The sequence below is a fragment of the Aegilops tauschii genome, chromosome 3 (genome assembly GCF_002575655.3).
Source record: "Aegilops tauschii subsp. strangulata cultivar AL8/78 chromosome 3, Aet v6.0, whole genome shotgun sequence".
Taxonomy (NCBI): domain Eukaryota; kingdom Viridiplantae; phylum Streptophyta; class Magnoliopsida; order Poales; family Poaceae; genus Aegilops; species Aegilops tauschii.
This window is the reverse complement of record NC_053037.3, coordinates 287,362,370-287,434,020: the sequence shown is the minus strand read 5'-3', so window position 1 is coordinate 287,434,020 and position 71,651 is coordinate 287,362,370. Positions and strand designations below refer to the sequence as shown.

The 71,651-nt window shown below is 48.8% G+C and overlaps 2 protein-coding genes and 1 pseudogene across 2 annotated transcripts; 1 reads left to right on the top strand and 2 right to left on the bottom strand.

Moving 5' to 3' along the window:
* Positions 1–40,150: 40,150 nt before the first annotated feature.
* LOC141020983 (uncharacterized) lies at positions 40,151–41,260 on the bottom strand (annotated as a pseudogene).
* A 1,121-nt stretch (positions 41,261–42,381) lies between these two features.
* LOC109761895 (uncharacterized) lies at positions 42,382–44,406 on the bottom strand. Its single transcript, XM_020320703.4, has 2 exons — positions 43,554–44,406; positions 42,382–42,923 (listed from the first exon to the last, which is right to left on the bottom strand). Exons 1-2 carry the CDS (start codon positions 44,235–44,237, stop codon positions 42,732–42,734), a joined length of 876 nt encoding a protein of 291 aa, XP_020176292.1. The 5' UTR covers positions 44,238–44,406; the 3' UTR covers positions 42,382–42,731.
* An 18,464-nt stretch (positions 44,407–62,870) lies between these two features.
* LOC109761893 (uncharacterized) lies at positions 62,871–65,127 on the top strand. Its single transcript, XM_020320701.4, has 3 exons — positions 62,871–62,951; positions 63,058–63,204; positions 63,601–65,127. Exons 1-3 carry the CDS (start codon positions 62,871–62,873, stop codon positions 64,270–64,272), a joined length of 900 nt encoding a protein of 299 aa, XP_020176290.3. The 3' UTR covers positions 64,273–65,127.
* Positions 65,128–71,651: the final 6,524 nt, after the last annotated feature.

Genomic DNA, 71,651 nt, shown 5'->3' with positions numbered 1-71,651 from the left:
AATACTTTGAGTTGTAGAGTTTTGTTGTGATGCCATGTTGTATTTGCACATATCGAGCATATTGTGTGTATGATTTGAAATGCTTGGTATGTGTGGGATCCGACAACCTAGTAGTTTATCCTTGGTAGCCTCTCGTACCGGGAAATGTCTCCTAGTGCTTCCACTAAGCCATGGTAGCTTGCTACTTCTCCGAAACACTTAGGCTGGCCGGCATGTGTCCTTCTTCGTTCCTGTGTCTGTCCCTTCGGGGAAATGTCACGCGGTGTCTACCGGAGTCCTGTTAGCCTGCTACAGCCCGGATTCTTCGGAGTCCTGTTAGCCCAGCTACTACAGCCCGGATTCACTCGCTGATGACCGACATGTTCGTTGCTGGGTCATGTATGCCTATCCCTGTAAGTTAGTGACACTTTGGGTTTACGACTAGTCATGTCGGCCCGGGTTCTCTGTCATATGGATGCTAGCGACACTTCATATACGTGAGCCAAAAGGTGCAAACGGTCCCGGGCCAGGTAAGGTGGCACCCGTGGGAATACCGTGCGTGAGGCCGCAAAGTGATATGATGTGTTACATGCTAGATCAGTGTGACTTAGGATCAGGGTCCTGACAGCGGCGTCCTCAGCAGCGCCCTTGGCGGCCTCCTCGGCGGTGATCTGCTCGGCCTCTGCCGCGACGGCCTTGGCGACATCCTCGATGACGGTGTCTACGTCCTCCTGGTCCGCCAAGGGAGGATCTGGATATCGAGATGGGGATGAGGCGCAGCCAAGACCAAGATTCAAAAAGAAAAAAGAAAGAACAGGGACGAAAGGCGAATCACTTACCCGTGCCGGGCTGGGGAGAAGTAGCCCCTTCCCCGCCAACATTTGGCGCCGGGACGGAGCTACCAACACCCGGGTTCTCCTCCTCCTCCTCCATGCGCATGGGCTCGGTGGTTGGCGCCCTTGCCGGGGACGCCCCTCGGGGCGGCGTGGTCGATGGGGGCGGCGTGTTGGAGGTGGCCCCCAGTGGCTGCTCCTGCTGTCGTCCTCCTCCTGCAACCACGGCAAGGTTAGCACCAAGGGATCGTACCTCGGCTCGCGTTGAGGAGAGGGGCAAGTGGTGAACTTACTCTGGGGGCTGCGATGGGGGCTGCGCCGGGGGCTGCTGCCCGGGCTGCTCACCACCACCAGTGGCATACTCGAAGAGCCCGCCGGGGGCTGGCCGCCCGTCGAGGTCCTGACCCTCTTCACCCTCTGGGCCAGCGTATCCACGTCCCTGCAAAGATGAAAACAAATCAAAACAAGCGGCACAGTTCGAGGAGACGGAGGCGACGAGAAGGAATGAGATACTTACTCCTCCTCCACCTCCTCCTCTGCTGCCTTCCTCTTCCTCCTTGGGCTGAGGGACCCGAAGTCGAAGATGACCTCCGTGTCGACGTCCGCCGAAGGAGGGGAAGAAGGTGGGGTCTGGACGCGCCTGGACGAAGAAGAGGCAGTTGCTTTCTTATTCGCCACCGCAGCCTTCACCAACTTCCTCGCCGCCGCGGCCCTTGTCTGGCGCACTGACCCCTCCAGGGTCTGCTGCGGTTGCATGGCCATGCCGGGCCGGACTGGCTCGCCGGAGCTGGCCCGCCGCAGGACCCGCCCTCTCCCCGTGGCTGGAGGGTGATACGTCTCCAACGTATCTATAATTTATGAAGTATTCGTGCTATTATATTATCCTTCTAGGATGTTTTATATGCATTTATATGCTATTTTATATGATTTTTGGGACTAACCTATTAACCTAGAGCCCAGTGCCAGTTTCTGTTTTTTCCTTGTTTTTGAGTTTTACAGAAAAGGAATACCAAACGGAGTCTAATTGACGTGCCAATTTTTTATGGACCAAAAGAAGCCTATGGAGCAAAAGAGTTGGGCCAGAAGAGTCCCGAGCTGTCCACGAGGGTGGAGGGCGTGGGCTCCTGCCTCGTGGACGACTCAGGAACCTCCTTGACGTGAGACCTACGCCAAAAATTCCTATAAATACTGAAACCTCCAGAAAATAACCTAAATCGGGAGTTCCGCCGCCGCAAGCCTCTGTAGCCACCAAAAACCAATCGGGACCCTGTTCCGGCACCCTGCCGGAGGGGGGATCCCTCACCGGTGGCCATCTTCATCATCCCGGCGCTCTCCATGACGAGGAGGGAGTAGTTCACCCTCGGGGCTGAGGGTATGTACCAGTAGCTATGTGCTTGATCTCTCTCTCTCTCTCGTGTTCTTGAGGTGGTACGATCTTGATGTATCGCGAGCTTTGCTATTATAGTTGGATCTTATGAGATTTCTCCCCCTCTACTCTCTTGTAATGGATTGAGTTTTCCCTTTGAAGTTATCTTATCGGATTGAGTCTTTAAGGATTTGACAACACTTGATGTATGTCTTGCCGTGCGTATCTGTGGTGACAATGGGATATCACGTGATCCACTTGATGTATGTTTTGGTGATCAACTTGCGGGTTCCGCCCATGAACCTATGCATAGGGGTTGGCACACGTTTTCGTCTTGATTCTCCGGTAGAAACTTTGGGGCACTCTTTGAGGTTCTATGTGTTGGTTGAATAGATGAATCTGAGATTGTGTGATGCATATCATATAATCATACCCACGGATACTTGAGGTGACATTGGAGTATCTAGGTGACATTAGGGTTTTGGTTGATATGTGTCTTAAGGTGTTATTCTAGTACGAACTCTTGAATAGATCGATCCGAAAGAATAACTTTGAGGTGGTTTCGTACCCTACAATAATCTCTTCGTTTGTTCTCCGCTATTAGTGACTTTGGAGTGACTCTTTGTTGCATGTTGAGGGATAGTTATATGATCCAATTATGTTATTATTGTTGAGAGAACTTGCACTAGTGAAAGTATGAACCCTAGGCCTTGTTTCCTAGCATTGCAATACCGTTTGTGCTCACTTTTACCACTTGTTACCTTGCTGTTTTTATATTTTCAGATTACAAAAACCTATATCTACCTTCCATATTGCACTTGTATCACCATCTCTTCGCCGAACTAGTGCACCTATACAATTTACCATTGTATTGGGTGTGTTGGGGACACAATAGACTCTTTGTTATTTGGTTGCAGGGTTGTTTGAGAGAGACCATCTTCATCCTACGCCTCCCACGGATTGATAAACCTTAGGTCATCCACTTGAGGGAAATTTGCTACTGTCCTACAAACCTCTGCACTTGGAGGCCCAACAACGTCTACAACAAGAAGGTTGTGTAGTAGACATCAAGCTCTTTTCTGGTGCCGTTGCCGGGGAGGTGAGTGCTTGAAGGTATATCTTTAGATCTTGCAATCGAATCTTTTAGTTTCTTGTTTTATCACTAGTTTAGTTTATAAAAGAAAACTACAAAAAAATGGAATTAAGGTTGCCTCATATGCTTCATCTTTTTAATGTCTTTCGTGAAAATGATGGGAAGGAAAATTGTGCTCAAGTACTAGAAGAAGAATTACATAGAATGCTTGGCATAAAATATGTGAATGATGAGCATGATTGCAATGTTGTTAGTATGAATTCTTTGAATACCCATGATTCTAATGATGTGCAAAGCCACAAGCTTGGGGGGTGCTATGTTTGATGAAGATGATATGTTTAGTCCCCCAAGTTTTGATGAGAAAATATATTATGATGAAAGCATGCCTCCTATTTATGATGATTATTGTGATGACATGTATGCTATAAAGAATAAAGATAACCATGAAACTTGTCATCATGATTTTAATTTTCAATTGGATTATGCTTCACATGATAGTTATTTTGTTGAGTTTGCTCCCACTACTATTGATGAGAATAAATTTGCTTATGTGGAGAGTAGTAAAATTTCTATGCAAGTAGATCATGAAAAGAATGCTTTTATGTGCTGGTTATATTGTTGAATTCATTCATGATGCTACTGAAAATTATTATGAGGGAGGAACATATGCTTGTAGGAATTGCAATAATATCAAGTTTCCTCTCTATGTGCTTAAAGTTTTGAAGTTATGCTTGTTTTGCCTTCCTATGCTAGTTGATTATTGTTCCCATAAGTTGTTTGCTCACAAAATCCCTATGCATAGGAAGTGGGTGAGACTTAAATGTGCTAGTCATATTCTTCATGATGCTCTCTTTATGTTTCAATTCTTATCTTTTATGTGAGCATCATTGGAATCATCATGCCTAGCTAGGGGCGTTAAACGTTAGCACTTGTTGGGAGGCAACCCAATTTTATTTTTGTTCTTTACTTTTTGCTCCTGTTTAGTAATAATAATTCGGCTAGCCTCTGTTTAGATGTGGTTTTATGTTTTAATTAGTGTTTGTGCCAAGTAAAACCTATGGGATCTTCTTGGACGATAGTTATTTGATCTTGCTGAAAAAAATCAGAAACTTTCTGCTGACGAAAACAATTGTTAAAAATCACCAGAAAGTGATAAGATACTGATTCCAATTGCAGTAGATCAATAATCAAATTATCTAGGTCTTCCTATTTTGGCAGATTTTTCTGAGTTCCAGAAGTTTGCGTTTGATGCAGATTACTACAGACTGTTCTGTTTTTGACAGATTCTGTTTTCTATGTGTTATTTGTTTATTTTGATGAATCTATGAGTAGTATCGAAGGGTATGAACCATAGAGAAGTTGGAATACAGTAGATATTACACCAATACAAATAAAGAATGAGTTCATTACAGTACCTAAGTGGTGATTTATTTTCTTATACTAACGGAGCTTACGAGTTTTCTGTTAATTTTTGTGTTGTGAAGTTTTCAAGTTTTGGGTAAAGATTCGATGGACTATGGAATAAGGAGTGGAAAGAGCCTAAGCTTGGGGATGCCCAAGGCACCCCAAGGTAATATTCAAGGACAACCAAGAGCCTAAGCTTGGGGATGCCCCGGATGGCATCCCCTCTTTCGTCTTCGTTCATCGGTAACTTTACTTGGAGCTATATTTTTATTCACCACATGATATGTGTTTTGCTTGGAGCGTCATTTTATTTTCTTTTGTTTTGCTTGCTGTATGAATAAAATACCAAGATCTGAAATTCTTAAATGAGATAGAGTCTTCACATAGCTACATAATTATTTAACTACTCATTGATCTTCACTTATATCTTTTTGGAGTAGTTTGTCATTTACTCGTGTGCTTCACTTATATCCTATGAGTAAATAGTTGAATGGTTTGAATGTCATAAATCTGAAATTATATATGTTTCATATGCTTATCCCATGGGGAGTAATGACTTCACATATAAGAAGTAGAGGTGGTAAATTTATTGAAGGTTAGCAAACTTTGTATTAGTCACTTGAACAATTCAAGAAAGAATATTGAAGGAAGAGAGATTTCACATATAATACTATCTTGGACATCTTCTATGATTGTGAGCCCCATTAACTATTTTCAAACCTGAGCAAATTAGTTTAAGTTGGACAAGGAAGACAACATAATGAGTTATGCTTGGGTATATTTGTATAGAAGTTATATTGTTATGGATCCTCTAACATGTGGTGCTTGCTATTTAGAATCCTTTGCTAGCCAAAATATCTGTACTAAGCGGGAATACTGCTTGTGCATCCAAATTCCTTGAACCAAGTTTCTTCCATGAGTGTCCACCATATCTACCTATATGCGGTATTTACCTGCCGTTCCAAGTAAATTTGCATGTGCCAAACTCTAAACCTTCAAATAATAATCTGTTTTGTATGCCTGAGTCGCTCATGTAGCGACTAGGGGCTGTCAGTATCTTCCATGCTAGGTGGGTTATTCTCACGATGAGTGGACTCCGCTCATCATTCATGAGAAAATGGCTGGTAACTGGGATGCCCAGTCCTATGATCAAAAGATCAAAAACAAAATCGCAAATAATTTAAACAAAACTCCCCCAGGAATGTTGATAGTTGGACGACACCCATTGTTTCGGACAAGCCGTGGAGTGTGAATGTTGGTGGAGGGGGAGTAAAAAATTTACCTTTCTGCGTGGGAACCGCCTATGATGTATCTAGTATGGAAGATATTGGGAACTCTTGGTTGTTATGTTGACAATGAAAGCATACCTCTCAAAATTATTTTCATCTCTGTTTTAGCTTCAAGCTCTGGCACCTCTGCAAATCCCTGCTTCCCTCTGCGAAGGGTCTATCTTTTACTTTTATGCAAGAGTCAGTAGTATTCCTTCTCATTCCAACCTACTCTTTAGTTGGCAAGCATCATGTGGTGGAGAAAGATCTAAGCATATATGGCCATTCAAATATATTTGATCATGAATTATTATTGTTGACAATTATCTATATGATAAATAAGTTGGGAGGCGAAACATTAAGCCCCTATCTTTCTCTGTGTTCGATGGATGCTATTTGTTCTAAAAATATGCTTTGAGTGGTAGCAATCATGGAAGACTATATGATACTTGAGTATGTGGGATTTGCTAAATCAAAGCTCTCACATAGACTCTTCCTGAAAATAAGATGAACTGTAATTGTTTGATGACTAATAACACGGTTTGTTAGTTTTCAAGAAAGTTTATGATCTATACTTTAACATGTGAATAGCTTGTTACTTGATCATGAAAAGTTCTATGAGTTGAGCTATTGTTATGACATATAATGATGCTAGAAAAGGTGATTGAAATTATCATTGATCAAACTTATGCACCTGCTAGGATTCAAACTTCATAAATTATTTCTTTTATCATTTACCTACTTGAGGACGAGCAGGAATTAAGCTTGGGGATGCTGATACGTCTCCAACGTATCTATAATTTATGAAGTATTCATGCTATTATATTATCCTTCTAGGATGTTTTATATGCATTTATATGCTATTTTATATGATTTTTGGGACTAACCTATTAACCTAGAGCCCAGTGCCAGTTTATGTTTTTTCCTTGTTTTTGAGTTTTACAGAAAAGGAATACCAAACGGAGTCCAATTGACGTGCCAATTTTTTATGATTTTTTATGGACCAAAAGAAGCCTCCGGAGCAAAAGAGTTGGGCCAGAAGAGTCCCGAGCTGTCCACGAGGGTGGAGAGCGCGCCCAGCCCCCTTGGGCGTGGGCCCCTGCCTCGTGGACGACTCAGGAACCTCCTTGACGTGAGACCTACGCCAAAAATTCCTATAAATACTGAAACCTCCAGAAAATAACCTAAATCGGGAGTTCCGCCGCCGCAAGCCTCTGTAGCCACCAAAAACCAATCGGGACCCTGTTCCGGCACCCTGCCGGAGGGGGGATCCCTCACCGGTGGCCATCTTCATCATCCCGGCGCTCTCCATGACGAGGAGGGAGTAGTTCACCCTCGGGGCTGAGGGTATGTACCAGTAGCTATGTGCTTGATCTCTCTCTCTCTCTCTTGTGTTCTTGAGGTGGTACGATCTTGATGTATCGCGAGCTTTGCTATTATAGTTGGATCTTATGAGATTTCTCCCCCTCTACTCTCTTGTAATGGATTGAGTTTTCCCTTTGAAGTTATCTTATCGGATTGAGTCTTTAAGGATTTGAGAACACTTGATGTATGTCTTGCCGTGCGTATCTGTGGTGATAATGGGATATCACGTGATCCACTTGATGTATGTTTTGGTGATGAACTTGCGGGTTCCGCCCATGAACCTATGCATAGGGGTTGGCACACGTTTTCGTCTTGACTCTCCGGTAGAAACTTTGGGGCACTCTTTGAAGTACTTTGTGTTGGTTGAATAGATGAATATGAGATTGTGTGATGCATATCGTATAATCATGCCCACGGATACTTGAGGTGACATTGGAGTATCTAGGTGACATTAGGGTTTTGGTTGATATGTGTCTTAAGCTGTTATTCTAGTACGAACTCTTGAATAGATCGATCCGAAAGAATAACTTTGAGGTGGTTTCGTACCCTAAAATAATCTCTTCGTTTGTTCTCCGCTATTAGTGACTTTGGAGTGACTCTTTGTTGCATGTTGAGGGATAGTTATATGATCCAATTATGTTATTATTGTTGAGAGAACTTGCACTAGTGAAAGTATGAACCCTAGGCCTTGTTTCCTAGCATTGCAATACCGTTTGTGCTTGTCGGATGTGGGGTTCCGGCAAACCCTTAAGGTTCGAACACTGGGGTGCGCGCGAAGTCTTTCCCTCCTATCGATCTACGCCCTATCTCGCTAAGATCTCGCGGACGAACTCGACGAACTCGCAACACAGAAAGACATGGGGTTTATACTGGTTCGGGCCACCGTTGTGGTGTAATACCCTACTCCAGTGTGGTGGTGGTGGATTGCCTCTAGGGCTGATGATGAACAGTATAAGGGAAGAACAGCCTCCTGAGGTTGAGGTGTTCTTGTGGCTAGGGTAGGCTCTCGATCGGGTTGGATCAAGCTAAGATGAGATACCCCTACTATGGTGGCTAGCTCTACCTATATATGCCCTGGTCCTCTTCCCAAATATCGAGCGGGAAGGGAGCAACCAACGGCGGGCAAATTTGAAGGGGGACAGCTAGTACAAGCTATCCTGACAAAAGTGGTCTTCGCCTGCGAAAAGCTCTGGTGGTGACGCCGTCTTGGGCTCCACAATGACCTCCGTCTTGCCGTCCTCCTGGTCTTGGTCTCGTTGCACCAATATAGCAACCTTTGCCAGATGCCTCGGTACTCTTCGCCTGCGCTGGCCTCCTTAGCACCAAAGAGGAAATAAGGACGCCGCGCCCGCCTGGCGCCCGCCTGATGTCGTTCGTCATGGATCACGTCACGAGAGCCTCGTGAGGTTTGCGCCGCCTTGATACCTCTGCTCCTCGTGAGCCTGCCTGGCTAGGCCACTCCAGAGGAGGTCTTGCATCGTCCGCCTTGCGAGGCTTGGACCCTCGCGAGGGTCTTGGATGCCTTGTTGATGGAGATGGGCCGTACGGCCTGCTGGCTTAGCCACGCTGAGGGCCGCAGGTAGGCAAGTCTGGGGACCCCCGTTCCCAGAACGTCGACAGTAGCCCCCGGGCCCAAGGTGCGCTCGGGCTTGGCTTCGCGACGAAGCCAAGGGTCAAGTTCGGAGCACCGCAGGCCCCAAAAGCCTGCGGCCTCGGTTGACGCGTGGCGGTTGATTGGACGTGGGCGTCTCCGCTTCCCCATGCTGCCCCAGCAACTGCTTGACCTATCAAAAGGCTGGCGCGGGCAGTTCTTGCCTTCATTGCTTCTTCATCGCCTCACCCCAGATCCCCTTTCTCGCTCTTCGCCGCCGCTACCTCCAGATCTGCTCCAACCTTGCTCTGCATCTTCCGCCCATGGCGCCGCGCAAGGTCAAGACTTCCTCGGCACCGGCTTGGTACGAGCCCGCTCTTGAAGCGCCCACCGTCACAGAGAAGAGCCTCGCCTCCGTGCGTCTACTCACGGCGGGGGAGAGCAATGAGTGGGGGAAGACGGAGCTCTGGCTCGCCTCCGACGAGCCGGAGCCTGAGGGGAGCACCTTCTTCCCTTTCTTGTCGAGCAGCGTCGCCGTTGGGTTGGTCCCCCCTTTCTCCGATTTCTTTTATGAAGTCCTCAACCACTACAATCTGCAGGCGTTGCATCTCCATCCCAACTCTGTCCTCCTCCTGTCCATCTTCGCCTACTACTGTGAGGCGTACCTGGGCATGATGCCATCTGTGGCGCTCCTGCGCCATTTCTTCTTCCTCCTTGTCAGCGAGCGCACATCTCCGGATGCGCTAATTTCGTCGCATGCGGCAAGGCCAACTCGATCTCGAGCACCGGGAAGAGGGCCGACAGCATTCGACCCAAATGGGTCATGATGGACGCCAAGCACGCCGACCCGCGTCTGGCGTTGCCAACGGCGACGCCCCCTTCCAAGGGGGGGTGGCCCAAGGCGGAGCTTGTCGACGAGCGGGCATCGTCAGTGTTGGGGCAGATGATGACCGATTTGAAGCCGGGCAACGCGAGGGCGGCCAAGGTAACGGGGGCAATGCTCCTGAGGGAGTTCTTGATGCTGCGGGTTGCCCCACTCCAGGCGCGCGCGCCCCCTGTGGGAGCTTAAAGAAGAGGGAAACAAGACCCGCCTGAGGCCGGGGGACCTGCCTGGCGATGAATTGGATGCCGTCCTGCACCTCATAGTCGGGGACAACCAGGAGTACCCGCCTAGCGCCTTCGTTCCCTTGTTCCAACGCAGGGACCGGGAGGAATTCGTCGCCTCCAGGCCGACTTTTGATGCGCGTGGGCTGGTGCCGCCGGCGCTTCCGAGAGCTCCTACGGCACAGAAACCGGTGGAGGTGTCTTCTGACGAGTCCCGCGGAGAGGGGGAAGAGGAGGTGGACTCGGAGAAGACTCTGGAAGAGGTGGGGGAGACTTCCCCTCTGAGCAAGGCCGAGATTCTCCGCGCCCTTCCTGATGATGCCGAGTCCGACGCTTACCAAGGGGAGAGGGAGCAACCCCTCGTCCCGATGAGGGGCAGGTCGTCGCTGGTGGCCCGTGGTGCCGCCTCCGCCCTGACACCTCCTGGGGCTGGATCCGGTTCTGCCTCCGCACCGCCTGGCGCCGCCGGAGCCCGAACGCCTGCTCCTCAGGTCCCGAAGCTGTCAGGCTTCAAGCTCCCCAAGCGGAAGTATGTTGCGGTGGATCAGTAAGTGTCTTAAGCTTCGCCTTGTCCTTGTTTGTACTTGTCATTTCCTGATGCTCGCCCTTGGTTGATCAGGCTGACATCTTCGGCGAAGAAGAGGAAGGAAGACGCAGCGGCCGTGCCTCCCCCCGCGGAGAAAGGAGGCAGCAGCACCCGCATCTCCCCAGCCCGGTCGTCCTCGCGAGGCCAAGAGGAGCATCGCCGCGTGGAGTCAGCCCCCAGGGTCCCACTAGCTCCGGAGGTATCGGCGCCCGGTGCGGCTGATGAGGTCCCAGCTGCTCCAGAACTTGCGATCCCCCAGGCCCTGGTGATGATGTCGCCTCCTCCCGCTGCCGCACCTCCACTCCCAGGTTCTTCTGCTGCTGTTGCTCTAGAGCGTGCTCTTTCGGAGATGACCCAGCTGCAGGCGGATCTCCTGAGCGCGGACCCACGTCTTGTGGCCGGGCGCCTGGAGCTGGCCTCAGGCTGGCTCCACTCCGACTTGGCTATTCACGCGGCGCTGGGTCAGGCCGCTGTGGCCTCTGAGAAGGAGAAGCAGAATGCCGCCAACGCCGCGACCGGCCATGAGATGGCGCTGAAAGACGCCAAGGCCGCCGGTGACCGCTGCCGGGCGCTTGAGGACGAGTTGCAGAGCCTGCGCGACAAGCATGCCGAAGAAGCACGCTGCCGCCAAGCGAAGGAGGAGGAGGTGAAGGCCCGGGAGGACGCCGTGAAGAACCGCGATGCCGAGCTGGCGGAGTTGGAGAAGACGCAGGCCGCCGAGCGGAGCCAGTTGGAAGGGCTGGAGCGGAAGGCGGAGGCGAGGGAGGCCGATCTTGACGCCAAGGCGCGTGTCCTGGCCGAAGATCGCGCGGCTTTCGCCGACCTCGAGGAGAGGTCTCGCAAGGCGCTGAAGACGCTCTACGAGCATGGCCTGGAGAAGTCGCTGGCCACCGACGAGGACGGCCCCGCCCGGCTGCTTCCTCTCTTGGTGAAGGCGCTTGAGGAGGTCGTTGATGGCCTCGGTCCCATGGCGGAGGCAGAAGCTCGCATCCTGTCTTCGGCTGCGCTGACTCGCGTCTTCAGCCACCTGCACCTTCGCGACCCCAACGCTTGCCTTGACGAGCTGATGGAGCCTGTAGCTGAAGATCGATGCGAGGTCGCCGCCGCGGCCGTGCAAGGTCAGGTGGAGGCCTTGCTGAAGAAGTTCCGCGGCTTCGTCTCCGCTCCTCTGTTCGGCGATGTCGCCGATCCTGCAGCTGGTGGTGAAGGTGAAGACAAAATTGCTCACGGGGGAGCACCTTCCGCAGGCGACGGCGATGTCTAGAGGTGACCCGCGGCTATTCTTCCCGTTTCGTTCCTGCAACATGTATCAGGCCTCGTGGAGGCGTTTAGACTTTTCATTTGGTATTGTGAGGACAATATGCTTGTAATATTTTCTTCGAGATTTTGCGATTTCCTTCCTATTTGCTTTGCGTTCTGCATCGGCAGAGCCCGGCCCCGCGCATACCTCAACTGCCATTGGGCCAACCGGAGACTAGGACGGACCAAGGAGTGAGGGGCTACGTGACCAGTTAGGCTCCTGAGTCGCGATGCTCAGGAGTCCCCCTTGACGCGCAAACAGCTTATAGGGAGAGTTCGCGAGGGTAGACTAATGTTCTACGTCGGCAGAGCCCGGCCCCGCGCATACCTCAACCGCCATTGGGCCGACCGGAGACCAGGACAGACCAAGGAGTGAGGGGCTACGTGACCAGTTAAGCTCCTGAGTCGCGATTCTCAGGAGTCCCCCTTGACGTGCAAACAATTTCCATACCTGCCCTCGTCGAGGTCTCGGGAGGGGCGCGCGACGCCCAGGTCCGGAAGACCTGGTTGGGTGGCGTGCGCTCGGGCGTGACCTGAGCGCAGCCCCCATGCCCAGCCCCCTCGCGCGGCTCTCCCGAGGGGAGGCGTTGCGGTGAGGCTGGACGCTGAGCTCCGGGCTCCCTGAGGTTGGTACGACCGTGGGGCCGCCCTTAGTTGTTTATCACCAGCGCGGAGCATAGTGCTTCCGCTTGTGCACAGGCAAAGCCGCTCCTCGGTAGTGTCGACAGCCAGCACGGAGCATGGTGCTTCCACTTGTTCGTGGGATGGGAGCCCCCCTTCGGGAGGAGCCCCCGGGGCGTGTCCAGCCCCGCCCTGACACGTGGCTTGCACGGCAGGGCTGCGAGGTGTATGTGGGCACTCGTGAGCCAGCACAGGACCCACGAGGCCCTACCTCAAGGTGGGTTGCGCCTGATCTTGAGTCTTGGTGACTGTGTGTTCCTGCAAGGTGGTTAGATGCAAGCACGCTACGTCCTCAGGTCCCGGCCCTCGAGCGAGCTCAGTCGCCGCTGGTATGCCAGGTCGCGATGCCGTGGTCAAGGCCAGGGGGTAAGGGCTGGAGAGCCAGTAAGAGCTCCTGAGTCGCGATGCTCAGGAGCCCCCCCTTTAACGCGCAAGCGGATTGCATAGGATAAACAGACGCGTGGTGGGCGGCTTTCGAGCAGGCGATAGTAGTTGGCAGGTTAAGCATGGAGAGCAGATCGACTTGGGTAAATGCAGGAGGATACATGCCACCAGGTCCGGCCCGAGCGGCTTGGGGATGATGCAGCCCGAGGGGCTCCCCCAGCAAAGTAAGCTAAAGACATAAGCAAAAGGGATACATGCCACAGGGACGGACCCACGCGGCCTGGGAATAATGCAGCCCGAGGGGCGCTCTCAGCTAAACGAGCTTGGAAGATGTCACCTGGTTCTGTAGACGAAGCAGAGTTGGTGCAGCTGAAGGCGTGCATTGAAGAAATGACCCCTCATGAGCCGCCGGAGCCCTGAGCCTCGGGAGGCTCTGGGGGTTCGGGAGGTTCCCTGAAGACCGTCTCCATCTCCTCCAGGACGGCGTGGTACCTGGCCTCCTGAGCCGCCAGGACACGCCGCATGTTGCGCTGATAGGCCGACGCCATGCTCGGCAAGCCGAAGGGCATGCGAACGTAGCAGTGCGGTGGGCCCTCGCAGCGGCCCACACGCGAAGGCCAGAAGCGCTCCTGAGACGCGGCCCGGTTGAGCCCTGGGACGTCGATGTAGACAGGCAGCCCAGCATCCACGCCGGGATGGGGGTCTGCGCCTCGTGAGCGGCGGTCGCCGCGCATGGATCTTGCGTCTTGCAGTTCCTGGGTGGTCTTGGTGATGAACTCCTGGGTGGTGGGCACTCCTTGCCCCGTGCTCTCCTGAGGAACATGTCCCGCAAAGCACGCTTCTAGGTGGTGCCCAAGCGCCTCCCTCGTGAGGTTGGCAAGGTCTGAGGCCCTCCAGAAGAGAGCCCCCGAGCCCTGCCTGAGGAGGGCGCTGGGCGCGCTTTCCTATGCGACGGAGGGAAGCGCCCCTGGGACGGACGCTGATCCTGGTGAGACTCCTGCCGCGATGCCATCCTCCTGAGGTCCTGCGCGGCGCAGCTGCTTCTTCCTGGGAATGGTCTCCGGAGGGCCTTCACTTTTGCTGTCGGGGTCATCGATTGCTACGGCTTGAAAGGCGCGCTCGAGGGAGCACACCGCATCCCTCTCTTCACATGGGACCGTGATGATTCCTCCGCTTCCTGGCATCTTGAGAACGTTGTAGCCGTGATGGGTGACTGCCATGAACTTGGCCAGGGCTGGATACCCGAGGATGGCATTGTACGGCAGGCGGATGTGCGCGACGTCGAAGTCGATGGGCTCGGTGCGGTAGTTCTTGCACTCCCCGAAGGTGATAGGCAGGCGGACCTGCCCTGTTGGTGTGGTGGAACCGTCGGTCACTCCTGAGAAAGGCTTGGTGGGCTGGAGTTGTTCATATGGCACTTGGAGGTTGTCGAACGTGTCGACGGACAAGACGTTGAGCCCTGCGCCGCCGTCGATGAGGGTCTTGGCAACCTGCACATTGCTGATGACTGAGGAACACAGCATAGGGAGGGCGCCAGCGGTGGCTGCGCACTTGAGCTGATCTGCCGAGTTGAAAGTGATGGCGCATTGGGACCACTTGAGCGGGCGCGTGGCCTCGAGCTTGGGGAGCACCGCGTTCACCTCGCGAGCGAACTGTTTGAAGATGCGTTGAGAGGCTAGGGCCTGGGCGCCGCCCAAGATGCAGGCGATCGCACGCGGCTCCTGGAAGCCCCCAGCCCCCTCGTCCTGGTGGTGGTCGTCGTTCCTTCTTGGTGGCGGCAGCGGGGAAAGACCGGTGTTGCCTTGGGGGCGATCCTCACGAGGCTGATCCCTCCAGGTGCCCTCATGAGGTTGGTCCTGCCAGCGGTCCGCGCGAGGCCTGTCGCGCCATTCCCGGCGCAGGCCACGGTCGTCCCAGCGTCCGCCTCCACGTCCTCCTCCGCGGCCGTAGCCCCGGTCGCTGCGCTCGGGGCGTCGACCGAAGTGTCCTTCTCGTATGGCTCTGAACTCTTGACAGTCGCTGGTGTTGTGGGTGTTCAGGTTGTGGAAGGCACAGAACGGTCGGCTGTTCTTGGAAGACTCGGGCTAATCTCTGCCCCGCTTGGTGTCAGGCTCCGCTGCGAGCACAACTGCCTCCTTGCGCTTCACGTCCTTAGCCTTGGTTTTCTTCTCCTCTGCGGCTACGGCTGGCAGCTCAAGGAGAGAGAGGCGCCCCTCCTCAGCTCTCGCGCACTTGGTCGCCAGGTTGAACAACTCCTGAGAGGTGCAAAGCTCCTCGTGGATGGCGAGCTCTTCCTTCATCTTGACGTCACGGACGCCATCTAAGAACGCGGAGATGATGGCTTCGTCCGTGACCTTGGGGATCTTCAGGCGGGTGTTGTTGAAGCACTGGATGTACTTCTGGAGGGTCTCTCCTGGTTGTTGCTTGATGCGGCGTAGATCTCTTGCGGCCGGTGGGCGGTCGCGAGTGCCCTGGAAGTTGGCGACGAAGCGGTCGCGCATCTCGTCCCAGGAGGAGATCGAGCCGTGCTGCAGGTTCAGGAGCCAGGAGCGGGCTCCATCCTTGAGAGCCATGGGAAACCAGTTTGCCATGACTTTTTCGTCGCCGTTGGCCGCTTCGATGCTCAGCTCAAAGAGCTGCAGGAACTCCGCGGGGTCGGCGGTGCCGTCATAGCGAGGAGGCAGATCCGGCTTGAACTTGCCTGGCCAGGCGACGCTACGCAGCTCGGGGGTGAAGGCGCGGCAGCCAGCCGTGGTTGCCGGGGCCCGCTTCGGAGGTGGAGCTTGTTCTTGACGAGGTCCGCGCTGCGCCGCTGCGGGCGGTGCGCGGTCTTGACAAGGTGGCGCGGGGAGCGCAGGTGCAGCTTCTCGCGGCCGCGGGATTTCTTGGCAGCTTCTCTCTTCGCGCACGGGCACTGGGCGTGGTGGATCACGCCGCGGAGCCGCGCGTCTTGGTGCCAAGGCACCGTCTTGTGGCGGAGGTGGTGGAGGCACGCCATGAGCCTCGTCGCCCGTGGCTGGTTGAGGGGGAGGTAGAGAGAGGGACGGCGCCGGGGAGCCCCCTGTGGCGCGGACGAGCTCGGCGATGCGGTCGAGCCACTCCTCATAGGGGTCGTCGACGGGGCGGTAGCGCAGGAGTTCGTTCGCCGCGAGGAGCGCAGCCCGCGCCTCCATGGGAGCGCGGCGCGCGTGAGACGAAGAACCGGTAGGGGTCAGCGATGGAGTGGCGGTGCGGCCGTCCTGCCGCACCGAAGGATGCAGCGAGGACGCCTGCTGCTCGTTCCCCGCAGGGCCGGTGGCAGCGTTGGCGGCGGGAGACGGAAAACAACGAGGTGGCCCGCCGACGGGAGCCGTCTGAGCGACGCGGGCGGTGAGGGCAGCCCGACGCTCAGCTCGAGCACGGCGAGCGTCCGCCATGGAGACGACGGAGGGACGGAGCGACTGATCGACGCGAGGGAGGCTACGGCGCACCCCTATCTGGCGCGCCAAATGTCGGATGTGGGGTTCCGGCAAACCCTTAAGGTTCGAACACTACGGTGCCCGCGAAGTCTTTCCCTCCTACCGATCTACGCCCTAGCTCGCTAAGATCTCGCGGACGAACCCGACGAACTCGCAAACAGAAAGACACGGGGTTTATACTGGTTCGGGCCACCGTTGTGGTGTAATACCCTACTCTAGTGTGGTGGTGGTGGATTGCCTCTAGGACTGATGATGAACAGTACAAGGGAAGAACAACCTCCTGAGGTTGAGGTGTTCTTGTGGCTAGGGTAGGCTCTCGATCGGGTTGGATCAAGCTAAGATGAGATGCCCCTACTATGGTGGCTAGCTCTACCTATATAGGCCCTGGTCCTCTTCCCAAATATCATGCGGGAAGGGAGCCAACAACGGCGGGCAAATTTGAAGGGGGACAGCTAGTACAAACTATCCTGACAAAAGTGGTCTTCGCCTGCGAAAGCTCTGGTGGTGACGCCGTCTTGGGCTCCACAATGACCTCCGTCTTGCCGTCCTCCCGGTCTTGGTCTCGTTGCACCAATATAGCAACCTTTGCCAGATGCCTCGGTACTCTTCGCCTACGCTGGCCTCCTTAGCACCAAAGAGGAAATAAGGACGCCGCGTGCGCTGGCGCCCGCGTGTCGTTCGTCATGGCTCATGTCACGAGAGCCTCGTGAGGTTTGCCCCGCCTTGATATCTCCGCTCCTCGTGAGCCTGCCTGGCTAGGCCACTCCAGAGGAGGTCTTGCGTCGTCCGCCCCGCGAGGCTTGGACCCTCGCGAGGGTCTTGGATGCCTTGTTGATGGAGATGGGCCGTACGGCTTGCTGGCTTAGCCACGCTGAGGGCCGCAGGCAAGCAAGTATGGGGACCCCCGTTCCCAGAACGCCGACAGTGCTCACTTTTACCACTTGTTACCTTGCTGTTTTTATAATTTCAGATTACAAAAACCTATATCTACCTTCCATATTGCACTTGTATCACCATCTCTTCGCCGAACTAGTGCACCTATGCAATTTACCATTGTATTGGGTGTGTTGGGGACACAAGAGACTCTTTGTTATTTGGTTGCAGGGTTGTTTGAGAGAGACCATCTTCATCCTACGCCTCCCATGGATTGATAAACCTTAGGTCATCCACTTCAAGGAAATTTGTTACTATCCTACAAACCTCTGCACTTGGAGTCCCAACAACGTCTACAAGAAGAAGGTTGTGTAGTAGACATCAGAGGGTCGGCAACCTCGACCTCCTCCTCCTCCGACGACGACGACGACTCGTCGACCACATCCTCAATGAGAGGGGCCCCGGTGCCGGCGCTGCTGGCCTCCCCAGCGGACTCCGCCCATCGGGCGAGCTCCCTCTCCTTCTAGGCCGCCGCGGCCTTGTCCTCCACGCCGCCGGCGCTGCCGGCCTCCTTGGCGAGCTCTTCCTCCGCCGCCCTGGCGGCGATGTAGTCCAGCTCTGCCTGGGTGGTGTCCTGGACGAGCAGCGGCTCGTTGCGGATGTACTTCTCCTCCAAGGTATCGAAGAATTGCTGCACTTGATCTTCTGGCGGCTCGGCCCAATTTGGGACGAGGCCGTGCGCGTTGAACTCTGGCATCATGGCGATGATGTCGTTCCGGCGCGAATTGTTGCTCAGTAGGACCACCCCCGCCGGCAACCCAAACAAGGGCCCCTTGGCAACCTTGCCGGTCTTGGCGGCCTTGCTGGACCGTACGACCTTGCCGTCGCGGTTCACGTCAAGCTGGAAGAGCCGCTGGCAGAAGTGGGCGTGCCCCATCACCGTGAGGTTGTGGTCCAGGCCGGGGCGAAGCCTCATGATGTCGGTCGCGTTCGTGAAGAGCCAGGCCGGCCTCCCCTTGTTGTGCAGCGACGTGATTCGGCGGCGGATGAAATCCGCCCCGATCATCTCGAGGGTGAGCCCGGCCTCGGTGAGGCGAAGAATCCTGGTGGTGGCGACCGTGAGCTTCGCATCGTCGGTGTCAACATTGCTCCAGTCGCTTCTGTGGACCGGCGGCGCCTGGCGAACCTGGCAAAACTCCTGCGGGTCCTCCTCCTCGATCCAGCACCACCGGCCCCACCACTCCTCCCACCTCTCCTTTTGAGCGCCCTCCAGGTATGCCCCCTTGGACCTTGGGATCCAAGCGACACAACCGGAAATGGCGCCCCCCTTTTGGATCCGAGGGAAGAAGTAGTGGCGGAAGAGCGCCGTGTTGGGATGCACCTCGGCGAAGCCCTTGCAGAGATGCGCAAAAAGAGCCATGCACGCCACGGCATTTGGGGTAAAATCCAGAATGTGAAAGCCGTAGGTATGCATGATGTCGTTGAAGAAATCAGAGAAGGGAGGCAGAGGCCGCAAGAAAAGTAGTCGACGAAGAATGGGTACCAATTCGGGTCGGCCTTGGCGAAAGCAGCGGGGATGACGCGCGTGGCCGGGTGCCCCGTCATCTCCCCCCCCCCCCCCCCGTCTTGCACCCCCACAGGTGCTTGAAGTAGTCCCGGAGGTGGACCGCGTCGACCATCATGGGGAAGTAGGCGGACTGCATCCGCCGCACCGCCAGCTCGCTCTCCAGCGACTCCTCCGCCCTGGCCTCCTTGCCCACTCCCTTGCCTTTACTGGTTTTGGGTGCCATGGCGGCTGCAAGAGGCGAAGGGGGAAGGATGACGAAGGCGCGGCGGCAGCGAGTGTCAGTGTCAAAACCGGCGGATCTCGGGTAGGGGGTCCCAAACTGTGCGTCTAGGATCGGTGGTAACAAGAGACGGGGGACACGATGTTTACCCAGGTTCGGGCCCTGTCTATGGAGGTAATACCCTACTTCCTGCTTGATTGATCTTGATGAATATGATTGTTACAATAGTTGATCTACCACGAGATCACAATGGCTAAACCCTAGAAGTCTAGCCTATATGACTATGGTAATGTGTGTCTGCTTTCCGGACTAACCCCTCCGGTTTATATAGACACCGGGGAGATCTAGGGTTTACATGGAGTCAGTTACATAAGAAGGAATCTACATAGTCGGTTGCCAAGCTTGCCTTCCACGCCCAGTAGAGTCCAATTCGGACATGGGTACAGTCTTCGGTCTTCATGTCTTCACAGCCCATCAGTCCGGCCCAATGGATAATAGGCCGGACGCCGAGGACCCCTTAGTCCAGGACTCCCTCAGTAGCCCCTGAACCTGGCTTTCAATGACGAGGAGTCCGGCGCGCAGATTGTCTTCGGCATTGCCAGGCGGGTTCCCCTTTTTCCGAACTCCAAGATAGTCTTCAGATGTATTGATTGTATCCGGACTTGTATACACAACTTCAGAGGATATAATATTTTACGAGTTCAATCCCCCGACAACTTTTTGGTAATATGACATCACTCCTGCTTCGACCATTGTTTGCGAACCGCTTTAGCTGGCCCTTCGCCCCACGTCCCAAGACGCGATTTTATTGGCATGTCTTATCCAAACGGAGATAGTGGCTCCCTTTTTAAGGGATTCCTGTCAACCCGGACGTGGGTAACCCAACCGTCGCTTGGGTACAACTCCTTGGAAATAAGCAAGTTTTCGAGGCCTGAAAGGAGACGTTTGATACTCGCAACCTTTATATAGGGACACAGACCCGTCTTTTTCTTCCATGCTTGCTTCTCCCTCAACCCCCGCTATCCCGAGTTCTACCACCCGGGTTTAGATTGCAACAAGCCCCAATTATGTCCGGATCCAGCCATTTTAGGCCGGTGGGTAGCGTCTTCCGTCACGGAGGGAGATATTTCAAAGCTTCAGGCGGCGAGGTATTTGACAGCGGAAATCCGTCATCGGCTTCCCGCCGAGGGGCAGGTTATTCCCACCCCCAGATCCGGCGAGAGGGTCGTGTTCGTGTCCCACTTCCTTCGCGGGTTAGGGTTTGCACTTAACCCCTTCATCCGGGGGCTCATGTTCTATTACGGGCTAGATTTTCACGATCTGGCCTCGGACTCTATTCTTCTTATCTCGGCGTTTATCGTTACGTGTGAAGCCTTCCTCCGGACTCCCCCGCACTTCGGCTTGTGGCTCAAGATCTTCGATGTGAAGCCGCAAGTGATAGAGGGGGAGCAGGCCGAGTGCGGTGGTGCTTCAATGAGCAAGCTTTCCAGCGCCGTTTGGCTGAAAGGATCCTTCGCCAAATCTTCTGATCTGTGGCAGCAGGGGTGGTTCTATATTACTGAGCCCCATGGCTCCAAGTGGGCAACGGCGCCCGCATTCTAATCCAGCCCTCGAATTCAGGTTGCATCATGGGTTAACAAGGGGCTGGATTGGGGACCAACGAATCATGTGCGAACTCTGCAGAGTCGCATCCGAAGCCTTATTGAGAAGGACATCGACATAGCCAACGTTTTTCAAGTAATGCTAGTTCGTCGGACCCTGCCGTGCCAGCGACGGCCTCTCCGCCTGTGGGAGTTCAATCCAGAAGGGACGCAAACTCTTCAACACTTCTTCGGCACTACACACGAAGGAATGTGGAGATTATTCTTCGGGAAACGAAGGCAATGGCCGGACACCACCGAAGATGTCAGCCTAGACTGTAACCATCCGGACACCCCGGTAAGTACCCTTTTACCGAATACCTTATAGTCAGATACCCAGTGGCTAGATACCAACAGTATCATCCTTTTTTTAGGGCTGGATAAAGAAGGTGGAGCGGATTAGGTGTCCGGCTCCCCTTCCTGAAGACTCAGCTACTCCCGTGTTAACAAGGATGCTGGCCTCGGCGCCATACCAGGCACCAGCAGGGGAGGGTGAGAAGACCCAAGGTGACCTTGGTTCCGGAGGTAAGTCGGACACTGAGTCCGGAGAAATCGACCTTTCCTCGCCCGAAGACGGAGGCGGAAAAGGACCCAGTATCCCTTCTCCAAGCAGGAGAAAAGGGGCCGCCTCCGAAGATTGGGAGGGGCGGTCTTCCAAAAAGGGCAAGATGCCGCCGTCGAGCGGCTTAGGTTTGGAGAGCGACGCCGTTGAACAGCTCCAACAAGGGGACAAGCCCTTGGCCAAACTGTAAGAGAATCCGGGGTACTTTGATAGGGTCCCGCTCTGTTGTCGTTACCGAAGATATACGTAATGCATTTATGCCTTTTTACAGGTCGGCACAGAATTTTTCTGGGTGATCCTCTTCTTCGGGGAGTCTCCTCCCAGAGATGATGGAGAGCGAGACGCCTCCTCGAACCTCCTCGCCCACTAAGGCGGATGACTCTGAAGTGTCCTCACGGAGGGTCCCTTTAGATCAGGGGACAAAAGAGGCAGTACCCAAAGGCGGACCTCCGACCATCCGGGATTCCGGGGCCGATGATAACAAAGGCCCCGGACTGTCTGGTTCACAACCGACAGTGATTTTGGTGGCAGGTGAACAGATTCCTTCAAAGGATGACTGTGCTCTTGGAGCAGCTTCCGGAGACCCGGGGACTCCGGATATGTTGCGGGACATGTTGCGGAAAGCATCCGTCTCGGGGGAACAGCGTACCTTGATGGGTACAGTGATTGAAAATATTTCGTCCGCGAAGAGCGGATTAAATGAAGCCTTCATGAGCCTACTTAAGGGCTTCGAGGTTTGTGACATAATGTTTTTCAGCTATGTTTCATTTGCAAAGATGCGCCTGTGTATAGGTAGTAACCCTTGAGACTCAGGTTGTCTTCCATTAGGAAGCAAACAAAGGATCGAAAATGATCGTTTTGAGGACTAACCCGATGAACTTGAACACAGGCTGCTTCCCCCTTGGCCACTTCCCGGACTATGGAAATTACCGAGCTGCAGCGGAAGCTTGACGTGGCAGGGGATGATCTTGCATTAATCAATATGCGTCTTGACGAGTCGCAAGGTATGTATTCGGAGCAATCCTCATACATTTTTGTGGTATAAGTATAATGCTGAGATTTAGACGCTGGAATATGCGTGGCTGCAGATGGTGCTGCCACCGTTGAAGTTCTTCGAGCGGAGCTGGCCCGGGCCAAGGAGCAGGCCCGGGGTAGCAATGCTGCTGCCAAAAAGGCATCGACTGAATTAAAAGCCGAACAAGCTGCACGGCGCCAAAATGAGGAGAAGATATCCATGATGACGCTCGAACTGGAGAATGCTACCGGCCGCTGTGAATTTCTGGAGAAGGAGGGTAAAGCCTTAACGACTGATCTGAACAAGGCCTTACAAGAGGCAAAAGAAGCGCGGTCGGAATCCAGAGCAGCCCGTGCGGAGGTTCGGCAGGTGAGGGAGATTGCGGCTGGAAAGCCCTTTCTGCTGCAAGCTAAGTTCGGTGACCCGAACTATGCTCAGCTTAACCAAGTGTGGAGTTCTCCGGACGAGTTCTTGGACTTGCCGAAGAGTTCTTCCGATGCGGCTCAGTATTACCAAGCGCGAGATGGGTATGCAACGGAGAAGCTTTTTTGGTCGCAGTTTGGCGCATCAAAGCGCCCTCTGTTGCTCAATGAACAGCTGCCCCAATGGGCCGAACTTCATAGGATATCCGACGCTGCCATGAAGGATGTCATAATCCGGTTGTGGCCAACTGAGTCTATTCCGAATAGCTATTTCGGTTAGGTGCAGAGGCTTGGTGACGCGGTTCCGCGTATCGACGCTGTGAAGCGGTCGACGTGCATTGAGGGTGCACGGTTGGCTTTTGCCCGAGTCAAGATATTCTGGGGGAAGATGAAGGCCATCGATGTTGCGACGAAGAGTCCACCCAAAGGCAAGGACCGTCCGGGACCGGAGCATTATTTTGAAGACGTCCTGGAGGCCGTCCGCTTGATAGAGGGTCAGTGCTCGAAAGACATAATGTTCGAGTGAGATGTATGGGAATTGTAAAAGACAATTTTATAGTTAATCTATTTTTATGTTTTGCTCGAAGGCTTGAATTCCTCCTGTGCGGCCGTTTTAATATAATCTGAAAGTTTTCCAGTCGACGGCTTCAGCCCCCTCGTAGGAAGTATGGGGGTGTTCGGAAAAGCATTTAATCACTCTTTATCCAACGTCTTGGTCCATGACGGAGGTGATAATGCGGTGAACCAAGCAATCGGACTATAAGGCATTAACACTTTCACTTAGCCATAGGAGTTTTATGGTGGGACTACGACATAGCCCCTGGTATGTATGCGGCGTATGGTGCCTTACATATTTGATCTAAAAAAGATCCTTCGTGTGACATGGAGAATCACTAAAGATTCCAAAAGTCGTCAAGTGGTTGACGAGCTCACGCCGCATCATGACAGTCAGTTTTCGGCTTTCTCTACTGAGGTGCTCGTCCGGTTTAGACCAGGGCACAATCGCAGTAGTTCTCCCTTTACTACCCTAGCCGATAGAGTGGAACATAGGGTATCAAGCACAGGAGCCGGGCAACCCAACTATTGAGCCAAGACAATGATTCAGAGCTGATGCTTATAAGGCCAAACTTGCGACGCTAAAGTGCGCTGTAGAGTTGTTCGGGCTTTTGCTGGCAACTCATTTGTTCCCATACCGAGCCCCTGGCAGGTTATGCCAAGGTATTTCTGTGAAATAACCGTAGGAGCCATATTTTGTTGGGGAAACAATGCGGATGATTAGTTCGGATATTGTTTACTGGGAACTGAGCGATATGCCAATGATTACTTATGATATATATACAAAAGCCATCCTCCCGGCTATTTAACATGCTCGGGGTTGAAGGCGGAGGAATGGGCATAGTACATGCTCGAGAAATAGAGAGTGCGGTCTACAAAAAATTATTTTGGACCTCCTGTCGCACGTCTGCGCCGCCAGTCCTCGGTGGGGAGAATCCTTGATGGAAATAGCCCCTTAGGTGAGTGTACGGATCCGGACTCCGATAGAGCCAGTTTCCGACATTTATCCTATTCCTCACCTGTTTTTAAAGGATAGCGAAGGAAGAAATAAAAAGAAAATAAATGATAATAATAAAAAAAGTTACTGGAGTGCTTGCAGGCTTGTCCGAATTGTGCTTCCGCCAATGCCCATGGTATCTTGAGTGCATAATGATGTATGCGCGGTACAAACTTTGTAGGTGTATGGAGTGGGCGGCGGAAGCCGGGTTGCTATTTCCGTTCTGGGAGTAGTTTATCCTCGGGTGGAGATTGCTTCTGACCCCTAGTGTTTCGTTGGTGAACCTTTCCGTCATCCCTGTCGCCTTGCGGCCTCCTCCCCTTGTGTTCGGCGTTGAGCTTGCCGGCCTGTTTAAGGACCCAGCAGTTTCTGTTGGTATGATTAGCTGGTTTATCGGGGTGGCCATGAATCTGGCAGGGTCGGTCCAGTATCCTGTCCAGGTTGGATGGTTCGTCTCGATTCGCCTTGAATGGCTTTTGCCGCTGACCGGGCTTGGGGTTGCTGAATCTGGCGTTGACCGCTATGTCGCATGATCTTTCATTGTCATTGTGACTGTTGTTTTTGCTTCGTCGTGGCTTTCCGTTGCCGTCTTGGATTTCGGAGGTGCCCGGGTTGCTGGCGCTATTGCTTCTACGAGCGAGCCAACTGTCTTCTCCCGCGCAAAAGCGGGTCATCAGAGCAGTGAGGGCTGTCATGGATTTAGGTCCTTCTTGGCTGAGGTGGCGTGCCAGCCATTCGTCCCGGACACTGTGTCTGAAAGCCGCAAGGGCTTCCGCGTCCGGACAGTCGACGATTTGGTTCTTTTTGACTAAGAACCGAGTCCAGAGCTCCCTGGCTGATTCTCCAGGCTGCTGGACAATGTGACTTAGGTCATCGGCATCCGGTGGCCGGACATATATTCCTCGGAAGTTATCGAGGAAAGCCTCTTCCAAGTCCTCCCAGCTGCCTATGGAATTTTCGGGCAGGCTGTTTAACCAGTACCGAGCTGGCCCTTTTAGTTTTAGTGGGAGGTATTTAATAGCGTGGAGGTCGTCTCCACGGGCCATATGGATGTGGAGGATGAAATATTCTATCCATACCGCTGGGTCGGTTGTCCCATCGTATGATTCAATATTGACGGGTTTCAATCCTTCGGGGAATTCATGATCCATTACTTCATCAGTGAAGCAAAGTGGGTGTGCGGCACCTCTATGTTGGGCCACACTGCGACGTAACTCTGAAGGAGTCCCTTTGCGGTTTTCGGCTCAGGCGTGGCGAGGTTTGACACGTCCGAATAGGTAGCCATCGTCGCGTGTCGAAGCATGCTTTTGCGATCCGTAGATCGGTCTTGCTTGTCTTGCTCTATTCTCCAAGTCCCATTGCAGGTCGTCTGGGTAATCGTGACCTGCGTTGTTCTTGCCTTTATGGCGAGGTGGGGCGGCCTGGTGTTCGGCTTGAGTTGCCTTTCTATCCGGACAGTGTTGTCGGCGACCTGCCGCATTGTGTGACGATGGTATGGGCCCCAACGCCCCATCATCGGACTGGTATATCAGTCTGTGCTTTGGGTGGCTTTTGGCTAGGCCACTAAGGCCGTATTCTTCGGCGACCAGGACTTTGGTCCATCTGTCGTTGAGTAGGTCTTGGTCAGCTTGAAGCTGTTGCTGCTTCTTTTTCAGGCTCCTTGCCGTAGCTATTGGTCTGCGCTTGAAGCGCTCCTGCTCGAGGGGCTCTTCGGGTACGATGAAATCTTCGTCGCTGAGGCTTTCCTCATCTTCGGAGAGCGGAAGGTAGTTGTCGTCCTCCGAACTGTCGCTGGGCAGGGCCTGATCATCGGGGCTGACTTGCCCGTTTTCCTGTTTCTCCTGTTCGGATATTACTCCCACAAGGTCTTCATTCCTTTCGGCGCCATCCGGAGCACTATTTTCTCTGGTGCCATCGTTGCTGGGGCGTGACTTGGAGTGGTGTTTGGGGTGCCAGAACTTAGACTGTGTCTCAGGAGTTTTATTCTCAACTGGATCTCCTTTGTCATTGCCGCGAGCTTTTTTAAGTGTATCGACCATGTACACGTCGTATGAAGGGGTGGCCGTCCCACGCTTGATGACTGGCCGGTCTTGGCCTTGCTCCTCGTCGGCATCGTCGTCTATACTGTCAATGTCTTCGGAGCCATAAACAGGCATGTCGGTTAAGTCCTCGACAGTGGCTATGAAGTGGGTGGCGGGTGGGAAGCGAAATTCTCCATTATAAGCCTCTAGCTCGAACCGGACATAGTTCGGCCGCGAGTCCCCCATCATGGACAGGTTTTTCAATGAATTTAGCACATCGCCAAAGGGCGAGTGTTGGAAGATATCTGCGGCGCTGAACTCGAAGATTGATAACCGATCCAACTCGGTGTCCGGGAGCGTGCGAGGTTCGGAACTTATAGCCGGAGACGAGTCCGGAATTCTGTTGACGCTGATATTGCCTGGTGTTGAGTCTGTGTGGGATTCCAACGCCGCGGACTCTGTGGCTTCGGATGGTGCAAACTGCTCCGGATCTAGGGTCGTAGCAGTTACAGGAACCGTCTCCAGAATCTGGTCCGATGACAGATTTAAGTCATGTTCATCGGAGCGAGGGGGAGCGATCACCGCGGTCTCAAACCCATTGAAGATCAAGTCTCCATGGATATCCGCGACATAGTTCAAGTTTCCAAATCTGTCCTGGTGGCCAGGGGCGTAGCTTTCGATCTGCTCCAGATGGCCAAGCGAGTTGGCCCGCAGTACGAAGCCGCCGAACACAAAAATCTGTCCGGTGAGGAAGGTTTCTCCTCGGACAGCGTCACTATCGACGATTGAAGGGGCCATCGAACCTTTCGCCGACGGCACAGTGGAACTCTCAATGAAAGCACCAATGTCGGTGTCAAAACCGGCGGATCTCGGGTAGGGGGTCCCAAACTGTGCGTCTAGGATCGATGGTAACAGGAGACGGGGGACATGATGTTTACCCAGGTTCGGGCCCTCTCTATGGAGGTAATACCCTACTTCCTGCTTGATTGATCTTGATCAATATGAGTGTTACAAGAGTTGATCTACCACGGGATCGCATTGGCTAAACCCTAGAAGTCTAGCCTATATGACTATGGTAATGTGTGTCTGCTTTCCGGACTAACCCCTCCGGTTTATATAGACACCGGGGGGTCTAGGGTTTACATGGAGTCGGTTACATAAGAAGGAATCTACATAGTCGGTTGCCAAGCTTGCCTTCCACGCCAAGTAGAGTCCAATCCGGACACGGGTACGGTCTTCGGTCTTCATGTCTTCACAGCCCATCAGTCCGGCCCAATGGATAATAGGCAGGACGCCCGAGGACCCCTTAGTCCAGGACTCCCTCAGCGAGCAAAGGCAAGAGCTTGAGAGGGAGGAAGAAGGGGACGGCGGTTCCGAGATTGGGGAAAGCACGGAGGGTAAATGAGCAGCGCGCCCGCGGTTATTCCTTTTTACGGGGAAGGCACGGGCCACCTCTTTTCCCATTAACTGCGATGTGACGCATGTGTGCGGGAACCGCCCCACGCATGCCCCCCATGTCACACACGACCCTCCACGACGCGCATTCAACGCGGGTCGTGGGGAAGCGCAAGCGAGCGAAAATTCACCACGGTAAAATCCCGCCCCGCCTGCCCGCGCACCGTTCTGGGCCTGGCCTAACAACGCGTCGCGCTTATGTGTGGCCCAGGCCCGGGGGCTCCTGTCGGTGTACAAAAGTAGGGGCACTCCTTTTTACCCCTTTATTTGTGCACGGACAGTTGGAGCCGCGCCCACGGCCACACTCAGCAAGGCAGAGGAGGGAAGTCGAAGCGCAAGGCAACCAAAAGCAACGCCAAGACCAAGAAATACGAAAGAGCAAAGGGGCGAGGTGGACTCCCCCGGCAAGACCCTTGCCGGGGCAGCCTCCGCGGCCCCAGCAAGAGCCTTGCCGGGGCAACTTGCCCGATGCCAGCAGAGCAACCACCCTTGGGCCCGCGGGTTCCAACACCAACAACCAACTACATTGGAACCAAGGCTCGGGAGGCACCTCTGTGGTGGCATGCAGATCTCCGTCAAGATCATGAACACACAGGATCAGAAGAGGACTAGAAGACGATGATGTTGGAAATATGCCCTAGAGGCAATAATAAATGGTTATTATTATATTTCTTTGTTCATGGTAATTGTCTATTGTTCATGCTATAATTGTGTTATCCGGAAATCGTAATACATGTGTGAATACATAGACCACAACGTGTCCCTAGTAAGCCTCTAGTTGACTAGCTCGTTGATCAATGGATAGTCATGGTTTCCTGACTATGGACATTGGATGTCATTGATAACGGGATCACATCATTAGGAGAATGATGTGATGGACAAGACCCAATCCTAAGCATAGCATAAAAGATCGTGTAGTTTCGTTTGCTAGAGCTTTTCCAATGTCAAGTATCTTTTCCTTAGACCATGAGATCGTGCAACTCCCCGATACCGTAGGAGTGCTTTGGGTGTGCCAAACGTCACAACGTAACTGGGTGACTATAAAGGTGCACTACGGGTATCTCCGAAAGTGTTTGTTGGGTTGGCACGGATCGAGACTGGGATTTGTCACTCCGTATGACGGAGAGGTATCTCTGGGCCCACTCGGTAATGCATCATCATAATGAGCTCAATGTGACTAAGGCGTTAGTCACGGGATCATGCATTGCGGTACGAGTAAAGAGACTTGCCGGTAACGAGATTGAACAAGGTATTGGGATACCGACGATCGAATCTCGGGCAAGTAACATACCGATTGACAAAGGGAATTGCATACGGGATTGATTGAATCCTCGACATCGTGGTTCATCCGATGAGATCATCGTGGAACATGTGGGAGCCAACATGGGTATCCAGATCCTGCTGTTGGTTATTGACCGGAGAGGCGTCTCGGTCATGTCTGCATGTCTCCCGAACCCGTAGGGTCTACACACTTAAGGTTCGGTGACGCTAGGGTTGTAGAGATATGAGTATGCGGAAACCCAAAAGTTGTTCGGAGTCCCGGATGAGATCCCGGAGGTCACGAGGAGTTCCGGAATGGTCCGGAGGTGAAGAATTATATATAGGAAGTCCAGTTTCGGCCACCGGGAAAGTTTCGGGGGTTATCGGTATTGTACCGGGACCACCGGAAGGGTCCCGGGGGTCCACCGGGTGGGGCCACCTGTCCCGGAGGACCCCATGGGCTGAAGTGGGAAGGGAACCAGCCCGTAGTGGGCTGGGGCGCCCCCCATGGGCCCCCCTGCGCCTAGTGTTGGAAACCCTAGGGTGGGGGGCGCCCCACTTGACTTGGGGGGTAAGTTACCCCCCTGGCCGCCGCCCCCCCTCCCCTCCAGATGGGTTCTGGCCAGCGCCCCCCCCCCCTCCCAGGCGGCCTATATAAAGGGGGGGAGGGAGGGCAGTATTATTACAGCCTTGGGCGCCTCCCTCCTCCCCTGCTACACCTCTCCCTCTCGCAGAAGCTCGGCGAAGCCCTGCCGAGACCCGCTACATCCACCACCACGCCGTCGTGCTGCTGGATCTCCATCAACCTCTCCTTCCCCCTTGCTGGATCAAGAAGGAGGAGACGTCGCTGCACCGTACGTGTGTTGAACGCGGAGGTGCCGTCCGTTCGGCACTCGGTCATCGGTGATTTGGATCACGGCGAGTACGACTCCGTCATCCACGTTCATTGGAACGCTTCCGCTCGCGATCTACAAGGGTATGTAGATGCACTCCTTTCCCCTCGTTGCTAGTATACTCCATAGATGGATCTTGGTGAGCGTAGGAAAATTTTAAAATTATGCTACGATTTCCAACAGTGGCATCATGAGCCAGGCCTATGCGTAGTTACTATGCACGAGTAGAGCACAAAGCAGTTGTGGGCGTTGATGTTGCCAATTCTTCTTGCCGCTACTAGTCTTGTCTTGTTTCGGCGGTATTGTGGGATGAAGCGGCCCGGACCGACCTTACACGTACGCTTACGTGAGACAGGTTCCACCGACTGACATGCACTAGTTGCATAAGTGGCTAGCAGGTGTGTGTCTCTCCTACTTTAGTCGGAACGGACTCGATGAAAAGGGTCCTTATGAAGGGTAAATAGAAATTGGCAAATCACGTTGTGGTTTTACGTAGGTAAGAAACGTTCTTGCTAGAAACCTATACAAGCCACGTAAAAACTTGCAACAACAATTAGAGGACGTCTAACTTGTTTTTGCAGCAAGTGCTATGTGATGTGATATGGCCAGAAGATGTGATGAATGATATATGTGATGTATGAGATTGATCATATTCTTGTAATACGAATCACGACTTGCATGTCGATGAGTATGACAACCGGCAGGAGCCATAGGAGTTGTCTTTATTATTTTGTATGACTTGCGTGTCATTAAATAACGCCATGTAAATTACTTTACTTTGTTGCTAAACGCGTTAGCCATAGAAGTAGAAGTAATCATTGGCGTGACGACTTCATGAAGACACAATGATGGAGATCATGATGATGGAGATCATGGTGTCATGCCGGTGACGAAGATGATCATGGTGCCCCGAAGATGGAGATCAAAGGAGCATAATGATATTGGCCATATCATGTCACTATTTGATTGCATGTGATGTTTATCATGTTTTGCATCTTATTTGCTTAGAATGACGATAGTAAGTAAGATGATCCCTTATGATAATTTCAAGAAAAGTGTTCCCCCTAACTGTGCACCGTTGCGAAGGTTCGTTGTTTCGAAGCACCACATGATGATCGGGTGTGATAGATTCTAACGTTCGAATACAACGGGTGTTGACGAGCCTAGCATGTACAGACATGGCCTCGGAACACACGCAATACACTTAGGTTGACTTGACGAGCCTAGCATGTACAGACATGGCCTCGGAACACGGAGGACCGAAAGGTCGAGCATGAGTCGTATAGAAGATACGATCGACATGGAGATGTTCACCGATCTTGACTAGTCCGTCTCACGTGATGATCGGACACGGCCTAGTTACTCGGATCATGTTTCACTTAGATGACTAGAGGGATGTCTATCTGAGTGGGAGTTCATTGAGTAATTTGATTAGATGAACTTAGTCTAAAATCTTTACACTATGTCTTGTAGATCAAATGGCCCACGTTGTCCTCAATTTCAACGCGTTCCTAGAGAAAACCAAGCTGAAAGATGATGGCAGCAACTATACGGACTGGGTCCGGAACCTGAGGATCATCCTCATAGCAGCCAAGAAAGATTATGTCTTAGAAGCACCGCTAGGTGAAGCACCAATCCCAGAGAACCAAGACGTTATGAACGCTTGGCAGCAGCGTGCTGATGATTACTCCCTCGTTCAGTGCGGCATGCTTTACAGCTTAGAACCGGGTCTCCAAAAGCGTTTTGAGAAACATGGAGCATATGAGATGTTCGAGGAGCTGAAAATGGTTTTCCAAGCTCATGCCCGGGTCGAGAGACATGAAGTCTCCGACAAGTTTTTCAGCTGTAAAATGGAGGAGAATAGTTCTGTTAGTGAACACATACTCAGAATGTCTGGTTTGCACAACCGCTTGTCTCAGCTGGGAGTTAATCTCCCGGATGACGCGGTCATTGACAGAATCCTTCAGTCGCTTCCACCAAGCTACAAGAGCTTTGTGATGAACTTCAATATGCAGGGGATGGAAAAGACCATTCCTGAGGTATATTCAATGTTGAAATCAGCGGAGGTGGAGATCAGAAAAGAACATCAAGTGTTGATGGTGAATAAAGCCACTAAGTTCAAGAAGGGCAAGGGTAAGAAGAACTTCAAGAAGGACGGCAAGGGAGTTGCCGCGCCCGGTAAGCCAGTTACCGGGAAGAAGTCAAAGAATGGACCCATGCGTGAGACTGAGTGCTTTTATTGCAAGGGAAGTGGTCACTGGAAGCGGAACTGCCCCAAATACTTAGCGGACAAGAAGGCCGGCAACACCAAAGGTATATGTGATATACATGTAATTGATGTGTACCTTACCAGTACTCGTAGTAGCTCCTGGGTATTTGATACCGGTGCGGTTGCTCATATTTGTAACTCAAAATAGGAACTACGGAATAAACGGAGACTGGCGAAGGACGAGGTGACGATGCGCGTCGGGAATGGTTCCAAGGTCGATGTGATCGCCGTCGGCACGCTACCTCTGCATCTACCTACGGGATTAGTTTTAAACCTCAATAATTGTTATTTAGTGCCAGCTTTGAGCATGAACATTGTATCTGGATCTCGTTTAATTCGAGATGGCTACTCATTTAAATCCGAGAATAATGGTTGTTCTATTTATATGAGAGATATGTTTTAGGGTCATGCCCCGCTGGTTAATGGTTTATTCTTGATGAATCTCGAACGTGATGTTACACATATTCGTAGTGTGAATACCAAAAGATGTAAAGTTGATAACGATAGTCCCACATACTTGTGGCACTGCCGCCTTGGTCACATTGGTGTCAAGCGCATGAAGAAGCTCCATGCAGATGGACTTTTGGAGTCTCTTGATTACGAATCATTTGACACGTGCGAACCATGCCTCATGGGTAAGATGACCAAGACTCCGTTCTCCGGAACAATGGAGCGAGCAACCAACTTATTGAAAATCATACATACCGATGTGTGCGGTCCAATGAGTGTTGAGGCTCGCGGAGGATATCGTTATGTTCTCACTCTCACTGATAACTTAAGTAGATATGGGTATGTCTACCTAATGAAACACAAGTCTGAAACCTTTGAAAAGTTCAAGGAATTTCAGAGTGAGGTTGAGAATCAACGTGACAGGAAAATAAAATTCTTACGATCAGATCGTGGTGGAGAATATTTAAGTCACGAGTTTGGTACACACTTAAGGAAATGTGGAATAGTTTCACAACTCACGCCGCCTGGAACACCTCAGAGAAACGGTGTGTCCGAACGTCCTAATCGCACTCTATTGGATATGGTGCGATCTATGATGTCTCTTACCGATTTACCGCTCTCATTTTGGGGCTATGCTTTAGAGACTGCCGCATTCACTTTAAATAGGGCTCCGTCGAAATCCGTTGAGACGACACCGTATGAGTTATGGTTTGGGAAGAAACCTAAGCTGTCGTTTCTAAAAGTTTGGGGATGCGATGCTTATGTCAAGAAATTTCAACCTGAAAAGCTCGAACCCAAGTCGGAAAAATGCATCTTCATAGGATACCCTAAGGAAACTATTGGGTATACCTTCTAACTCAGATCCGAAGGCAAGATCTTCGTTGCCAAGAACGGGTCCTTTCTGGAGAAGGAGTTTCTCTTGAAAGAATTGAGTGAGAGGAAAGTGGAACTTGATGAGGTGATAGTCACCCCTTCCGAACCGGAAAGTAGCGCAGCGCGGGAAAATGTTCCTGTGGTGCCTACACCGACTGGGGAGGAAGTTAATGATGATGATCATGAAGCTTCGGATCAAGTTACTACTGAACTTCGTAGGTCCACAAGGACACGTTCCGCACCAGAGTGGTACGGCAACCCTGTCCTGGAAATCATGTTGTTAGACAACGGTGAACCTTCGAACTATGAAGAAGCGATGGCGGGCCCGGATTCCGACAAATGGCTAGAAGCCATGAAATCCGAGATAGGATCCATGTATGAAAACGAAGTATGGACTTTGACTGACTTGCCCGATGATCGGCGAGCCGTAGAAAACAAATGGATCTTTAAGAAGAAGACGGACGCGGATGGTAATGTGACCATCTACAAAGCTCGACTTGTCGCTAAGGGTTATCGACAAGTTCAAGGGGTTGACTACGATGAGACTTTCTCACCCGTAGCGAAGCTGAAGTCCGTCCGAATCATGTTAGCAATTGCCGCATACTATGATTATGAGATATGGCAGATGGACGTCAAAACGGCATTCCTTAACGGCTTCCTTAAGGAAGAGTTGTATATGATGCAGCCGGAAGGTTTTGTCGATCCTAAGAATGCTAACAAAGTATGCAAGCTCCAGCGCTCAATCTATGGGCTGGTGCAAGCATCTCGGAGTTGGAACATTCGCTTTGATGAGATGATCAAAGCGTTTGGGTTTACACAGACTTATGGAGAAGCCTGTGTTTACAAAAAAGTGAGTGGGAGCTCTGTAGCATTTCTCATATTATATGTGGATGACATACTATTGATGGGAAATGATATAGAATTATTGGAAAGTATAAAGGCCTATTTGAATAAGTGTTTTTCAATGGACCTTGGAGAAGCTGCTTATATATTAGGCATCAAGATCTATAGAGATAGATCAAGACGCCTCATTGGTCTTTCACAAAGTACATACCTTGACAAGATATTGAAGAAGTTCAATATGGATCAGTCCAAGAAGGGGTTCTTGCCTGTATTGCAAGGTGTGCAATTGAGCACGGCTCAATGCCCGACCACGGCAGAAGATAGAGAAAAGATGAGTGTCATCCCCTATGCCTCGGCCATAGGGTCTATTATGTATGTCATGCTGTGTACCAGACCTGATGTAAACCTTGCCGTAAGTTTGGTAGGAAGGTACCAAAGTAATCCCGGCAAGGAACACTGGACAGCGGTCAAGAATATCCTGAAGTACCTGAAGAGGACTAAGGATATGTTTCTCGTTTATGGAGGTGACGAAGAGCTCGTCGTAAAGGGTTACGTCGACGCTAGCTTCGACACAGATCTGGATGACTCGAAGTCACAGACCGGATACGTGTATATTTTGAATGGAGGAGCAGTAAGCTGGTGCAGTTGCAAGCAAAGCGTCGTGACGGGATCTACATGTGAAGCGGAGTACATGGCAGCCTCGGAGGCAGCACAGGAAGCAGTCTGGATGAAGGAGTTCATTACCGACCTAGGGGTGATTCCCAATGCGTCGGGCCCGATGACTCTCTTCTGTGACAACACTGGAGCTATTGCCCTTGCGAAGGAGCCCAGGTTTCACAGGAAGACCAGGCATATCAAGCGTCGCTTCAACTCCATTCGTGAAAGTGTTCAAAATGGAGATATAGATATTTGTAAAGTACACACGGACCTGAATGTAGCAGATCCGTTGACTAAACCTCTCCCTAGGGCAAAACATGATCAACACCAGGACGCAATGGGTGTTCGATTCATCACAATGTAACTAGATTATTGACTCTAGTGCAAGTGGGAGACTGTTGGAAATATGCCCTAGAGGCAATAATAAATGGTTATTATTATATTTCTTTGTTCATGGTAATTGTCTATTATTCATGCTATAATTGTATTGTCCGGAAATCGTAATACATGTGTGAATACATAGACCACAAAGTGTCCCTAGTAAGCCTCTAGTTGACTAGCTCGTTGATCAACAGATAGTCATGGTTTCCTGGCTATGGACATTGGATGTCATTGATAACGGGATCACATCATTAGGAGAATGATGTGATGGACAAGACCCAATCCTAAGCATAGCATAAAAGATCGTGTAGTTTCGTTTGCTAGAGCTTTTCTAATGTCAAGTATCTTTTCCTTAGACCATGAGATCGTACAACTCCCGGATACCGTAGGAGTGCTTTGGGTGTGCCAAACGTCACAACGTAACTGGGTGACTATAAAGGTGCACTACGGGTATCTCCGAAAGTGTCTGTTGGGTTGGCACGGATCAAGACTGGGATTTGTCACTCCGTGTGACGGAGAGGTATCTCTGGGCCCACTCGATAATGCATCATCATAATGAGCTCAATGTGACTAAGGCGTTAGTCACGGGATCATGCATTGTGGTACGAGTAAAGAGACTTGCCGGTAACGAGATTGAACAAGGTATTGGGATACCGACGATCGAATCTCGGGCAAGTAACATACCGATTGACAAAGGGAATTGCATACGGGATTGATTGAATCCTCGACACCGTGGTTCATCCGATGAGATCATCGTGGAACATGTGGGAGCCAACATGGGTATCCAGATCCCGCTGTTGGTTATTGACCGGAGAGGCGTCTCGGTCATGTCTGCATGTCTCCCGAACCCGTAGGGTCTACACACTTAAGGTTCGGTGACGCTAGGGTTGTAGAGATATATGTATGCGGAAACCCGAAAGTTGTTCGGAGTCCCGGATGAGACCCCGGACGTCACGAGAGGTTCCGGAATGGTCCGGAGGTGAAGAATTATATATAGGAAGTCCAGTTTCGGCCACCGAGAAAGTTTCGGGGGGTTACCGGTATTGTACCGGGACCACCGGAAGGGTCCCGGGGGTCCACCAGGTGGGGCCACCTATCCCGGAGGGCCCCGTGGGCTGAAAGTGGAAGGGAACCAGCCCATAGTGGGCTGGGGCGCCCCCTTTGGGCCCCCCCATGCGCCTAGGGTTGGGAACCCTAGGGGGGAGTTCCCCCTTGTCTTGGGGGGCAAGGCAACCCCTTCCCCCCCTTGTGGCCGCCGCCCCCCCCCTTGAGATCCCATCTCTTGGGGCCGGCGCCCCCCCAGGGGGCCTATATAAAGGGGGGGAGGGAGGGCAGCACACAACAGCCTTGGGCGCCTCCCTCCTCCCCTGCAACACCTCTCTCTCTCTCGCAGAAGCTTAGCGAAGCCCTGCCGAGACCCGCTACATCCACCACCACGCCGTCGTGCTGCTGGATCTCCATCAACCTCTTCTTCCCCCTTGCTGGATCAAGAAGGAGGAGACGTCGCTGCACCGTACGTGTGTTGAACGCGGAGGTGCCGTTCGTTCGGCACTCGGTCATCGGTGATTTGGATCACGGCGAGTACGACTCCGTCATCCACGTTCATTGGAACGCTTCCGCTCGCGATCTACAAGGGTATGTAGATGCACTCCCTTCCCCTCGTTGCTAGTATACTCCATAGATGCATCTTGGTGAACGTAGGAAAATTTTAAAATTATGCTACGATTCCCAACAGTATGAAGCAGCTTACCGCATATCATTATACAGTTCTTGCAATAATAGATCCATAGAGCAGTAGGATATTCAGAACTACATCTCCTGGGAAGGCCATCATGATATACAAACAATCAGAGCCATAACCAAACTTTAAACAGCGGAAATAGTGATCCAATATCTCGAGGAATTAACCCTAAATGCTCCCAAGAATCCTAAGAAATAGCACGTACATGCTAGCATGGCATACAAGTTTTATTTCAAAGAGGCAAAGCATCAAGCATTTATAGAGAGATCAAAGTATACTGCACAAAATGTTGTTTCTGGGCTCTGGTCAACCAAGGCAGGTCAAATGGAAAGAGGCCATAGTGAACCGATGTGGGAGCAGAGACGAACTGACTCAGAATATGAACCGGATAGGAGATGTCCGGACGAGTGACAGCTAGATAGACAAGACTGCCAACGAGATGACGATAACGCGTCGGGTCAGGGAGAGGATCACCATCAGTAGCACGGAGGTGAACATTGAGCTCCATAGGAGTCTCAACAATGCGCTCGTCAGTAAGAGCAGCACGAGCAAGAAGATCCTGGATATACTTTTCCTGGGATATAAAAAAGCCATCAGAGGTAGAAGAGACTTCAATCCCAAGAAAGTAGCGAAGAGGTCCAAGATCAGACATAAGAAACTGCTCACTAAGACGGGCCTTGACAAAGGCAATATACTCGGGGTCATCCCCAGTGATTACCATGTCATCAACATAGAGAAGAAGAAGAGTCCAGCCACGAGGAGAAAGGTGAATAAACAATGCTGGATCATGAGCACTGGCTGAAAAACCAGCAGTAGTGACCACAGAGGCAAAACGCTCAAACCAGGCGTGAGGGGCTTGCTTAAGGCCATAGAGAGAGCGACGAAGACGACATACCATGCCATCAGGAACAGAATACCCAGGTGGTGGCTGCATGTACACCTCCTCACGCGGCTCACCATTAAGAAAAGCATTCTTAGCATCAAGCTGAGATATAGACCAGTGGCGTGCAGAGGCAACGGCAAGAAGTGTACGAATATTGGTCATATGGGCCACAGGAGCAAAAGTCTCGTCATAATCACGACCATGCTCCTGCTGAAAACCACGAGCCACGAGACGAGCTTTGTGACGCTCAAGAGAACCATCGGAGCGAGTCTTAACCTTGTAGACCCACTTACAAGTGATGGGACGGACTCCGGGAGGAAGAGAAACAAGATCCCAGGTACCAGTGCGTTCAAGAGCAGCAATCTCCTCTGCCATCGCAAACTGCCATTCAGGATGAACAACAGCCTGACGGTAAGAAGTCGGCTCAAGAACAGCAACACTAGCGATGGGAAATTCAAAGCGATCAACAGGCGGACGAGGACGAGAACGCAAGCCATAAGTAGGCTGAGAGGAAGAGGACGACTCATCCAAGGAAGCATCCACAGGTCGTGAACGACGAGTGTAATGCTGAGGAAAAGATGGAACAATAGAAGGAGGAATCGCCAAGGTAGAATCGGGGGGTGGCGACGAAGAAGTCACCGGAGATGAAGGTGTAGAATCCGGTGACATGCTAGGTGAGGAGACCGGGGAAGATGGTGGCTGCAAATCGACGAGGGGTGGAGAAGCAAAGGGAATGGAACGAATAGGCACAGGCGCGACGGGGGTGATAGGTGAGTCAGGAAAAGTGAGGAAAGAGATATCCTCCACTGAAAAAATCGAGGAAGATGGACGTGGGTAGAAAGGACGAGACTCATCAAAAGTCACGTCTCGAGAGATACGCATCCGACGACCGATAGGATCCCAACAACGATAGCCCTTATGTTCATCACTGTAGCCTAAGAAGACACACTCAACAGACTGAGCGGTCAGTTTGGTGCGTTCGCGAGGGGCAAGAAGAACATAGCAAACACAACCAAACAAGCGAAGCATCGAATAATCGGGAGAACGACCAAAAAGATGCTCAAAAGGAACACCACCCTGCAAAGCAGCGGACGGCTGAAGGTTGATGAGATAGGCAGAAGTGGAGATAGCCTCGGCCCAAAAATGAGGCGGAAGAGAGGCGGCGATCATCATCGCACGAGCCGTCTCAAGAAGGTGACGATGCTTGCGCTTAGACACGCCATTCTGAGCATGAGCACTAGGACAAGAGAACTGGGCAAGAGTACCCTGCTCAGCAAGGACACCACGCAACATCTTAGAGATACTCGCCAGCGGAGTCAGCACGAAAAACACGAATGGGTGAAGAGAACTGAGTATGAACCATGGCATCAAAACGCTTATAAATAGACAACACCTCACTACGAGAAGTCATGAAATAAAGCCATGTGTAACGAGAAAAATCATCGATGAAAATAATATAGCATTTATGACCCCCTTTCGAAGCGAAAGGAGCCGGACCCCATACATCAGAATGGACTAAATCAAAAGGACGCTTAGACACTGACTCACTATGTGAATATGGTAACTGAATCTGCTTACCAAGACGACAACCCTGATCTCTAAAGAGACATCTCCTGAGACAGACCCCAGAAGACTTCGACGAACTAAAGACGATAACCGAGAACCACACAGATGACCAAGTCGATGATGCCACTGCTTGAAGGAACCAGTAACAGAGGCGACGGCAGCGAAGGGACTGGCGATGGTGGTGGCAGCGGAAGGAACATGAAGCCAGTCCAACTCCCAAAGACCCTGAGAATCACGGCGGCGAGGACCAGCCCCAACCAGAGTGTGCGTGCGACGATCCTGGACAGAACAAGAGTCAACGTCAAGGATGACACGACAACCAGAATCAGTAAGTTGACCGGCAGAAAACAGATTCATGGTAAGTCGAGGAACATGAGCAACATCAGGAACAGAATAAGGAGTGGAAAGATGGCCTCTACTAGCAACAGAAAGTGGAGTACCATCAGCAGTGAAGACATGAACAAGAGAATACAGCGATCAAAGAGAGGACAAAGCGGAAGAATGAGAAGACATATGAAAAGAAGCTCCAGAGTCCAGAACCCATGGGGATGTACCTGACTGTGTAGAGGGCGGGTGCTCAGTGCGGGAAGCATCGGTCACAGAACCAGCAGTACCCGTCGAGGAAGAACCTGAAGCCGCGAGCAGACGCTTAAGTCTCAGAATATCCTGCTCAGTCAAAGCAATGGCTGAAGCTGTCGAGGGAGATGACGAAGTCCCTGAGGAGGAGGATCGCGCCTTGCGCAGGTGTTTCCGCTTTGTGTAGCACTGGGACTCAATATGACCATCATTGTTGCAGTAGTCACAATGTGGACGGGGACGACCTGAGCCTCCAGAAGGAGTGGGCAAGAGCGGCGGAGCACTCGAGCGAGAATGGGGCGGTGCAGCAGGTGGAGTGGAAGAAGCCCGAGTAGCGAGCACAGAGGGAACCTCCAGCAAATCAGCACCACGTAAGCGAGTCTCCTCAGCACGAATCTCTGAAAGCGCCTCCATGAGAGAAATACGGCCACGAGCAAACAACTGAGCACGCCGGGGCTCAAACTCCTTACGGAGCCGAGACAGGAACTCGTAGACGCGATGAAACTCCAAATTGGCCTGGACAGCCTGGCAGCAGGGGCAAGTACGACAACCAGCACTGCGGAGAGAATCAAGCTGGCGCCAGATAGCAGAACTCTGTGCATAAAAGTCATCAACAGTAGAGTCACCCTGCTGAAGAGCATGCTCCTGACGAACCACAGAAAGGTATAAGGCATCACCAGAGGGCTCATAGCGCTGACGAAGACAGGTCCACATCTGAAAGACAGTAGGAAGACCCAGAAACTCAGAAGCAAACTGAGGCAGAACACTAGCAGTGAGAACAGCTGCAGCACGAGCATCATCATCAAGCCACTGGGTGTAAACAGACAAAGCACCATGATACGTCTGAAGAGCCTCCTCATAAGCCAAAACCCTCTCATCATAGGCACGATCAGCAGCCTCATCTGCAAGCTGAGCCGCATCCTTGGCGGCCTGATTAGCATCCGTAGGAAGAACCAGTGGAGTCGGCGGAGTAGGGGCCACCGGAGGAACCGGACGTGGCGGAGAGCAGACCTCGCCAGAAAGAACACCCCAGAGACGGATGCCACGCATGTGAATGCGCATGAAGCCAGCGAACTCGGTGTAGTTAGTACCATCGAAGATCACCGGACAGCGAGGGACAGCAACATAGCCCGATGCAGCAGACATGTTTTTGCTCTTTTTTTTTACAGAATCTGACGAGAGAGCTTGATCCGGCTGGAGAACAACAGATCGAGCCCAGCGGCCAGATCGAGAGCACAGTCGGACGGGACGCCGGCAACACTGAGCAGAGCAACTAGGGAATCAGCAGATCGGGCGGGCGGCTGACTAGAACCAGCGAGCAGCGGAGATCGGCAGCGGAATCCAGCGAGGGCGGCGACTGGGATCCGGTGAAGACGCGAGTGCGGCGGAGATCGGCAACAGAGGAACAGCTCGATCGGGCGGCGACTGGAATCCTGTGAGGACGCGAGTGCGGCACGGGTCAGCCCGGTCCTGTCGATCCAGCAGTGAGCGGGCGGGACTAGGGATCACGCCGTCCTGGCGTTGACCTGCAGGGGGAGAGGAGCAGGCACGGAGAGCCAGCGGCGACCACAGACGAGGCTAACGGCACGAGGTGGATCAACAGCACGAGTTGCAACGTGCAAAAAAAGTTGACCTAGCTCTAATACCATGTTAGGAATAAGCAACTTATGTTCCCATGAGGCCATAGGCCGATATATATACATGTACAGGTGTGGAACATATGCAGGAAACCCCTTATACAACGGGATAAATACAAAGGGGTACATGACTTATATTATAACTCTAACAAATACAACTACTTCAATAGTGCAGTAACCATGTAAACAAAAAGATAGAGTTGCAACAGAAGAAATGCTAGGTGAGTAATTTGTCTATGCCAAAATAAGATTATTAGATACATATCCATAATTAGCAAAAACCGTGGAAAGAAATCATCTAATATAAGCTGGAGGACATAGTACATCAAATCTGAATGAGAAGCACTCTAGATAACATCCATTGATTTTGATAATCAGCAACATCAATATATATCAGAACAATCTTTAACCATAGTATCCTATACAGCACATGGAAAACAAAATTAGCCTACTCTACCTATAGAACTTTCTCCAAGATTCAATATTAAAAAAGAAAAGCATAATATGTGGGTACACATGACATAATCATGTAGTTAATCACAAGAGCAGATAAGAACAACATGTAAAGGAAGTAACAAACATATATCCTATAAGAGCAGTTTAATCAATCCTAATTAGGTCTCTGAATGTTTACTCTCGATTAAAATTTTAAACAAGGTCACATTAATTCAGTTAATTTGGAATAATTAGAGAAACCACATAACCAATTGGAGCTAGATATATGCATCAAAAAGGCCTGATTACCTATACTACAATCAAAAGTATCATATACTGTTATAGATCTGCATACACCTCACTGTTTAATCACACTATTATACATAAAATAAACCAATGGAATGCTGCTGGTACCTAACGGCTGGAGCAAGGGATTCGATCGGACGGACGATCGAATGGAATGCTGCAGAGATAGCCGTTAGGCGCATTGCAGAATTGGAGGCACACGCCTTGGCTCGTGCTCCTCCAGCTAGAGGAGAAGGGGCGGGGAGACGCAGACAGGAGGGCGAGTCGCGGCGATGGAGATGGCGCGCTCCACCTGGATCTCCCCCTCTGCCGCGGCTTGAGACATGAAGCGGCCCAGCAAAGCTGTTGGGTTAAGTAGGCCGGCCCTGGCTCGGCGGCTGTGCTGGGCTGCTATAGTGGCGTTGCTGATCCGCTCCTGCAAGACCAACAAGGTGGCAGACTTTTTAGGAATGAATAAGGTAGCTGTTTGGTTCACTCACGGTATGCATCAGCCATGGATGGATGAATTAACTTGCAGTTCCAGAACAAAGCAAATAACTTTATGAATCAGCATAGCAAAGAATTTTATGATGCCAGCCAGTAGTGCTCTAGTCATGCACCCACCGCGGCTAGGCTGCTTAGCCAGTACCAAGCTATCTATTTGGCACACCATTACTTCTAAAAGCAACGAAAACTTGCAATCACACAAGATAGCAAACCAATCATATGTGAAACAGGAGACAACGCCAGTGCCTAATCCTGCCATGAACAAGTGATCCCCTACCCTATTATCAACAAATCGACCAAGATGATGTGCTTTACAAAGAATTTTTTATCCAAGAAGGGCTTTGAATCCAACCCAATCTGCATGTTACCGTTGGGAATTTGACGAGCGCACGAGCCAACCCCATCACGAGATATCATTGTGGAACCCCAATACGAACCGCGAGAAAGAGAATGCATTGCAGGGGCGTCAAAATCTCAAGGGAATCGGCAAGGCGCACGAGCAGGAACCGATAATGGACGCGAATTCGAAAAGTGTTCGGGAGGCGGGATCTTTCCTCACCTTGGGCGCGTCGGTGGATGAGGAATCCTCGGCGATTTGGTCGGTGAGGAGGAGATGGACGAGCATCTCGTCGCCGCTTAACCACGTTGTCCCGCGAGCAGAAGCACGCGCCGGCTTGACGCAGCGCCAGCGCCGTTGGGGGTCAGCCTCGACCCGCAGGACCGTCGCCACCGACGCACCGATGAGGGCCGTGCCGCTCCCGTCCGGCCCTGCAGACCGCTGGCTCGGAGGAATCGATCCCGCGAGGGGCGAATCCACTGGCCACAGGAGAGAAGGGTGAGGGGATTGGGAGAAGGTGGGGGCCTGCAGCGATGGGGAGAGGGTGGGGGCGCGGTGGCGGTGGTTGCGGACGACGGCGACGACGCCGGGGAAGTGAGCGTCGGGGGTCGGGCGGGCAGGACGAAGGAGATGGCGGCGGCGCAAGCGCCCACCACCGTCTGCTGCCCCTCCAGACTCGAGCACTCTGTGGGGTCGGAGCAGGAGGGCTCGGAAGCCGCCACCATGCCCGGGGACGAGCTCGCGGACGGGGAGGGCGGGCGCCCACTCGCCGTCGCGCAACATGGCGGCGTGGTCGGAGGAGAGGAGACGCATTGCCCTGCTGTTGCGCCGCCTTGCCCTGCTGCTGCTCCTCCCCGCTGCCGCTGCCGTCGTGCTCCTCGTCCTCCCTCCGCTGCTGCTCATCATCTTGGGGGGGGGGGGGGGGGGGGGGGGGCGGGGGCTTTGTTGCGGTGGATCCGACGGCGCGGGGAGGTGGGTGGCGGCGATGTGGGTGGGAGGAGAGGAGGCGCGCGGGAGGGGAGGGAGGGAGGCGGCTGCGGGAGGAAGGGAGAGAGGAGGAGGCGGCTAGGTCTCCGCCACAGGACAGGAGCGCCCCCCTTTTATACCCCCACTACGTGAAATGACCGAAATGCCCTGGTGGGGGCATGGTATTTACATTTTATTGCCATTCGAATTTTATCCGACGGCTCACAACGATCTTGTAAATATTCGACGCCCCACGTGAGCCGAGCCCGAGATCCGATGGCTGGAATCGCATCAGGAACACGATCGACGGCCGAGAAGCTCTAATCGTTGAGGAGCGTCGGTGGAACCCTGAGTTCTTGTTTCTGAATTAGTGCTTGTGGAGTAGGTGGAGAGCCATGCCATCGAGTCGCAACTCGCAGCTTAGTGCGCCACCGCCATCCTTGTCGATCACAAAGAGGTGGAGGAGCACCTAAACATTGAGGCGTCAGTGGATTCCGAGTACAAGGTCACCGTCAAAACGCACGACGTTGTCAGCGGCAGAAAGGGTCTGAGAGACGATGTTCGCAGACCTCGACTCTGACGGCAAGCCGATGTCGTGGACTAGGAGGGGCGCCCACAATGACGAGACATTGACTTCGGCAATGACGAGGAATTTGGAAGAAATGCTAGGTGCAAAAGGCTTTTTTTTATGAGTAAAATATTAGGCAATCATTTAAGAAGATAAAGTTTACGGGAAGGGCTAGAGATGCTTTTATGCCATCTCCTAAGAGCAACTATATATCATGTCCTTGAGTGTACGTTTGTGTTGCACCGATCTTTAAGGGGATATGAGCATCATCTTTGCCCTTTGTCCGTTAACTCATTTGTTTAGATTAATTTCTAAGTGTCCGTAAAATAAAAATTAATTTCTAAGAGGTTTATATTTTTTTATTGAGGACTAATCTAAAACCATTGATGATTTCATGAAACTTACAGAAAGATAATTATAAGTTTATCTTGGAGTTTATAATTTGATTTAGTTTCAGTATATATTAGCCCCATCGGCATATTTCTACCGCAAAAGAAAATCGTCAACATATAAAAGTAAGCACTTAATGAACGACAAGAAGATGACGAGACATGAAGAAAGGGCGACGAAGGACATGCAGGTGTGAGACAATAAGGTCATTGTCCTCGATGCTTGTTTACGAGTCCTTGCAAAGAAGAAAACTTATATGATACCGAAGAACCATATTATTCCACGGGATTTCTATATTGAAGAATCCACAATACGATCATTATATACGATACTGAAAGCGAAAGTGCAGACATTTATAATCAGTGAAAGTACCATGCGTCTTCCTAGCTCTAAGTACCTAATGAGCTATTGCATTACAAAATGTCAAAATCTAACTCTTTCCGGCACGCATTCATGCCTTTGACTTGACGGCAGCGCGCTATTTTAGTGAATAAGTAAATAACCTTTACATGCATGCCCCCGATCAGCTCTAGATTTCCACAAATATTCCAGGCTTAATTCCATGTTGACCGGAAAATCGGGTGTGGCCCTTCGGTACCCCCAAGTATTGGTCGGACCACCTGTGCGGCCGTGCCGCCCAGCACGAAATCTGAAGCTGTTTTCAAAAAAGTTAGTTCCAAAAAGGTAGCATCGAAGGAATCCGTCACAAATGAAAGTTGCACGGCTGCTTGCTGGTCAAGTACTTCAATCTTTCTCTTTCTTTGACCCGTGTTACTTCGATTTTTGGTCTTTTTGACATATTGCTCCTAGAGCACGTTCAGCATGTATGCTGCCGCTAGAAATTGATTAGAAAGGGGTATGTACGCTTTTTTTTCTCTTTTGACTTGGAAGGCGATTTCATTAAGAGAGGAACAAAAATGACTGATTTATAGTAGGAACTAGATCGAAAACCATAACACCACACATTTGTTTTCAAAATACTTGTTTTCAAATAGTTTGCATTGCTTACTCCATGTCTCATGTTTGATTAAGGGACAACCGTCTAGAAACCCCAACAACTAAAAATCGATACCGGCCAACTCCATCTCGACCACCAACAGCCTACAACCCACAAAGACGCCTTCAAAAGGGAAATGACGCCCTTGGACATTGTCGTCGCCGGCATCGACCTGTCAAAGACGGGTAAATAGCTCATGTGCGATGTTTTTGATGCTAATTGGAAAGAATGCAACGTAATTGACATAAATAGCTCACGTGCGACGTCTTACATGGCAATAATAGTCCCTACACAACCAGGTGGTTAAAACACGAGAACGGTCGTCAACAGGGAGTGCAGTTAAGTTAAAAACAGGGGGTCAAAGTGATCAATGCATCTGGTGGTGGGTCCCACTTGGCAGTGCATCGAGGTTAACGATTCCCGCCTAACTCAACCTGTGCTGCTCCCGTGCTTCTGGTTGCTGCTCTCTTCTTCATTCTCGCCGGCGTCGGCGGCGGCGGGGCTTTTGTTTTGGCGGCGGAGCTTTCGTTCACGGTCGCGACGGCGTATGTGGTGAGTGCATTCGGCACCCTAGACCTGTTCCCCTCCGTCTCGAGTTAGATCTGACTAAATGAGCCTTTGTTTTCCACGGGGTCCAGATTGTGGAGGTGGGTGGGGTGGGGGAGTGGCGGCGGCATTGGGCTGAACGAGATGGAGCCGCGAGAGACAACGTCGACCAGGTAATGATCACCCTTTCCAACCTATGTGATGTGTGTCTCGTCTGCTTCCGCTGCCTCACAGTGCCTGCCATTGATAAACATGGGTGATGGTGCTCGGACCTTCGAATTCACTGTTGAATTCTTTCCGCCTAAAGCGAAGCTAGTTGATGGTAGCGTGCGAGACATAGCGAGAGATAAAATTATGAAATGGGAGGTTGAATTTGCAGAGACTGATCCACGGGAAATACAGAGCATGGGGGAGAGGGTCATGAGGAATGTTGGGGAGAGCATTTTTTGGGGTCTAGAGCAAGAGGTAGCATTGTTATCATTTGATAATTGGAAGGGTGAGTGTGTGAGAATTAAGAATAGTGAAGAGATGGTTGATGAAATCGATCGGCAAGACGGTTGGGCAAGCAAACAAACTACCTTTCATGCAGAGCTCGTTGATCTGAAATTAGATTCTAAGGTTGGATGTGTGCCCTCAAAGTTGGCTTCACAGATGATAGATTGGTTGTACCTGGTCTCAAGTACCGAGTTCGATTCCCAGGGTGAAATCCCAAGGTCTGGCCTTGATTGGTTGTACCTTGCGATGGCCTTGTTGAAGGCATTGTTTTGGGGTGAACTCGAACTTTCTCTAGGGTGAAAACTAAAGATCTTCGATCGAGCAACGGCAATGCTTGTGCATTGATATGTCTCCAACGTATCTATAATTTTTTGTTGTTCCATGGAATTATAGTATCAATCTTGGATGTTTTATATACACTTACAAGCAACTTTATATCATTGTTTTGGGACTAACCTACTAACTTAGTGCCCAGTGCTAGTTGTTTTTTTTGCTTGTTTCTAACTTTGCAGAATTGAGCATGAACATGTTGCACAATCTTGGGAAAGAATGAAATTGATGCTAAGAAATTGTCCTACTCATGGTTTAAATCTTTGGATGATCATACAATTTTTTATGCGAGATTGAATTTTGTCTCTAGAAATCTTTTAGATTCTGCCGCGGGTGGTACTTTTATGCAGATTACTTTGGGTGAAGTTACTAAATTGCTAGATAATATTATGACAAATTATTCACCATGGCATACCGAAAGAGCACGTACTAGTAAAAAAGTTAATTCGGTTGAAGAAATTAGTACTTTGAGTGAAAAAGTTGATACTCTTATGAAATTGGTTGCTAGTAAAAACGCTCTTATTGATCTTAATGATGTGCCTTTGTCTATTTTGATTGAGCAAAATAGTGATTCCGTAGATGTGAATTTTGTCTCGCGAAACAATTTTAATAACAATGCTTATAGAGGTAATTTTAATCCTAGGCCTTTTCCTGGAAATTCCCCTAATAATTATGGCAATTCCTATGGTAATTCTTCTTATAGTAATAATAGGAACCCTTCTGATATTGAGAGTAATATTAAATAATTTATCAATGCTAAAAAAGTTTTCAATACTAGGATAGAAGAGAAGTTGAATAAAATTGATGATATGTCTAGAATCGTTGATAGAATTTTCCATGATGTAGAAAATCTCAAGATTAAAATTTTCCACCTAAGGTTGATGTCAATGAATCAATTAAAGCTTTATATGTTTCTATGGATGAAAGTAAGAAAAGAACCGCTATGCTTGGAGCTAAAAGAGAATTTTTAGAAAGAGCGTTTTCTACCGATTGCTTTCATAACAATGATGAAGATCTTAAAATGATTGGTGTTTCTTCTATTGATTCCTTGTTTAGTATATTAAACTTGATGAAAATAGGACTGAAGAAGAGTCAACTTTAGCTAGAAGGCGTCCTCATAATTCGGAGGGTGAAAATCTTGTTGAAAATTTTGATAAAAGTGGGTTTGGAGAGGTCAAAACTTTAACTAGTGGTGTGCCTACTCTGTTGGATTACAAACAATTTAATTATGATAGTTGCTCTTTGATTGAATGTATTTCTTTGTTGCAATCCATGATAAATTCACCAAATGCCTATGAACAAAATAAAGCTTTTACTAAACATATTGTAGAAGCGATGATGGAAGCTTTAGAAGAAAAGTTGGAATTAGAGATTTCAATTCCTAGAAAACACTTCCCTAGAACAAGAATTAAGCCACCATATGAATCAATCATGAGGGAAACCTATGGGGCAAAACCAAAGATGACAATACTTGAATCTATGCATTATGCCTAGCTAGGGGCATAAAACGATAGCACTTGTTGGGAGGCAACCCAATGAATAAAATTTAACTTTGTCTTTTTCTTTCTGTTCTTGAGTGTTTGCACAATTATGCTACTGTTATGATTGTGTTTTTATGTTTTAATTAGTTTTTGTGCCAAGTAAAGCCTTTGGGATCATGTTGGGTGATAGTTGATTTGATCTTGTTGAAAAACAGAAACTTTTGCACCCAGTATTAGAATTGTTAAAAATCATAGAAGCGTGATAAAATTATGATTTTTTTACAGAAGTTTGATATACAAATTGCCTACGTTGCTCTAATTTTTCATAATTTTTTGGAGTTAGAGAAGTATGGTTAGAGCCAGATTACTACAGACTGTTCTATTTTTTACAGATTCTGTTTTCGTTGCATTGTGTGCTTATTTTGATGAATCGATGGATTGTATTGGGGGGTATAAGCCATGAAAAGGTTATAATATAGTAGGTATAATGTAATAATAAAATATGAATGGGTTTGTGATACGTCTCCAACGTATCTATAATTTTTTATTGTTCCATGCTATTATATTATCTATCTTGGATGTTTTATATGCATTTATATGCTATTTTATATAATTTTTGGGACTAACCTATTAACCTAGAGCCCAGTGCCAGTTTCTGTTTTTTCCTTGTTTTTGAGTTTCACAGAAAATGAATATCAAACGGAGTCCAAATGAGCTGAAAATTTACGGTGTTTTTTTATGGACCAGAAGAAGCCCCCGAAGCAAAAGAGTTGGGCCAGAAGAGCCACGAGGCCTCCACAAGGGTGGAGGGCGCGCCCTACACCCCCCCCAGCGCCCTCTGTCCTTGTGGGCTCCTCGTGGACCCTCCTAACTTGTTCTCGACGCCAAAAATTCCTATAAATATAGAAACCCCCAGAAATAAACCTAGATCGGGAGTTCCGCTGCCGCAAGCCTCTGTAGCCACCAAAAACCAATCGGGAGCCCATTTCGGCACCCTGCCGGAGGGGGAAACCATCACCGGTGGCCATCTTCATTACCCCAGCGCTCTCCATGACGAGGAGGGAGTAGTTCTCCCTCGGGGCTGAGGGTATGTACAAGTAGCTGTGTGTTTGATCTCTCGCTCTCTCTCTCTCGTGTTCTTGATTTGGCATGATCTTAATGTACCGCGAGCTTTGCTATTATAGTTGGATCTTATTATGTTTCTTCCCCTCTACTTTCTTGTAATGGATTGAGTTTTCCCTTTGAAGTTATCTTATCAGACTGAGTCTTTAAGGATTCGAGAGCACTTGATGTATGTCTTACATGTGCTTATATGTGGTGACAATGGGATATTCACGTGATCTACTTGATGTATGTTTTGGTGATCAACTTGCGTGTTCTGTGACCATGTGAACTCATGCATAGGGGTTGGCACACGTTTTTGTCTTGACTCTCCGATAGAAACTTTGGGGCACTCTTTGAAGTTCTTTGTATTGGTTTAAATAGATGAATCTGAGATTGTGTGATGCATATCGTATAATCAAACCCGCGGATACTTGTGGTGACATTGGAGTATCTAGGTGGCATTAGGGTTTTGGTTGATGTGTGTCGTAAGGTGTTATTTTAGTACGAACTCTAGGGCTGTTTGTGACACTTATAGGAATATCCCAATAGATCTATGAGAAAGAATAACTTTGAGGTAGTTTCGTACCCTACAATAATCTCTTCGTTTATTCTCCGCTACTAGTGACTTTGGAGTGACTCTTTGTTGGAAGTTGAGGGATTGTTATATGATCTAATTATGTTATCATTGTTGAGAGAACTTGCACTAGTGAAAGTATGAACCCTAGGCCTTGTTTCGAAGCATTGCAATACCGTTTCGAAGCATTGCAATACCGTTTTTGCTCACTTTTGTTACTAGTTACCTTGCTATTTTTATATTTTCAGATTACAAAAACCTATATCTACAATCCATATTGCACTTGTATCACCATCTCTTCGCCGAACTAGGGCACCTATACAATTTACCATTGTATTGGGTGTGTTGGGGACAGTAGAGACTCTTTGTTATTTGGTTGCAGGGTTGTTTGAGAGAGACCATCTTCATCCTACGCCTCCCACGGATTGATAAACCTTAGGTCATCCACTTGAGGGAAATTTGCTACTGTCCTACAAAACTCTCCGCTTGGAGGCCCAATACGAGTCTACAAGAAGAAGGTTGCATAGTAGACATCAATTTTCAACAGTACTTATAGTGGTGATTTACTTTATTATACTAACGGATCTCACGATGGTTTTGTTAAGTTTTGTCTGATTGAAGTTTTCAAGTTTTGGGTGAGATCACGATGGATGAAAGAATAAAGAGTGAAAAGAGCCTAAGCTTGGGGATGCCCATGGCACCCCAAGGTAATATTCAAGGAGACCAAGCAACTAAGCTTGGGGATGCCCCGGAAGGCATCCCCTCTTTCTTCTAACAACCATCGGTAATTTTACTTGGAGCTATATTTTTATTCGTCACATATCATCAGTTTTGCTTGGAGCGTCTTGTATTATATGAGTCTTTGCTTGTTTTGCTTTTTAGTTTGTCGCAATCATCCTTGCTGGACACACCTATTTGAGAGAGCCACAATTATGCTATGATTTGTTAGAATTGCTCTATGTGCTTCACTTAATTTTTTTGAGCTATGGAATTGCTCTAGTGCTTCACTTATATATTTTTTAGCACGGTGGTGCTTTAATTTTTGAAGAAATACTCTCATGCTTCACTTAGATTAACTTTAGAGTTAGTAAATCTTTGAAGAAGTTCTCTCATGCTTCATTTATATTATTTTTAGAGATGAAATTTTTTATGCTCATGTTCTTCACTTAAATTTGTTTGAGCTTGTCAAAAGCAATTGCAATATATGAAATTAGTCCCAAAGTGATAGATTCAAGAGGGATGTAATAAAAACTTTCATGAAGATTATTGGACAAAATAAACTTGATTCTTTGTAATAGTTTTGAGATATGACGATAGTAATATATGAGTCATGTTGGTGAGTAATTATGCTTTAGTAAGAATATTGGTGTTAAGGTTTGTGATTCCCTATGCAAGCACGAAAGTCAATAGTTATGCTATGAAATTAGATCCCACTTGTGGTGCATTATTTGGTGTTAGTTATGCTTAATGCTCGTTTATGAGAATTTTCGTTTCTTGGTTGGTTGCTTCTCAATCTATTTGCTAGCATTTCCTTGCACTAAGTGGGAATACTACTTGTGCATCCAAAATCCTTAAACCAGTTATGCCATATGAGTCCACCATACCTACCTATATGCGGTATTTCGGTGCCGTTCTAAGTAAATTTGTATGTGCCAACTCTATTTTTCAAAATGAATGTCCTTTTTGTGTGCATGTACTGCTCATGAAGCGGCAAGGGGTGGCCAATATTTTTTCATGCTAGATGTGTTATTCTCAAGATGAGTGTGTATTCACTTTTCATTGCACGATAGTGTGGCGGTAATAGGGATGCCAAGTCCCCAAATGAAAAAGAAATTTAGTTTATGTTGTCAAATAATAAATTCCTTGGAATGTGTTGGTATGGAAGGCACCCGTGGATACGGCTAGCCATGGATTGTAAAAGAATGGTGGAAAAAGGAATACACTTTATTTTATGTTTGGGAACCGCCTATGATGTATCTAGCATGGAAAGTATTGGGAACTACCCGGCCATTTTCGTTGCCGGGAAAAGCATGCCTCTCAAAAAAATTTATCTCTCAATTTAAGCTTTGAGATCTGGCACCTCTACAAATCTCGGCTTCCCTCTGCGAAGGGCCTATCTATTTACTTTATGCATTTTTTATTTGAGTCTCCACCTTCTCTTATAAAGCACCAACTAGGAAGCACTATGATCATACTTGTGAAGTGGATGTAGCTAATATCCGAGTGTGTATCGTGGATGGATCAATGATTGAGCATGATGGGCTAGGGATAGCTTTCTTTAGTGTTGATACTTGGTAAGACATGGTTGCTTGTTGATATGCTTGAGTATTGAAGTCTTCATGTCAATTATATACTATTGCTTTGAACGATCTAAAAGTCCAAATGTCCATGCTACAAAAGAAAAGAATATGTGATCAACATGTTAGGCATCATTCATATCAAAAATTCTGTTTTTATCGTTTACCTACTCAAGGATGAGCAGGAATTAAGCTTGGGGATGCCAATACGTCTCCAACGTATCTATAATTTTTGATTGTTCCATGCTGTTATATTATCATTCTTGAATGTTTTACATTCATTTATAGCAACTTTGTATCATTTTTTGGGACTAACCTATTGACATAGTGCCCAGTGCCAGTTGCTGTTTTTACTTCGCGGAATATCAGTACCAAACGAAGTCCAAATGCCACAAAAATTTTGGGAGATTTTTTTGGACCAGAAGACAACTTGGGAGCCAAGGATGCACCAGAGGGGAGGCCAATGGGGACCACCACCCACCTGGGCGCACCAGAGGCCCCTGGCGCCCCTGATGGGTGCTGGGGCCCATGGAGGTCCTCTCCACCGCCTCTTAGCTTTATAAATACTCAGATATTCCAGAAACCCTAGGGGAGCGATCGAAACACAATTCCAGCCGCCGCAAGTTCCAGAAACACGAGATCCAGTCTAGAGCCGTATTCCGGCACTCAACCGGAGGGGAACACGATCATGGAGGGGTTCATTATCCTCATTGGTGCTCCTTCGATGATGTGTGAGTAGTTCACCATAGACCTACGGGTCCATATGCAGTAGCTAGATGTCTTCTTCTCTCTTTTTGATTCTCAATACAATGTTTTCCTCGATGTTCTTGGAGATCTATTTGCTGTAATGACTTTTTGCGGTGTGTTTGTTGGGATCGCTATGAAGTGCGAGTTTATGATCAGATCTATCTATGAATATTATTTGAGTTTTCCTTAATTTCTTATATGCATCATTGTTATAGCCTTGTATTTCTTCTCCGAAACTTTGGTTTGGTTTGGCCAACTAGATTGATTTTTCTTGCAATGGGAAGAGGTGCTTTGTGATGGGTTTGATCTTGCAATGTCCTCACCCAGTGAGAGAAGGGGTAGCGAGGCACACATGTATCGTTGCTATTAAGGATAAAAATATGGCGTCTATTCCTACATGAATAGATCTTGTCTACATCATGTTATTGTTCTTATTGCATTACTTCATTTCTCCATGAACTTAATACACTAGATGCATGCTGGATAGCGGTCGATGTGTGGAGTAATAGTAATAGATGTAGGCAGGAGTCGGTCTACTAATCTTGGACATGATGCCTATATACATGATCATTGCCTTGGATATCTTCATAATTATTTGTTCTTCTATCGGTTGCCCAACAGTAATTTGTTTACCCACCTTATGCTATTTTCTCGAGAGAAGCCACTAGTGAAATCTACAGCCCCCGGGTCTATCTTTTATAACGTTGTTTTCAGATCTATTATTCCAAAAACCCAAAAATACGTTGTTGCAATTTTTCTTTACTTATTTTATTTTGTGTTTTTGCTAGATTTATTTATCCAATCTCATACAATTTAATCTATCTTTTTGCTGTAGAGGGATTGACAACCCCTCTTTCGCGTTGGGTTGCAAGTATTTGTTCTTTGTGTGCAGGTACCATTTACATAGTGTTGCTTGCTCCTACTGGATTGATAACCTTGGTTTCATAACTGACGGAAATACTTACCGTAGCTGTGCTGCATCATACCTTCCTCTTTGGGGAAATACCGACGCAGATTCAAGCCACGTCAGTATTCATGCAGGAAGGAGTTGCAAGGAAGTAGGCATAATGGATTCTCGGAATATAGGAAAATGTTTTGGGGTACCTTGTAATAACAAGAGCATAGTGAATGATTGTACGAATGGCAAGTGTATGTAGTTATCCATAACGATTTATTGGAGGTAGGGAATTGCAAAAGCGATGAGCACAAAAGTCTCGAGGAAGCATCGAAGAGTGCTTCGGGATCTTCAGATGAGTCAAACGGTCATCTAGAATGAAGGGTTCTCCGGGAGGAAGTAGTTATAAGAACCTAAAGTTAGAGTTAGTAAAATCTTTAACCCGAAAAGAATAATCAGAATCCCAGAGTAAAGGAGAGGAATAAATGATCCTAATCCCATCCATTGGCGATGTGGGCCCGTAAGCTACACAACACAGTTAGTAAAAAAGTTTTTTGAAGACTAGAATCAACTTCGGCCAAGGAGTTGGAAAGGGGCTTCCTACAGGCAGTTGGCTCTGATACCAACTTGTTACGCCCATGACTCGTGCTTGCACTAATCATACACTCAAATGCGCACGATCAAGATCAGAGACTCACGGAAAGATATCACAACACAACTCTAAGACACAAACACAACATAAAGCTTTATATTACAACCCAGGGCCATGAGGACCCGAATACATAAGTCAGCGAAATCATCAATATCTGAGTATAGACATAATTAAACAAGGTTGCCTTAAGAAGGCTGAGCAAAACAATGACAACTAGATCGAAAAGGCACAAGCCTAGTACACTAATGTAGGATGGTCCAAACGCGACAGTCCAATCAGAGACCCTTCAACGAAACTGCGTGTGATGCATTAATCACAAACGATGATGTAAAATAACCGTAAAAATGATACGAAACATTTGCGATGGCGGAGACATCAAACACGATCTAGATTGTAGTTGTGTGTGTGATGCGTGGCATATGGTTAATCCAGAAGAACTATTTGCGATGAGCCAGAACAACAGAAACAGACAGCCATATCAAGGTGTGTGCGATATACGACATATAATTCACTCGGATGAGCTGTTTGGAATTAGGGAACGCAACAAAAACGGTCAACGAGATCAAGGTGTGTGCGATATATGACATACAGTTCATTTGGATGAACTATTTTCGATAAGGTAACACGACAGAAACGGTCAGCTTAACAAGATGTGTGTGATATGCGGCATATAGTTCACATAGATGAACTGTTTGCTATGATCCAAAAGAACACAAACGATTCATGTAAACAAGGTGTGTGTGATATGCGGCAAACAACCCACTCGGATGAACTGTTTGCAATGAGAAAATATAAAACAAACAGTTATTTAATTCGTGTGTGATTCTGTGTGTAGAGAAAAACTTAGAAAATTGCAAACTAGTTGCTTGCGATGGCTATTAGTATCGCACACGATGCGTGTGCGAGTACTCGTGTGCGATGATTAGTAAGTTACACATATGTTTCCTTATGTTAACACGTGTGTGGTAACACGTGACACCGCATACGGTTGTCGGGCTGTGTGCTCCACTTAGTCTTCCTGTGCTCCAGCAAAGGCTGCCCACGCTCCACAGGGGTGAATTGTAAAATCCCCAATCCCCTAGCCAGCTGCTAGCTATAAATAACCACAGCAATGGCCGCCGCCGGCGACTCGCTACTGATCCACTTGCTAGCTAGTTACCCACACATATCGGCATACCCCCGACGACCGACGACAGGAAGGAGTTGCGCGATGGTGGAATTGAGGCTAAAGGCACGATGGTCGGCTTGGCGGTCGACGGCCATGCCGCCGCGTCTCCCGACGACACCCAGAGGAAGCAGGAAACGTATGCAATAATAAGGTCTTGCTGGGTCTTGTGACGCATGGATAATTAAGCTATAGTGAACCTCTGCTAATGATGACACGTCACCTCGGTTACTGTTGATAATCTTGCGTTAGTTTAAAACGATTCAAATTCAAATTCAAAATAAAGGCAAACATTAAGAGTTTTCAAATATTAAAACCAAAATGTTCGGGTTGTGCCAGTTAATGCATAGGTGATTATGGTGAAGAAACCACACTTTTATAAAATGTTTAAATACTATAAGGTGAATAAAACAGTAGCAAAAATTGTTAATTAAATGCTTTTAAATAATAAATAATCACACAAATATTTTAGTTTGGGGTAGCAAATTAATGTGGCAGTGGCATAATTGGTAGCATCAATTTAGGTGCCACTTTGGGATATTGTTAACACTAGAATAAACAACAACTAAAAGAAACAAAAAAGAAAAAAATAAATAATAAAAGGAGAGAAAGACCCCTGGCCAACTTGGCCAGACGGCCCACCCGGCCAGCCCACTAACCAGGCCGGCCCAACCCCCCTTCCATATCCCCACCTTGGGGAAATCCTAACCCCCCCACTCCCCACGTCTCTCCCCCTCCCTGATCCAGATCTGGATCGGAGGATGAACCGCCGCCGCCACCGCCCGAAGGCCTCCCCATCGTCGCGCCACCCCGTCGTCGCTGCTCATCGCCCGGAGGTCCTCCGCCTCGTCGCGCCGACCCCGACTCCTCCCCGAGCTGGCTTTGCTCAACTACAGGGCTCATGAGCCCCGGGCCCCCTCCATCTCCTCTTCCCCTCTTCCCCGTAGTCCTCGTTGTCGGCCGCGCCTGCTCGCCTTCCCCTGCTGCTCGCCGCTGCAAGCTGCTGCTGCCACCCGCCGTCGCCCGCGTGCTTCCGCAGCTTCGCCCGACCCTCGCCCCACAGCCTTCCCCGCTGCCTGGCGCCCGCGGCCACCCCGCCGTGCATAGCACCAGCACGTGGCCGTGGCCTCGCTCGCCGCTACCGCTGGTGCCGTCCGCGCCGTGACTCGGACGCTCGCCTGCCTCACCGCGTGCCATCCTGCTCGCTCGCACGCCTCGGCCACCCTGTCGCCGCACCCGCGCCGATCGCCGTGGCCTTGGCCCGCCCTCGCCGCGCCCCAGCCGCTCCGTCCACACGCCCCACTGCCGCTGCTCACCCCGCGCCTTCCTTCGCCCCCGGCTTCCCTTCCTTTCATGCTGCTCTGCCGAGCGCCGCCACTCCCTGGTGCCCCCGCGCCGCCTGCACGTGCGGCCTCGCCTAGCGCCCCGCCTGGCTTCGCTGCAGCCGCGTCGGCTGCTGCCTTGGCTACTCGCCGCCGCCCAAGCCACCACTGACCTCTCCCCCCGGCCACCGCAGCTAGCGCCGCTCTGGCCGGCGTCGTGGCCGCCGGCGCCCACGCCCACTAGCCGCACCCGGGACCAGCCCCGCGCGACCTGCCCGTTCGGGCGACGCCTGACGCCCGTCACGCCCGTTCGGGAGCCCGTTAGCCCGCCCCGCTAAGCCCCCTGGCCACATGAGAGCCGGGCCCCACACCAGAACGTTTAAAAAATAGAGAGATAAAAATATAATTAATTAGTTAATTAACTTAATTAATTTAGTAATCAAATCTGCTAATTAGTGTAGAGGCAATGACAAATGGGACCCATCAGTCAGTCGGTCAACTTTGACCGCTAACGTCATGATGATGTAGTAATTCTTTTTCGAATAAATTAAATAATAATAATCCCAGAAAATGATTAAATCTTTTTAAATTAATATTAAATAAATCGTAGCTTGGATGAAAATACTTTTTACATGAAAGTTGCTCAGAACGACGAGACGAATCCGAATACGCACTCGGTTCGTCCGTCACACGTCCCTAACATAGCGAACCTGCAACCGTCTCCCTCCAGTCCGTTTGTCCGAAAACGTCAAACACCGGGAATACTTTCTCGGATGTTTTCCCCCTTCGCCAGTAGCACCTAGTACCTAGTACTATGTTAGCTCACCCTAGCACCGCTAAATGTCATGTCATGCATCTTAATGCATCTGTTTGCATTGTATTCATTGTTTCTTCCCCCTCTTCTCTCCGGTAGACTACGAGACTGACGCCGCCGCTGCCCCCATCGACTACGGTGTTGACGACCCGTCCTTCTCTGCCGAGCTTCCAGGCAAGCCAACCCCCTTGTTCATCTCGATATTGCCTACTCTTTCCCTCTACTGCTTGCATTAGAGTAGTGTTACTGTTTCATCGATTTGATCCTATACTGCTACATAGCCTGTCCTTGTTACTATTGTTGGTACCTTTACCTGCAATCCGAAATGCTTAGTATAGGTTGCTAGTATTACATCAGTGGCCCTACACTCTTGTCCGTCTGCCATGCTATACTACTGGGCCATGACCACTCCAGGAGGTGATCACGGGTATATACATTCATACATACTATACATGTTACATGATGTGACTAAAGTCAGGTCGGCTCGTAGAGTACCCGCAGGTGATTCCCATGTGGGGGGTTGAAGGGGCAGGTGGTTCCATCCAGGTAGTGATGGGCATGGGTTCCCAAAGGCGCCCGAGTGTTACTTTGTGGCGGAGCGACAGGGCAGGTTGTGACCACCTAGGAGACAGGCGGGCCTGATCACTGGTCAGCATCCGCGGACACTTCAAATAACACGCCTAACAAGATCTGGGTATTTGATCTGAGTCTGGCTACGAGCCTATATGCACTAACCAACTACGCGAGAACAATTATGGGCTCTCAGCGGCGTGGTATCAGCCGAAGCTCTTCAAGACGGCAGCGACTGAGTGGCGCGCACCGGATTGGACCGGAATGCCTGCACTTGTATTAAGGGGGCTAGGTCTGCTTCCGACCGCGTTTGCAACGTGCAGGTGTGCAATGGGCGATGGGCCCAAGACCCCTGCGCGCATAGGATTTAGACCGGCGTGCTGACCTCTCTAAAGAGTCTAGGTGGGACTGCGACGGGTTGATCTTCCGAGGCCGGGCATGACCCTCGAAAGTGTGTCCGGCCAGAGTAATCGAGCGTGTTGGTAATGTGGTGCACCCCTGCAGGGAAGTTTATCTATTCGAATAGTCGTGTCCCTCGATAAAAGGATGACCCGGAGTTGTATTCCGACCTCATGACAACTAGAACCAGATACTTAATAAAACACACCCTTTCAAGTGCCAGATACAACCCGGTGATCTCTTTCCCGCAGGGTGACAAAGGGAGGATCGCCGGGTAGGTTTATGCTATACTTTGATACTTGGTGAACTTACCAGCTACTCTATTCCATATGCTTCAAGATGGAGGCTGCCAGAAGCGTAGTCTTCGATAGGACTAGCTATCCCCCTCTTATTCTGGCATTCTGCAATTCATTCCACAAATACTACCCATTTCATTGATACCAATGCATATGTAGTGTAGATCCTTGCTTGCGAGTACTTTGGATGAGTACTCACGGTTGCTTTGCTCCCCCTTCCCGTTTTTTCCTTTCTTCTCGATTGCCGCAACCAGATGTTGGAGCCCCGGAGCCAGACGCCACCTTCGACGACTCCTACTACACCGAGGGTGCCTACTACTACATTCAGGCCGCCGATGACCAGGAGTAGTTAGTAGGATCCTAGGCAGGAGGCCTGCGCCTCTTCGATCTGTATCCCAGTTTGTGCTAGCCATCTTATGGCACCTTGTTTAACTTATGTCTATACTCAAATATCGTTGCTTCCGCTGACTCGTTTATGACCGAGCACTTGTATTCAAGCCCTCGAGGCCCCTGGTTTGTAATATGATGCTTGTATGACTTATTTGTGTTTAGAGTTGTGTTGTGATATCTTCCCGTGAGTCCCTGATCTTGATCGTACACATTTGCGTGTATGATTAGTGTACGATCGAATCGGGGGCGTCACAAGTTGGTATCAGAGCCAACTGCCTGTAGGAATCCCCCTTTCCAACTCCTTGGCCGAAGTTGAGTCTAGTCATTGCAAAACTTTTACTAACATGGTTGTGTGGCTTACAGGCCCACGTCGCCATTGGGTGGTATTAGGAACTTTTATTCCTCATCTATACTATGGGAACCCGATCTCTCTTCTATTCAGGTTAAATGATTTTACTAATTCTAACTCTAGGTTCTCGTACCCACTTCCTGTCGGAGAGCCTCTTCGTTCGAGATGATCGACTGCCTCACCAGAAGGTTCCAAAGATGCTATTCGATGTTTTCCCGAGACACTTGTGCCCACCGCCTTGGCAAATTCCCTACCACTATTATATCCTAATGGATAACCACATACACTTGCCATTCTTACATTCAATCCTGTTGATCTTGTTATTACAAGATGCCTCGAACTGCTTTTCAATTGTTTCGAGAAACCTTTGAGCTTACTGCCTTGCAGTTCTTGACACATGAATACCCCCCTGCGTATAATTCCTCGCACTTACCGAGTATCCGCCCTCCCCTCGTTGTTCATATGATTCACAAGATACATTGAAATACTTTCTGATCTTCCGGTAATCCTCTGCCTGCTATTGCTCTTCAACTACTTGTCTGCTTGTATTATGGTTGCATTCCATACGACTAGAAATATTCATCAGCATCCTTTGTCTTTATCATTTCGAGACCCTTGATTCAATATGTTGCGAGTGCTCGCAATACTCAATCAGTTCCTAAAATTCATCATTCTAGCTCAGACGTCGTTTTGAATGGGAGTTGGTTCTCGACCAATCAAATTGTCGTCGTTTGTACCCCTAAGTCTATTCAACTTACCCATCCTCAATAAGAGTGTTTGCTTCTGATCCCTTGATTTGGAAATCATAATTCCTTCGCATTTGAGCTTTGAATTAGTCAGTTGCTTCTATAATCCAATGACTTTGAATTGTTTCTTCCTCTAATTGTGTGCCGATGCTCACATCAGCTCCATTGAGGATCGCCAGATCCTTTGTTGAATTATCATCCAACAGTGTCCTTCGTATACAAAACCTCGAGAAGTTCTTTCCTTGATAGATAATGCCATTGGTAAATCCTATTCTCTGATTTGGCCAACCATGCTCTGCTTTCGAGCTAGTGATATTTACTCTTGAAGCTTGAGGTATATGTTTCTAAGATGCCCCGATGGGTTGAACCTATACCTTCCCTAAAAACCGTATGAACCCGAAGGTTTTCACAAGTCATACCCTTCTGGTGTTTTACCTGATAATTTTCTACCATACAACTTCTTCGAGGACGAGAGTGAATGAAAGGTTATGCATTGGAGAAGTGGGAGTCGACCTTGAACTTTGTGTTCATGCCCATGGACACGATGTAGATCCTATCATGGAAGCTTCTTGTAATAATAACTATTTCCATGATATAATATCATCTGGTATCTGTGAAATGGTCCTTTGCAATCGTGGTTCCGACCGTATTTTCTCCTTGATTCCATTTCCCAGACAAGGTAAAACACTTGTCTTCTGCAGAACAGTACATCTCCGCAAACCCTATTTTGATCTTCCTTCGAGTATTACCCTCCGGTATCTCGAGAATATCAAAGAACTATGTTGCTTCCTATGAGTCTTCATCTAGTATTGCTTCTCACCAATTTCAGATTTCCCCTGGATTCTGAGTTATTAGTCACTCGAGACCACCGATAAGTGAATCGATTCTGCACTCCGATTCAATAACTCTAAGTAAATTTTGTTGCTTATGAGTTTAATAATCCTTCGAGTCATTCCTAGCCTGATCGGTTATATAATTATCATGCTAAATTTTAATTGTGCCACCTGGTCTTTTCTCCCGGAGCACAAAATTTTGATGATAAGCTAAGCTTACGTCGATCTTCCTTGTCATATCATTTTGGAGTTAATTGCACAGAAGTACCACAATTCGGGCATCACATGCAGATTGGTACCACGATTGCTAATTTTTGCATGTCAGTACCACGATTGCTTCAGGTTTTTTCAAATAAGGCTAAAACGCGTATTTATACGTATTAACGCTCGATCCGACAGCTTGGGCCCACCCATCAGGTGCCACGCTGGCCAATCGGCGCGTGCCCGCGCGCTGACTAGGACGAGCCGGTGCGCTGCTGGCCTCGAACCCGGTTCGGTCGCACCAGCTCGCCCCCGCCGCACCATTCCCCTCCCCTCCTCCTCTCCTCACTCGTTACTCCGTCGCCGCCGCCTGCGTCCCGACTGCCGGCCGCCGCACCGCCCCGCCGACGCCATGGTTTTGGAGGACGAAAGCAGCGACGAGCAGTCTAGCCTCCTGTACATGCATTCTTCCTCCACAGACGGTCTCAACGAGGTTAGTACAGTGAGTTTAGGGTTAGGGTTACAGATTTGGGATTTCTTGATTTGGTTGATTTTGGTAGGTTTTGATTTGCCCATTGTCTTTGTGTGAGCTTCTGCAGGTCCCTTTCAGCATTGAAGATCCAGATTACAAGGGGCTTGAGCTGGATGTGATGTCTCCATGTGAGAAGCACGACATGGCATCTGAGCGGCTTGTTGCCTTTGAAGGAACAGACACAGGCAGGCGGTTTTTAGCATGTGCACAGCCGGTATGGATTGTAGGCATAGTGATTTTTTTCTTACTTTGTCAGTGCCATATTGAACTCTGTTTGCTGGAGTACTCTCCTTGCTGTCAACATTTTGGTTCATAGTGGCATTAGAGTAGCTTATTTAGGTCAAGCATGAGTATATTTTGCTGGAGTACAATGGCATAGTAATTTTGGTTAATAGTGGTACTAGAGTAGCTTAAAAATGATAACTAACCTAGGCATAGTGATTTTTTTCTGTTTGCTGGAGTACTCTGTTTGCTGGAGCCATATTGAACTCTGTTTGCTGGAGTACTCTCCTTGCTGTCAACATTTTGGTTCATAGTGGCATTAGAGTAGCTTATTTAGGTCAAGCATGAGCCATATTGAACTGTGTTGGTGTTGTTCTTGTTTTTGCAGGCAGGTAGCAATTGTGGCTTTGTTGAATGGGTTGATCACCAGTGGCCCCCAACAATGCAGAATGCATTGTTGAAGCTATGGGCAATGGTTGAAGATGCCAAAACTGCTAGGGTGAATGACAATCTTGAAAGTTCTTTCACTATCCACCATCTGACAGAAGAGAAGAACAAGCTGGATGCCAACTATGACAAGCTAGTCCAAGATGTGCATGAGCTGATGAACTTCCAGGAAGATAAGGTGGTGGATTTCAGACATCTGCAGTCTGCCATTACATATCAGCAGGAGGTAAGAAAAGAACTGATTGATGATATGAAGGCACAGATGGCAAGTGAGATGGCAAAGAAAGATGAAGAGACCCAGAAACTTACTCTCAAGTATGAGCTGCTGCTCAACCTGACAAGAGCTCAAGCAACAGTCATTCAGAACTTGAAGCTGAACAAAATGAAAGAGAAGCAAGTGCTTACTGAAGCTAGTATGAATTTGGAGCTGAAGAATGCAGAGCTAACAAAGTGTCAGGAGAAGCTCACCCAAGAGAAGCTAGAGTTGAAGCTTGAGGTTGTTGATCTGCTTAAGGGAAATGAAAAGCATATTGAAGAGAAGTGGCAGTTAGAGTTTCAGAATGAAAAGTTGAAGGAGAAGTTCAGGGGGATTCAGGCCATCTTGGAGAAGTGAAGAAGATGAAAATGAGATTAGTGGCATTGCTGACCTTTTGGGAATGATGGTTGTGTAATGACCTAGCATCTAGGAACTAAGGTTGTGTACTGTATGCTTGTACTAATGGTGAACTATGGCTGTGTATGTATGTAGTAGTTATGCTATTCATCCTTTTGTGAGAAAAGGATGAACTATGCATTTGAAGTTGAACTCCTCTATGTATTGTGAACAATGGTTATGTATGGCTATAATGAGTTGAACTCCAGTTTCTTATTATGTATGGATATGCTGATTATGTAGAAGGATATGTTGATGATGATACATTATGACAATGTTGCAGCAAACCACTCATGTCATACAAAATAAAAGAGGAACAAGACTGACTAAATTTCATTGCATCAGAAGATAACTTCACTGATCCATTACAACTTGGCTTAAACTAGAGCAACTAAACCAGACAGGACATTGCATTTAGATTGGCTGCAACTAAACCAACTAACTAACTTAATATCTTGCCTGCAACTAACCCAAGCACAAATATAGTGAAAAGAAACAACACATTGTGAAATTTGGCCCTAATCCCTACAATCTCTGCATTCTTCTCTCTGAGTTGAGTTTGCAGAGACAGAAACATGGCCTCCCTTGTGCCATCATCTTCACTTGGAGTCAGCATTGGAAATTGATCTTCCTCTCTGGCAACAGTTGCACCTTTAAGCCTCCATACTTCATCACGTAGATCCCCAATGAGCTCACTCCAGAATGTGGGCAATGGATCATCATGCCATTGCACAAATCCACAGCCACCGTGCTATTAAGATGCAGAAACAAATTTCCAAAAATATATCATTTCACATACTATTGCACAGAAGAAAAAAGGAAGGAAATTAGGCAAAAAAACAACACTCACCATAGCATCCACGCAGCTATAGTACCTCCTACCAGGGTTCTGCCTGCTCCAGGAGATCCATCTTGGCGCCTTCCTCGGAGGTGAGCAGTGGCACATCACTGGAGGCTCGTATGCCATTGGGAGCTCGCGGTAGCGCACCGGCGAGCGCGCCTCCTCCCCCCTCCTCCCTGCAGCTCGACGAAATCCGGGAGCGGACCCGGCACTGGACAACCACGACATCTCTCTCTCCACCGCCGGCCCCAGTCAGCGCCTCCACGCTGAGATTTCTCCTTCTTCTCCTTTGCTGTGCTCCAAATGGACACTGCGTGGACGAACCCTAGTTTCGTTCCCAAATTTGAGATCTTGTGCTGTCACTTTAATAGTAGGAGAGGTACCTGTCCCACATGTCAGAATCCCCAAATGTGGTACTGCATGTTATGTGATGCCCCAATATTGGTACTGACATGCGACAAATAGCAGCACTATTGGTACTGACATGCAACAAATAGCAGCAGTATTGGTACTGATTTGAAACAAGTAACTGAAAATGTGTTACTGCTTTGCAAATACTGGTACTCCACCTGAAGTTTAACATTACAATAACCACCTCAAGTTCCACATTAAGATAACCACCTCAAGTTCAACATTACAATAACCACCTCAAGTTCAACCATGATAACACCACATCAACATGAGCATCAAGTTCAACCAAAATAACACCACATCATTTCAAATTACTTGGCTCCTCTTCCTCTGCTAGCAGTGAAGTAGGACATCCATCCAGTGTGTGTACCATCAGTAGGAATGGCAGCATATTGCCTGGGGGCACTGAATGGCCTTGGAGCACCTCTGGCAGCTCCTCTTCCAGATGGTGGTGGTGTAGTAGAAGTAGCAGCTCCTCTTCCTCTTCCTCTTCCAGATGGTGGTGGTGTAGTAGAAGTAGCAGCTCCTCTTCCTCTTCCTCTTCCAGATGGTGGTGGTGTAGTAGAAGTAGCAGCTCCTCTTCCTCTGGCAGCTCCTCTTCCTGTGGCAGCTCCTCTGGCAGTAGCTATTGGCTGTCTTGTTGTTGTTGTAGTAGAAGGACCAGCAGCTCTTGGCTGTGAGTTACTTGGAGTAGCCTTACAAAGAAAAGGAAAACAGTTAATAATGCTAGAAAGAAATGTACAAGAAATAAAGGAAAGATTTGTATATTTCAAGGTGAAAAATTATTACCACATGCTTATTCTTCCTCAAAGCTAGCTCAGGCTTCAACTGTTTAAGACAGTTTGTGTACCTATGCCCTTGGAGACCACAATTGCCACATGTTATGGTCCCCATTCTTGAAGTTTCTTTTGGCTTTGGTACTTCAAATTTGCCCTTGATCCTCTTTTCTTTCTTTCTTCCTCTCTTGATTTTGAATGCAGGTGGTTCTATGTCTGGACCAGGGGTCCTTGTCCAATCATGCTCACCAGGCACAGGAAAGATCATTGGTTCATAAGCTGCAGCATAAAAATCTTTCTTGAAGAATTTGCTGACATAATCCTCTGGTTTCCTTTTAGCCTTGTTTATTGCAGAGATGGCATGGTTGCAAGGTATGCCACTAAGGTCCCACTTCCTGCATCCACAAGTCTCAAGTTCCAGGTTGACAGCATGTGTTTGCTGCCCGCTTGTAACTTGCCATAAGTTGACCCCTGCCTGCATTGGCTTGCAATATCTGGCCCTCTCCTTCTCAACCTCTAGCTTCTCACTATAATGAGGTGTTATATCCCATCTTGCTGCCTTTACACTCTCTCTGTTCCTATGCCACCTCACCATCTGCTTATCTTTTATCCCATCACACATTGTCCTTATAGGTTTTCTCCTAACATCTAGAATGTACTTGTTGAACACCTCAAACAAGTTGTTCACTACCAAGTCAGTCTTGCAGTTTGTGTCAAATGCATGCCTTGCCCATGTTTTTTTTGGTATTGCAGTAAGCCACTCCCAAGCTTCCTCACTTTCAGCTCTAAGATCATTCATTGCAATATTAAATTTGTGTTCATTGTAGGCATAGCTAGCATTATCCATGCACTTCTTAAGATCTTCACCCCTAAACCCAGCATTTTGGAAATTTGCATATAAATGCCTAAGGCAGAATCTTTGGTTGCAATTTGGAAAGACAGCATTCACTGCATTCAATAACCCCTGACACAAACAATTTAACAAGTCTAAGCTACAAGGTAAATAAATATGCACCAATGAAACTCTTAGCTACTGTTAACACTTGTGCAAAACAAAATGAAATGTGCAAACACATACCTTTTGTCTATCTGACATTATAGTATAAGGTCCAAACTTGCCCACTTCTCCACCTAGGCAAATTTTCAGTTGGTGTAGAAACCAACACCAACTAGGTGTGTCCTCTTGTCCAACTATGCCAAATGCCAGTGGATATATGTTGTTGTTGCCATCTCTACCAGTGGCAGCAAGGAGTCGAGCTCCTGTAGTGAGCTTAATGAAGCATCCATCAACACCTGCATAATCAACATTTCCAAACATTAAATACATTCAAGTGACATACAATATGGAGTACTCTACAATATGTAAATGGTGCACAAGGTTCAGGAACTAACCAATGAATGGCCTACACCCATTGAGAAACCCCTCCCTTGCTCCATTCAGGCAAAAGAACATGGCATGGAATCTTGGGCCTGGGTGGGGTATTTTTGCATTTGGTACTAGAGTAACAGTAGTGACTATTACTCTACTCCCAGGGTTTGTATCCATGACAGTCTGAGCATAGTCCTTAAGCCTAGGATATTGCTTCTTGTGATCTCCTAAGACAGCTTCAATAGCTATGTTCTTTGCCCTATATGCCATGCACTTGGGCACATCTACACCATATTTTTCCATGCATGCATCAATTATTGTCTGAATACCAGTAGTTATATCAGATCTGAAGAGATGCTCATATTTCTGTGCTAGCCACTTAGCACTAACCCTGGTGGTCTCAGTGGTACTAGGGCAAGTGTGCTCTAGTCTCATCTTCTTAATTACAAAGGTTTTCTCCCCTTTTATAACTGCTGCCACCATAAAGAACTGGCAATGTTTATCTGGACACTGAACAATTATCCTCTGATCTGAATTCCTGTGATACTTAAAATTCCTGGCCTGACTGATGTGCAAATTCAACAAAGCATCTCTGAATTGATGCTGATCCCTAAAACACAACTTCATACACAGTTGCTCATGTGGTTGCTCCATTTTCTCATTGTACCACTTCCTAGCAGGCCTTTTCTTTGCCCTACTCTTCCTTTTCTTTGGTAGGACAAAAGAGGCTGGCTCAAAACCATCATCATCACTCTCCCTCAACAACCCCTTCTCTTCTTCATCTGATGAGGATGGTCTGAAATCAGGTTCAACCTCTGGTAGCTTACTAGAATGTGATCTAGTTGTTGGTCCTCTTCTAACTGGTAGCTTCTGCTTCTTCTTCACAGGTTCAACTATAGTTTCTTCTTCTTCTTCAAAAGTCCTATCTTCCTCTACCTCAAATGGTTCCTCAACTTCAGTGTCACCCTCATAATGCAGCATTTCTTCCTCTTCTGATTGCTCACCATCTGATTCTTCCTCTTGTACTTCTAGCTCTCTCTGTCTCTTTCCCTCTTCCACCTCTACATCTTCATCATCACCCATGTAATGATGGTCATTTCCAATTTGAGCATCCTCATCAGAGGCATTAGCATCACTGTCCTCATATGCCTCAAATCCTTGATATCCCTCTTCTTCTTCTTCCAAAACTGCTTTCAACTTGGCTGTTGCATTCTTGCTTTCTTGTGTGCAAACACCAGCAGGATGAGGTGTGCTAGAGTTGCTACATTGACTCTCAAAAACTACTCCTTGCTGATCAACAGCTAAGATAGGAGGCTCACTCAGATCGAAAACAACAGGCTCTTGGTACACCACAGTGGACAACTCTGGCATTTGACATTTCTGCAACTCAAAATCAGTAACAGGGGGTGGACAAGCCCTGACTAGCAAATCAAGCACCAATTTGTCCTGGATCTTCCTCTTTATCTTCTGTAATTCTGCATGACTATCTACCAAATCCAGCCCTTTCTCTCCTAAAGATGGATTTTCAATGTGAAACAAACAATCATATGCATTAAATCCTTGGGTTTCCATCACTGCAACCAAATTCAGATAAGTAATATCTGAACCACACAGCTTCATCTCCAATGGTTCTCTTGCATCAAAATGGATCCTTACTTGCCAAATGTCTTCATCCAAACTACAGAACAAATTAAATTTCATGTATTCATTATAATTACTCTTAATTTGGAGAGCAACTGTACAGTACAGAACAATTTAGAGTAACCTGTAAGTCTAATATTTACTATTAACTCTACTATTACAGATGCTATTTCAGTACAGAACAATGCTACTAAAGTAACCTGTAAGTCTAATATTTACAGTACAGAACAATGTCTTTACACTATTTCAGCACAATAGCAAAATCAAGGAAAAAGAAAAGGTCATAATCCCAAATTGTTACTGTAATTGAACTAATTTGAGAGTGCAATACACTGAGTTACTAGTTACTGTAATTGTCCTATACTAGTCACTACAATTGGACAAACCCTAATCCCCAACTGGATAAACAAGAAGATGAACAAACCCTAAAAATCCCCAATTGGATAAACCAGAGCAGGAGGAGGACAAGGTTACTTACAGCACGCCGCCAAGTCCATGAGTCAACTCATGGCTGCTGCTAGGGTTCGCCACCCACTGCTGCGCCAACCGCAACCGATGCTCCATGCTGAGTAACATCGACTCCTCCTCGTCGTCGGTCGAGTACGCGGAGCTGGAGTCGTCACCGCCATCGCCGTCGACGCCAGCCGTTCCGCTAGGAGGCCAGAACGGCATCTCACCGCCGCCGTGGACGCCCTTGCCGCCGCCTGCCGGAGTCGCCGACGCCATAGACTACGGTTCGAGCGAGTGAGGAGAGGAGGTGCGGCGGGGGCGAGCTGGTGCGACCGGACCGGGTTCGAGGCCAGCAGCGCACCGGCTCGTCCTAGTCAGTGCGCGGGCACGCGCCGATTGGCCAGCGTGGCACCTGACGGGTGGGCCCGAGCTGTCGGATCGAGCGTCAATACGTATAAATACGCGTTTTAGACTTATTTGAAAAAACTTGAAGCAATCGTGGTACTGACATGCAAAAATTAGCAATCGTGGTACCAATCTGCATGTGATGCCCGAATTGTGGTACTTCTGTGCAATTAACTCTATCATTTTGCCTTGAACAGCAAGCTTGATTTTGAGTTGGTGTCGTACTCATGGTTCCAATAACCTTTCGCTTCATCATCCTTTGACTTGATGTCACCATTGATTGATTACATCTTCATGAAATCTCTCAAAAAATGTGTCGTGATCATCATCGACATTCTAAGCACTTCCAAGATATCAATCGAATTCATGATGAGAAAAAACTATCCTTGCCACTCGATGATTTGTATTATCATCGACAACATTCTTGCCTTCCCCCAACACAAACTTGTTCATATTTTGTGTTGTATCTTGATTTCCTTGCTATGTAGCTTATGTTATGATTCTACCTTAGAGTATTGCCATCTTTTATGTCAAGAATGTTGTGAGAATTTCACCACCTTTTAGGAATTCTTGATACAAGTGATACGTCTCGCCATCTCCATTCATTTCTTGGTCCCCGTGTTGTTTCTAACCGGAATACCGACCATTGAACTATGATGTGTGAATTCAAAACTTCTAGCAACCCTATTACTTTGAAGTGAATGGCCGATAATTTCACTCTAAATCTTTTGTTTATTGAATCACCATTCTAACATTGATCGTGCTACTTGGTCCATATTTCGGTTGCACCTTTTCAATCCATGTTTATTTGTGGATGTTTTCCTCGAACAAAAGAAATTATATCATTTGGTCCGATCATTGCTATCACCTTGTTCACATGATTGTGGAAATCCATCTTTTGGAAATCTCGATGAATTGTCGCTGAGATCATCAGCCACCTCCTCATCCTCTCCTTGGTTAATTGATGAACTCATGAGTCAGAACTTGCTTCCATAGTTCATTTCCTAAGAATCTTGCAACACCATCTCGTCAAATGGGGTTTCACCCCTTCCTTCTCAGGCATTCCGAGTATGAGGTATCCTGACACCAATCAGATCTGAATCTCGGTCAGATATGATGGTTGGAACATATTTCCAAGAGTTATAACATTGATCTTTAAATGACCCGGTAAGGTGATGTCATGCCTAGCACGCCTGGACGGAGGACCTGTTGTTATAGTTTCCTTTTTAGCAAGGTTAACCATTCTTCCATGAGGAAATTGTAAGACTTATTCTACAAGTTGTTCCTGATGAATCCTTTGTGTATCCAAGTCCGACCTTTGCTTGAAGTCCCTGTCAATGCTATCTCAATGCATGTCTGTGGTACTCCGATTATCAAGAAGAACATTTAAAGCACAATACTAAATTTTCCTTATCAGTTATCCAAACACCGTTGTATGGGTAACATC

What these genes read in the sequence shown, in the direction of transcription:
- LOC109761895 (XM_020320703.4), bottom strand. Translation starts at nt 44,237, where the DNA reads ATGATGAGCAGCAGCGGAGGGAGGACGAGGAGCACGACGGCAGCGGCA. An exon ending in CATCCACCGACGCGCCCAAG is followed by an intron (nt 42,924 to 43,553) that starts GTGAGGAAAGAT and finishes TTGGTCTTGCAG; the next exon opens with GAGCGGATCAGCAACGCCAC.
- LOC109761893 (XM_020320701.4), top strand. Translation starts at nt 62,871, where the DNA reads ATGGTTTTGGAGGACGAAAGCAGCGACGAGCAGTCTAGCCTCCTGTAC. An exon ending in CCACAGACGGTCTCAACGAG is followed by an intron (nt 62,952 to 63,057) that starts GTTAGTACAGTG and finishes GAGCTTCTGCAG; the next exon opens with GTCCCTTTCAGCATTGAAGA. An exon ending in TTTTAGCATGTGCACAGCCG is followed by an intron (nt 63,205 to 63,600) that starts GTATGGATTGTA and finishes TTGTTTTTGCAG; the next exon opens with GCAGGTAGCAATTGTGGCTT.